Source organism: Xenopus laevis, chromosome 1L (assembly GCF_017654675.1).
Source record: "Xenopus laevis strain J_2021 chromosome 1L, Xenopus_laevis_v10.1, whole genome shotgun sequence".
NCBI lineage: Eukaryota > Metazoa > Chordata > Amphibia > Anura > Pipidae > Xenopus > Xenopus laevis.
The window spans coordinates 116,895,004-116,967,092 of record NC_054371.1 but is presented as its reverse complement, the minus strand read 5'-3'; the positions used below and the strand labels follow the sequence as shown (position 1 = coordinate 116,967,092).

Below are 72,089 nucleotides of genomic sequence, written 5' to 3'. Positions count from 1 at the left end.
AAAAAAGAAATAACTCAACAACCACAAATAATAAATAGTGATGTATAGTGAATTTGTCCCGTTTCGCTTTGGCGAAAAATTAGCGAAACGCAAATCGATGCCGGCAACAATTCCAAGGTTGGTGACAATTTGATGCTGGCGTCGGAATTGTTGCTGGCGTCCAAAAACTTTTCGGGGCAAATTCACGAGCAAAATGCGGAATTTCGCCACAATGTCACGACTGGCGAATAAATTAGCCCATCACTAATAATAAAACCCCAAAACCAGTTGCAAATTGTCTCACATTATCGCTCATTACATCATACTAAAAATTAATTTTAAGATGAACATGGGCAGGGCTCATTTGGTATAGAATTTTCCCAAACGTTTACTTGCCCAAACCGGCTACCTGACCTGCACATGGCTTACTTATAATTTGACCCACTACCTGATGCCCTCTCTGAAACATGAAAACTGTCATCATAAAATAAGGTCACATTTTCCAAGGCTTGGCATAAGGAATGGGAATGGTTACAAAAATTACTAAATTAATCATTTTCAGTAGACCAAAAAAACCCAAGATCTTACATACCAACCAGGGCCGGCCTTAGGCCAATTGGACCAATTGGGCCCAATTGGGCCCCGCACCTCTGGGGGGCCCCGCACCACAGGGCAGCACAGATAATATTTCCCTCAGCACATGATGCTGCCTGGCCTGCCCCCAACTTTGAGAGTCCAGCCCATCCCCAAATCCATAGGTCTAGCCTGCCCCCAACTCTCATAGGCCCAGCTTTCCTCCAACCTTGATAGGCCCTGCCTGCCCCCAATCCAACCAAGCCTGCTCCCAAGCTGAATCGGCCCAGCCCCAAACTAATTGGCCCAGTCCACTCTCCTATTTCCTCCCTCTCTCTCTTACCCTGTGTGCCCCTATTATGTTACCTTGTCTGCCCCTTTCCTTTCTATTTTGTGCCTGTATGCCCTTATTTTCCTAAATACTTGGTGTGTCAGTAGCCAGCAACACTTTGTCTAGGGGCCCCGCCAACATGGTCCCAATTGGGCCCCACATGTGATAGGACCAGCCCTGATACCAACCACCCTGCACCTGCATTTTTTTATTTTGAATTCTGAAGAACAACAAAGGCAATAATAAAGGAGAAAAGAAAAAAACTGTAAAGGTGAGAACAGATAGAATGAGGATGAAACAAAACAAGAAAAGCACAGGTGAGCCAGGCAACAAATGGAACTTGCACAGACAATAGCTAAGGGACAGTGCTGACATGGCTTTCCATGACACTAAAATAGCTTTTTTTACCATAGAACAGTAGCTGCAGATAACATAATTTTCCATAATAAGTTAGGCCAAGGTCACTTAATACGCCTAACAGGCATAAGTATAGGAAAACAAATATCGGGGAACAAGAGAACCTCATTAATGTCAGGACTATAACCCACTCCCAGAAAACATGAAAATACGAGCCATCTCTAAATTGCATTTAGGATATAAATTAGAGGTCTGTGGGAAAGCCTATAGGGTGTCCAGTAGGCATGGTTTAAAAACATAATCGAAATGAATCTGTCTCCAATTGACAGTTATTGTCGGGACTAAGACATTATTCCATAATTCATAGTCTAAATCTGGGATGTCCCTCTGCTACTTCTCCTGCACTTTACCAAGAGGTTTGGGTTAGTTTGCCTTGTGAGACATTTAGTTTGTAATGTGTGCCTAAGTCACAAGTGACAGAAAAGCAAAGCTGTACATTTTCTCCACTGACAACAATATACTGTAGCATTTTGATTCTCACAGGCCCACTAATTGATCTCAGGGATGGAGGAGAATTGAGGAAGGGACAGGTTTCCCCACAATGGTGTCCGACTGGGGTTGCTCCATGTGCAAGTTTAAGAGAATTTGAAAAGTTCTATTTACAGTAGGCGTAGTGATGACATAGTGAGGTGAGGGGTCTGTCTAAGGGAACCCACTGCTATGCCTTTAATCATGGTAGCTGGGTTGTCAGCAAAAGGGGTTAAGAACCAGTATACATAAATCAATTGGCTTTTCAAGAAATAAAGCTTAATATTTGGTAGAGAAAGGCTACCTTTAGTTGTAGTTGCCGGAAGTATTTTAAAGCCAACGTGGCGATGTGCACCCACCTATAGAAGTTTACAAATGACAGTTTACAAGTGAGAGAAGAATTATGAAAAGTATAAAGAAATTTTGGGAGAAATATACTTTTGAACAAATTGATCGTGTCTGGGAGGGAGACATGGTGGTCTTGCTTCACATTCACCTTAGAGGCCAGAGACTGAACAATTAGTGAGAGATTGAGAGTCTCAAGCATGTTTAAATCTTTATGAATTACAATTCCCAGATATTTATGAATTACAATTCCCAGATATTTAACTAAGAAAACCACTTGAAGTTCAATACATGCCAGATGGGCCCCAGGAAAATATCCATTTTAATACAGTTAATTTGAAGACCTGATTATGCTCTAAATTCTGCAACTAGCTGCAATAATAATGCTGCTAATGCAATGTTGTAGTTTGATAATGTAAGTATATACACATGTTATCAGTGTATAGGACAAACCCAGTATTAGCTTCCCCATCTAGTTATGTCATTCAAAGAACTGGGGACTTGTGTGGGTATTGTCGCCCAGATTAATATGACAGGCCACAATGACCCTGGCCTTAGGAGACCAGGTTTTATGGAACAAGATGAGCTTTGTAGATGAGCCTGAGGATCCAGGTTTTATGGAATATTGTGAGTTCTGTAGCTTGAAAAGGTGGGCACAATCAGCCTAGAGAAATAAAGCTATTTAACTCTGTATACAATCTCGAAATTCCCAAGGAACCAGCATACCAAGCCATATTTTTGCATTTTTACTGCCAGCAAAATATATACAGGTATGGGACCTTATCCAGAACATTTTGGACAGGTTATCCAGAATGCTCGGGACCTGAGGGTTTCCGAATAATGCATCTTTCTGTAATTTGGATCTTCATAACTTCAGTCTTCTATAAACTCATTTAAACATTAATTAAACCCAATAGGCTGGTTTTCTTCTAATAAGGATGAAAAATATCTTTTTTTGATCAAGTAAACGGTATTGTTTAATATTACAGAAAAAAGGGAAATCATTTTTAATAATTTGGATAAAATGTCATCTCTGAGAGCAAGCCATCCCATAATTCATAGCTTTCTGGATAATGGATCCCATACCTGTGTATATAATAATGTATATATATATAATATATATGTATACTTTGTTATTCTGGACCTATAAACCTCTCTTTACCGTCTCTCCATTTGCTCCATTGAAATATGGTAGGGATTTTTCACCATACGAGGTAAATTAGAGAGAACTTCTGGGGGGGGGGGGGGGGTGGAATCTTCATCTACTGGTTAATTTGGAATTAGGTTCAATTTGATTGGTAGATTTGTGTTCTCCTTCAGTTCTAATAATTATGTGACCTATCTGTCCCAAATCTGACAAAATGAGCACATGGTTGATGTTTGTTGTGCAAAGGCTGATATTACCTGTCCATTGCAAACATGTTATTTTGCAAACCATGTATTAGATATTTAGCATGCTTGCCAGCACATTGGAAAACTGTAATATTAATATCATATTTATACAAACTGGCACTCTAGATTGGCTGAATACATACAGTATATTCAGCCCTATATGCAAGCCAGCCTTGTTTAGTGTATAACTGGGTATTAAATAAACACTGGTACCATATAAGCTGCTGTGTCACATGCCCTGTCCAGCCTCATAAATAATAAATTAAAAGGTTAATTCCTGTATGACAGTAAAAAATCCATGTTGTCTGTAAATGGAGTTTAAATATTTGCAGCTGCTGAGCTATTTATATCTTATAGCAAATGTGTGGAGAGAATATGAAGTTATACCATTTACATAAGTCAGCTGTTCAAACAGCCAAGGAAGTTAGGACACTGCACAGTGGTATATAGGTTAAGTTTACTTTTCCAGACTTAACTAACTTAAAACCCTATATATGTAAATGGAGCTTATAAACATACCACACAGATATTGTACCACGTTCTACAAAATAAACAACCGAGGGCCATAAACATCTCCATTGAATGATAAAAATTAAGAAATAGGCACCTTTAATTATCTCAATATTATTATACGCAGAGAAGACTTGTGCCTCATGTGCCCAATCATAATGGGCAAATAATCAGAACCCTAAAACCTCACCAGCAGAAGCTGTGAAAGTATTGCTATAACAGACCTATGACCTACACAAAAGAGTGTATTAAACAATAGGCATAGGTTGTAACTCTTCTGTCTCAAGCTTTTAGATGTTTTTAGAACCATTAAACTCATCAGTACCACTCATGCCGCAATAATGGATCAGAGTCTAATGGCAGTTGTGAATGCCAACACATTCATTATTTCATTATTAAAGTTCATTCTCCTGGCACATTCCAAGAAGGGACTGAACATGGGTAGAACCCAGAGACGAGTGTTTACCAAGAATGAAGTGTTACATTCAGACACGCACATAAACATTGCTCCAATCAAAGCCTTTAATCACTTCGAACATCTTACTGTGCACTCAGGGAAATACACAGAGTAAGATGTAATAATATGTAATATTATAAATAGATGTAATAAATAAACAGATCCTCTGCAATAGAGTCCTTCATTTTTCATAATACAAAGCCATGATTCCAAGCAAGCTAAACATGCATGCACGCTCTATATTTAAAAGGATGTTCATATTAAAGATTACTTTTAGAATGAAGTAGAAAATTTTGTTATTGGTCTTAAATTTGTATTTTTTTTTAAACGATAGGCTGAATATTACCATGATCAACTGAAATATGAAAAAAGAGCTTTAGTAGAAAGTAAAAATAATCAATAAAATAAAAAAAATAAAAACAATCTGAGTGCAGGAGATTCAGTGTAAAAATAAAAACTGGGTAATTAGCAAAATAAAAAATGTTTTTATAAAGACTGAAGTGACAGGATGTGTAACATAATAGCCAGAACACTACTTCCTGCTTTTAAGCTCTCTAACTCTGAGTTAGTCAGCGACTTGAAGGGGGGCCACATGGGACATAACTGTTCAGTGAGTTTGCTATTGATCTTCAGCATGCAGCTCAGATTAAAAAGCAACAGTTATTACCCATGTGCCCCCCCAATTGCTTGTACTCCAACATACATGTATTTATAGATTCTGGTATGTCTCAGCACAGCAAACCCACCATGCATACCCCAACAAATTCTTGGTTGTCAGGGACTGCACTTTGTTTTAAAGTCACTCATGGGGGTTGTATTTTATAAAAAGGGATATGATAAAGGCCTGCTGCACAATGAGAAAAATTTTGTTAAAAATTACTACATGTATGTTATCTGTTATCCAGAATGCACGGATCCTGGGGTTTTATGGATAAGAGGTCTTTCTGTAATTTGGATCTCCATATCACAAGTCTACTAAAATATGATTTATTAAACCCAGCAGGATTGTTTTGCCTCCAATAAGGATTCATTACAATGAAGTTTGGATCAAGTACAAGATACCGTTTTATTATTAAAAATTTCAAGAATTATTTGATTAAAATGGAGACCTCCCTGTAATTCAGAGCTTTTTGAATAATGGGTTTCCAGATAACGGATCCCATACATGTAGAATATTTTTAGCACAGTGTAGCAGCTGAACTGTTTCCCTTATCTTTCAGTCTATGAAGGTGTTTGTCATCTAAGAAACGTGATTATCTTGCTGATTGCATGCACATGCTCTGGCCAGTGTCACAAACACAAAGATGCAATGGGAACCACTATCAGTGTGAAAACACTTCCTTACTACTTATTAATCGGAATACTTTTTTAAAAAAGATGAAAAAAAAAGCAAGGAGAAGGAAAACTGTAAACTGATTTGAGTTTTAAGGGATGGACTCATTACTCATGACAAAGTTGCTTATATAACAGCACACATGGTAATATTTACAGATACAGATATGTAAGCAGTGGCATACTTTCCTAGAGCTCTATATGGTGTTCTCCTTTATTCTAGGTGGGAAGGTGGGGGTGCGATCATTTCCATTTACTGGCTTTTTTATAGAAGGAATCGTTATTCATCAGAAAGCACAGAAGAAAATAATAAACACTACAATAGTGACTGCTTTTGTGTGAAAGTATTCCAAGACAAACTGTGATATGAGTCCCAAGTGGCACAAGTTAGCAACTAGGCTAAGCAATTTAATTTGGCCTTTTCACCTGTCCTGAATCTTGTCACTAGACATTAAAACCTTCTGAAAAGGAAGTGCAAGCCAACATTATTTCCTTAGCTTGCTGAAAAAACATATTCTGACTTTAATTTCTCATGTGACATAAAGCCGATATCAAAACAGAGACATATACAGTACAACCTGGTGTAAATGATGCCCCATTTTTTTTTTGTTTGTTTAGGAATACATATGTCTTTGCCAGTTTATAAAGAGAAAAACAGTGGCATAAATGTGCTAAATAGGCCCCCGATAGTGGCTGCAGAGGAAAGTCTAAGAACTCTAGTGACTGGTGTTGTGTGAGCAATAGTGCAGATTGCCAGTGACATTTTTTAGTCCCCCCTGTATATTACCAGTAGCAGCTGTTTTGCATCTCACAACCCACGAATGGGCCAAGGTCAAATCTACTTTGTCATTAAGAGATTTAAAACAGCTGAACAGCAGGAATAAAAAAAGCCCTTTATGCTTCTGTAAGTTTTACAATACAGACATTAAGAGTCGTAAAATGATGAGAGACTGATGGCAATAGGCTAAATGAAGACTTGAGGACACACACACACACACACATATATATATATATATATATATATATATATATCATCCAGTATCTGAATCCCTAAGCTTCATATTCAGTGAAATCCACAGAGATCCTGGTCCTCTCTGAATCTGTCTTATGCTATTTATAGAGGGGAAGCTGTGCTCAGTTCCCCTTGGTGACAACTGAATATTTTGACCAGATATGGTCCTGGCTCAGCAAGGATACACGGGCAGCAGATTAAGCAATGCAAGGTCTGTGGTATAAGAAGTAATAAAAGTTGTACTTACTGACTGAATGCAGTACAGCTCTGCAGAGTACACTATTGGCAGAGAGCTAGACAAGCTGTGGGGCCAGGGTGAACTTGCCTGTGCAGAAAGACTGTTCTCAGGCTGCTCCCTGTGCAGTTCAATGGAGAGCTCTCAGCAGTGGAACAATTGCCTGAATTTCTCGGCACACAACTGCTGCCACTCAGCTGACGTCACATTCTTGGCTCTTGCAATCACAATAGAGCAGCACTTTCCACATTGTTCCAGTTAAAGCTCTATATCTGTCTATATAGACTTGTGATCTTTTGTCTAAAGGTCCCCATAGACGCAGCGATTCTTCTTTGGTGAACGACCAATTTCAGTGCAGTCCGACCAATCCGTCTAATTATTGTGCGTTTAGTGGGATTCGAACGATCGTACATCTTACGATTTTTCGTCCGACATATGTCAGAAAACTGATCGGCCAGGTTTAAAAATCTTTATCAGTCCCAGTGCAATCTATCCATGTTTGCAGGGCCAAGCAGGCAGCTACTCTTCAGTTTTGCTGGCAATATAGCTAAAATGGTCTTTTTAGTTGATGGACACATCGTACATTTAAACGATCATTTAGAGATAATCGTAGTCTCACGATAACGATTGGATCTTTTAAAAATCTTTACATCTATGGCCAGCTTAAGGCTTCACCTGCTTATCAGAAAACACCCAGGCATCACTTAACTCACTGGTCACCAGAGGAATAACAGTAACAGGTTGTCTAAAAACAACCCTGTTATACTAATATTTAAATTGCCTCCACCAAATGAATCAGTGCTTAAGGTTTCAGTAAGTGGATATTGGAAGCAGCTGCTACTGTGTTTGTGAAGAGCACAAAGCAGTCTCATATCATTCCATATAGCATTACCAAAAAGACTGCTATCTTTAATATATCATCATTTGTAGAAAAGATTGGTTGTCAGTAGGGATGCACCGAATCCACTTTTTGGGATTCGGCTGAATCCCCGAAACTTTGGGGAAATATTCGGGCGAATACCGAACCAAATCCTTTTGCAAATTAGGGTCAGGAAAGGAAAAAGTGGAAAAAAATATTCTTTTGTGATGAAAAGTCACGTGATTTCCCTACCCGCCCCTAATTTACATATGCAAATTAGGATTCGGATTCAGTTTCAGCCAGGCACAAAGATTTGGCCGAATCCTGCTGAAAAAGGCCGAATCCTGAATTTGGTGCATCCCTAGTTGTCAGGCCATACATAAGATTTTCTGTTAGGAGGAAGATAGTGCTTCTGTTCAATAAATCACTGTTGCTAGTTACCTCAAACAAATGCAAGCAAAACTTCCGATCGAAACCTTGTGATGCACCTCCGCCGTGCGTGCGAACGTATCAATCCACAAAATAAAGTTTTCAAGGAACGATCCAGACTGCAGGATTAACTGCTCAATTATACAACTATACCAACGTATACAGCCGCGACCAGCAGCGAAGACTCGGCAACGTCAATGCAGGCGTCCTCAAGTTCCTTGGCGTCCTCGGTTTCTTTTTTGGATCCGCGCACTGCGACACAAGACAGCGACCGGAAACAGCACCACAACAAAGGATCGAGAGGTGGCAGAGGTCGCTATCCGAAACGGACCCGCAAGCAAACCAGGTAAATCTAGTTATAAATATCTCTTCGTATGAACTGACTGTGTCTGAGCTTAGCGTACTAAATAAAGGCCTAAACTTTATTCCATATTATGATGCTGACTTGACCGATTGGGAGATTGAATTCCAGAAATTCTTGCGTGACTTGAAGTTAAAAGCTTATTTTTCAGGCTTTACACCAAAAGACTGCCCTATAAAATCGGAACCTAAACTTAAGAAACGTAGTAACTTTATACCTGAATGTAACAACGAGTCTTTAATAGCCTTTGAAAATGTTGTAAATTATGAGGTCAAGAAATATTGGAAGACACAGGGAAACAAATGTAGTGGCCCTAACCTCACGTATAAGGAAAAGAGAGCTTTAGATTCATTAAAAAACAACAACACAATTATTGTACGTAAGGCAGACAAAGGGGGAGCAACTGTAGTCATGGATATGATGAAGTATAAAGCTGAAGCCCTTAATCAACTTAATGTACCAGGACATTATGAAAAAATAGACCATGACCCCACACTACAGATTAAAAAGGATATTGACCTCTTGGTGACACAAGCATGGGAGAATGGAGTGATCCAGACACAAGAGAAGGATTTCCTTATAACTGAGTTTCCACGCATTCCCGTGCTGTACTTACTTCCGAAAATCCACAAGAGTTTGACTAGTCCACCAGGGAGACCCATAGTCTCTGGCATTGGGTCAATCCTAGAACCTTTATCTAAATTTGTAGATACGTTTTTACAACCATTAACTTGCGATATATCAGAGTGTTTGAAAGACACCACAGATTTGTTGGTTAAAATGAATGCCTTGAACGCATTGGACCCTGATATTATACTTGTAAGCGTGGATATACAAAGTTTATATACCTCTATCCCACAGGATGAAGGCATAAGGGTTATAGAAGAGGCTTTCTTAGATACCAACTTACCACCTCAGTTAATGTATTTCTTAATTGATTGTTTATCGATTGTACTACAAAAAAATTATTTCAGGTTCACTGGCGAGTATTATTGGCAACGACAAGGCACGTCGATGGGTGCTGCAGTAGCACCAGCGTTTGCCAACCTCTTCGTGCATAATCTGGAGAAAAAAATATTCCTGGAAGGGGCATTTAAAGAACATATCATCCAGTATTTTCGATATGTGGATGATATCCTTATTTTTTGGAAGGGCCCTGTCCAAACCTTTGAGGAGATGATCGTAGAAGCCAATAAAGCCCATAAAACCATTAAATTTACATCAGAAGTTGGTGGACTCTCGTTGAACTTCCTGGATGTACACCTTACAATCGCTGAAGGTCGTGTGCATACTAGCCTGTACAGGAAGGATACCGATAGGAATAATGTCCTGCATGCCAAAAGTTTTCATGCCCCCAATGTGGTTAAAGCAATCCCAAAAGGGCAGTTCCTACGGGCCCGTAGGATTTCATCTGATATAGAGAAGTTTGAAAACGCTACCGCGAATTTGAAAAAAAGATTCCTGGATAGGGGTTACAACAAAAAGTCCATTAATAAATGTATCGAAGATACACATAAAATTGAGAGGAAAGAACTACTGACTTATAAACCTAAAAAAGAAAGTAAAAGGCTACCATTTGTATCTACGTTTAGCGCGAACAGTAAAGCTATTGAAAATACCATACGTAAATATTGGCCTATTGTCCAACAGGACAATATTTTGGGTAAATGTGTCCCTAATACCCCTCTATTCAGTTACAAAAGAGGATGCAACCTAAGAGACATCCTGTGTCCATCAGAGGTTAACCCCTTGGGCCCACGTACACAAAGGTTTATTGGAAGACCAAAGAAGGGTACATTTGCATGCTTAAATTGCGTATGCTGTACATCTATTATTAAAGGAGACAATATCAACCACCCATGTGATGGGACCCCCATACGTCTACGACACTATGCCACATGCGACACCTGTAATGTGGTGTACTTGCTTAAATGCCCATGTGGGATGGCATATGTAGGCCAGACAGGGAGACAAGTCAAATCAAGAATAAAAGAACATAGAGGCTATATTAGGAACTTTAAAAAGGATACTTATTCGGACACAGCAGTTTCTAGGCATTTTTCAGCCATGAGTCATAACGTAAACCAGTTAAAATGGTTAGTTTTGGAGGTCGTACATAACCCCCCAAGAGGTGGGGATTTGAAACTGCGATTGTCTCAAAGAGAGATGTATTGGATTAGAAAGCTAAACACCGTAAACCCTAAAGGGTTAAACGAATCGTGGAGTGTTAAAAGCTTCTTATGAAACGTTGCTGATACTAATCTCTATGTTTATCTCTCTTCCAGATTTTGACCCCATAGCTACACATTCAGAATGTTTCAGAATCCAGTTATGGTAACGTACAGTATTTATGGCTACTTTATCATGTAGAATATGTTTAAGTCCGAGAGGACTCTGAGTCAGTTTCAGCCAATTGAGAGACAGATTGGGCTAGTAGGCCGTATGTGGCAGTACTAACAAGTGTTCGCCCATTGGTCCCCCGTTTTTAACCCCTCTTTTACTCTCGTTTATATTGTATTGATATTTTCCTTTCTCTACAGCACTTGGTGACAGCTGAAGCGTATCACGAATAAAAATTGAATGAGAAGCACAAAGGCCCTCAGCCTGTTGAAATTGTACCCTATTACATAAGGACACGTTTTACATTGTTGCAAACTGAAGTCATCTTTATTCACTTTTGAAGCATTATCTATTTTTGAAACATTGTTCTTTTTTTCCCCCCACCTGTTTACCACTTGGAGGATGGGCTTAATGCTTTGATGTCATTTCCTGTTAAACACTATATTATACATTGTTTCACATCCGTTGTATACACTTGACAAAGAGTCCATTGAGACTCGAAACATATAGTGCTTCTGTTATCACTGTATTGGCCTGTACAGGTATTGTAATACAAATAAGTGGACACAACTGAAACACACATATACAAGTGGATTATAGTACAAAACCTCAAAGAGCCTTAGATAAGCATGACAAGCAACCCTGCTCTTACAGTTTGAGAAACCCTGATTTTGATTGCCTGTGACTTCTTTCCTCGCAAGCAAACCTATACATCTGAAGTAAAGTGTGATGCATGGGTGGAGCTGGTGAACTATGAAACATTCAGTATTATGCGGCAGCAATATAGCCCATGATTAGAAAGCCCTGCAGGTAACTCAGCAGCAGAAAACACATGCTAGCTGATATGCCAACCCAGATCCGGCTATACGTCTGCCCTGGCACTGTCCACTTGCCATGCTTCACTGCTTCAGAAAGATATCAGAGGACTTCAGATGACAATTCTACACATTTCAATGGAGCAGGTAAGAGGTTTTGTGTGTAAATGACTAACTGCGTGTAACCGGGTAATGGGGCTTAAATCAGGGTGACTGCCGAAAAATACAGGAGAGTTGACCTGACTGGCTTACATATGAAAAGATAGATGAAAAGGAAGCCACGCATGGGGATGTAGCTGTGTTTTGGACTAATAAAGTGGCATAAAGCAGGTTTATATCACTTTATATAGTTTTCTTCCCCCAAACTCTAGCCTAGAGTACCACGGGAACTTTTACACAAGCTTCAATGCTTAAAGGGATACTGTCATGAGAAAAAAAAAAATTTTCAAAATGAATCAGTTAATAGTGCTGCTCCAGCAGAATTCTGCACTGAAATCCATTTCTCAAAAGAGCAAACAGATTTTTTTATATTTAATTTTGAAATCTGACACGGGGCTAGACATATTGTCAAATTCCCAGCTGCCCCAAGTGATGTGACTTGTGCTCTGATAAACTTTAATCACTCTTTACTGCTGTACTGCAAGTTGGAGTGATATCACCCCCTCCCTTTCCCCCCCCAGCAGCCAAACAAAAGAACAATGGGAAGGTAACCAGATAGCAGCTCCCTAACACAAGATAACAGCTGCCTGGTAGATCTAAGAACAACACTCAATAGTAAAAACCCATGTCCCACTGAGACACATTCAGTTACATTGAGAAGGAAAAACAGCAGCCTGCCAGAAAGCATTTCTCTCCTAAAGTGCAGGCACAAGTCACATGGCCAGGGGCAGCTGGGAAATTGACAAAATGTCTAGCCCCATGTCAGATTTAAAAATTCAATATAAAAAAATCTGTTTGCTCTTTTGAGAAATGGATTTCAGTGCAAAATTCTGCTGGAGTAGCACTATTAACTGATGTGTTTTCAAAAAAACATGTTTTCCGATGACAGGATCCCTTTAAAGGCATTTATTTCAAGCAATCCATTTTACTATATAAAACAAAACTTTCTGCAATATATTACCTTATATCTTCTATTGGTTTAAACGTTTACTGCTGTTTCTCAGCATTTAGCACCCACCTCTGTCTTCGAATTGATGAAGGCCCCCCCCCGAGACGGCATAGACATGGCTACCGATTTCTTCTTGCAATACTGGCTCATCTTAATCCCTAGCATCCTTTTAGGCACTCGTACAGTCACGTTACCAACAGATTAGTAGTCTCCTGATAAAACTGAATACAGTAAATGTGATAGTTATCTTAGTTTAAGTTTGAAAGCATCATGTACAATCTTTATAAAACACTGTGGAATATGTTATTGATATAAATAATGGGTGAAGATACTGATATAAATTAATAGTAATCTAAAGTAAAGACAGTACTACCTTTAAAAAATACGATTCAAATTGCATAAAATCTAATTAGCAGGGCCATCTAGTGGACAATATTTTTATTGCTTGATCAAAAGTTTGTTATGCTTATATATTTTTTTGCTTTATAGAAAAGTGAAGTAGGTTTAAAATATACCTTAAGGGTCAAATAAATATCCTAAATTTTCAGTGGCCTACTTACGTGCAAATAAGCAAATACAGGCTAACAAAAGGCTATGAATGCTACATTATGTCCATTCCAATTGGATAGTCCAGGTTAAAAATATAACTAAAATATCTAAAAATGACACCATATATTGCACACATAGAGAGTGCCATCACATTTAATACAAAATGTATCATATTTAATATGAGGTTATCTATGGAAACTAAATCATACGTATACCACAGTTAGAGTAAGTTAAAAGCAAAAACTCACCATGTGCACCAACCACATACCTTCAATAACGGGAGTGGAAATCCATATAAAATTTACAGGCACTCAGTCACCAAAAACTTGTATTAATACTTAATCTTAAAGGGGATGTAAAGGCAACAAATAAAATCCAATTTTTACTTTCTTTAATGAAAAAGAAATCTATCTCCAATATACTTTATTTAAATGTGGCTGTATGCAGTGAAATTCCCCCTTTGTTTTACTTTCTCTGACTGCTGTGGATAGGAAACTTCAGACAGCCCCTAACTGTTCTGCAGGGAAATAGTTATACTTTCAAATGACAGGGGAACCCCCCCCACACACACCTTACGTCCCTGACCTTGAGCATCTTTGTTTGTTTCCCTATAAAGCAGCTGGCGAACATGTGGAGATTTGTATCTGCAGACCCAGTGCAGTCTGTATATTCTGATTATTAATAGTCTTGTTGTATCAGTTTCTATGGCAGACATTATTTGACTTGTGCTGTTGGGAATTTGGCCAGATCTGGCAAGTATGATTCAGACGAATCCCAAAACAGGGTTTGGTGCATCCCTAACCTAAAGCATAAAAGGCTAGGTGTACATTTTAGCAGGTTCATGCACTCTGTGTAATAGTTTAATTAAGGCTTCAATCTCTGAACAGATTAAGGCCTACCAAAAAGTTCTTTCACATTCCTGTATTTATGCAAACTTTGTACAGTTATGAATGACTATAACGTGCCACATTGGGAATATACTATATCTCTACAGGCTCTCGACTTTTAAAAATAAAGCTAAATCGGAAATAGCCACTACAGGTAGGGGATCCGTTATCCGGAAACCCATTATCCAGAAAGCTCCAAATTACGGAAAGGCCGTCTCCCATAGAATCTATTTTATCCAAATATTCCAAATGTTTTAAAAATAATTTTCCTTTTCTCTGTAATAATAAAACATTACCTTGTACTTGCTCCAAACTAAGATTCAATGTTTACATGACTTTCTAATATACTTAAGATGGCCATGGATGCAAAGATTCTATCGTACGAAACAAAGATTTGTACGAGTTTCGGACCGTGTGAGGAGTGTCCTGACATTATTCATGCCATGGCGATCAGTCGTTCAGTTGATCGGACAGGTTAGAAATTTTCTGTCTTATGATAAAATGTCTGCACGTATTGCCTGACGATATCCATTATCCATTGTTACTACTATTTGTCGGACATTAATTTTTGTATGATTGCTGTCTGACCAGAGAATCGTGTGATTTCTTCTCTTTACTACTTTATATTATCCGAATGGTTAGTTGCAGGCTGGAAGATTGGCACAAGCGATTGTTTGTCCGACTTTATGCTATAATCTGCAGGTATGTGGCCAGTTTTGAGGTATGAAGATCCAAATTACGGAAAGATCTGTTGTTGTCCGAGCATTGTGGTCCCATACCTGTATTTGCATGATCATAGCCAAGTAATAATAACAACATACAGAAATTAGCAGAACCTTGTAATAAAACTCTGTGCTTTATTCTTCTTCTTGCAGGCGGGTGTATCTCTTGTAGAAAGAAGAAATCATACCACCACAGTATCTCTTCCTTGTCACAGTTGAGCTCAAAGACAGCACAAAGCTTTGGCACTCAGAGGTTGGGAAAAAAAGTCTGCTCTGTAAACTAAAATAAAATTCACCAAACAAATTGCAACCTTCAGACTAACTGTATGGCAGAATCAAAATAAGTTCACCTTTAAGTTAGTTTTTATGGCCATATGTAGTAAACGGCTTTAGTGGAAAAATGTCTGCAATGCAAAAATTTTTGCCTCTGCATTAGTGATGAGTGAATTTATTTGGCAGCCATGGATTTGTGTTGTAATTCCGAATTTCGGAAAACTGTGGGAAAAATTTGCAGCTGAAAAATTTGCCAAGAAATAACACCCATTGACTTTAATGCATTTGGACAAAAAAAGTTACCATAAGAAAATTATTGCTTGCGTAAAAAAATTGTTGAATGTAAAAATGACCATTGACTTTTTCGCTTTTTTTCCCTGCTGTTTAGCGAATTATTCAGAAGCTAAATAGGACAGATTAGCTAGTCACTACTCTGCATGAAAATTTTTTACAATATACATTGTGACTACCTTGTATCTCAATCGACAACGGTATGTGCGCAACACAGGAATAATGTTTGCAGTGTAATAAACTGCACAATAAACAATATTGCATTGCGGAATGCAAATTGGTATTATTTTGCGATCTTTTATTCAATTTTGTCTTTTTAGAAAATAGAGCCTTTAGTCTATTATTGACAGCCTATTAAACTTTTCGATTGTGTTTTTATTTTTTTAACTGCCCAGTTTTCTTCTGTGCTTCTTCTCCAACCCCTAGGCCCACTGCCTTTCGTCACCCCCCCCCCCCCTTATTCGTGCAAATTTTGGCCATTGGGACCAGAGCAATGGGTCTTGGCGCACAGGAAATTTAAAAAAACTATCATATCTCCTGTGCATCTCCAGTGTTTCTGAAAAAATGTGGGTGTGGTTGAGCAGCATGCCGCCCCCCCCCCCTAAAATCCTGCCGCCCTAGGCCTCCGCCTTGGTGGCCTTTCCAAAAATCCAGGCCTGGCAACGACACTCGACTGAAACTGCCCGACTGCTGTACATGTTCCCTTGCCAGCAGGAACAAAGCTCATCCTCAGATCTATCTCTTCTCTCCTGATCTCAACCCAGAGCTCTTAACTTGGGTCTCTTCCTGCCTGTCTGCTATCTATACTTGGATGTCACAACGCTACCTTAAATTAAACCTCTCTAAAACAAAAATGGTTCGCTTTCCCCCAAATAACACCCATAACATCCCAGGAGTACCTATCATATTTATCAATTCCACTATCAAAGGACCCATACAATGCAATTTTTGCATAGAATAGCAATACCCTGAACATGATTCTGGCATACTTAGCAGTCACAAGTTCATCAAGTATACACAGGAGGTAGGTGGTAGGGGAAGCTACTAGAGGGAGTTCTAGCATTGAGGTCAAGGAGCCCATGATTGGGACCCATATCATATGATAAAAGTTGGCAGATGGTGACCCACATCTAGGACAATCGTCAATTGTCAGTTCTCTATTGCCTTTTGTTTCTGGGGAGTTACCAACCTATCTCAAACTGCAACAAGGCAGGTGTACATATTACTTTGAGTTCATCCCAGTCATTGTGGGTTAGAGAAGGAATAGCCATGTGCCAGTGGTCTTGTGCTAGGTTAAAGGGGGCAGGAATCACCCCAGCAGGTTCTGATAAAGTCTGAAAACCAATTTGGTGGGGACTTTCTGCAGTATGGGTATCTTTTATGTTTAGGGTAGTCAGTATGGGTGACCTTATACCAAATTGTGCCTTAAAGACGTGATGGATTTGTAAATGTCTAAACAAGGGAAATTGTTGGTATGTATACCAACAGCCAATCAGCAATATTTCAACAGTTAGAAACCAAAAGCAAAGATCTGATTGGCTGCTATGAAAAATATCAGTAATGTGTCACACCACTTTTTACACAGCATGATAAATAGACCCCTAAGCAATGTTCCCTCTAATTCCTTCTCACCTATGTGCTCAAAAAAAACCAAAAAAACTTTTGTCTGCACATTTTAAACTTGTGTGCCCAGGTCAGAAATAATGCAAAATGTGTTTTCACACAAAATTGTTTGTGCGCACCATTATTTGTTGTGCGTGCTGGCCTCAAAATTTGCGTGTGCATCCATGAGCGCACACATACAAGGAACATTGCACTCAAGTCTGTAACTCCATATAGGAGGTGAAAGGAAAGTTTTGCATAAGGTCTTCCAGGTATCTGATCCCTCATCTTATCCCTTGTAGGAGTTAATATGTAGAGTCTTCTAGAGTAGGGAGTAACATCAATTGAAGTTAACCCACAATGACAGCCTCTGGTTGAAAACAGTGTTTTTTTCTTTAGTGTTTGGGTCCAGGCCTTGTGAGTGTTAAATAATGTGGGTGGCAGGTCACCAATAACTGGTACCACCAGTAGAGGTAGACCCTTTGCTATTTACCTTCAAGCATATCATTGAACAAGCTGTCTGGTTAGTAGGGTAATTGGGAAGCCCAGCAAATAGATAACCCCAAAAATTCTCTGGCGCTGTAGAACAAAAAAGTTAAACTATTAAGAAACAAAGGCTAAGAATTTTCTAAAAATGCACATTGTCTTAGTATATCAGTCTATATCATTTTAAAGCTAATTTACAGCAAGGTACCCAATTAGTTGAATGATTTCCCACTTAAACATTATTACAGAAAACAAGCATGGTATTTCAACAGGCAGAAACCATTTTTATTGTTAAATAAAGGTTTTTCTGACTATATTTTAACAATATACAGCTACATTAAAGAAGAATGTGCAAATTTTTAAGAAAAATCAACGGCTTTTAACAATGTAAACAAGTGTCTTCTGTTATTTCTTTCACAGAAAAACACGTTTCAGAGTCTCAAACTTCATGTTCATTAGTTTTCAAACGCCAAATATCAAGTTAACTAAAGTAAATCTTCCTATTTTTGTTATTGCTTCAGTCCGCAGTCATTTGGTAATGCAGCTTTACTCTGGCTTGGAAAACTGGGCAAGATATTCTGTCATGAGTTCATGAATCCAAATGTCAGTGTCTGGCAAAGTTGTGTCCACAATGTAAGCCACCACCCTTCGCTCCCATGGGTGAGTGCTCTCATGAATTGTTTGCACCAGTGCCACAAGTGGTTTTTTCTCCACATGGTTTCTGAAAACTATTGACGTTTCCTCGGACCACTGTTCACAGTTGATCCCTGCATAAAAGATTGTGAATGTTAAAAACATGCAACATACTTTCAAGGGTCATTAAATGTTAAAGGAATTGTTCAGTATAAAAATAAATACTAGGTGCAAAATCAAAAATGTTCCTAATATAGTTAGTTGGCCAAAAATGTAATGTATAAAGGCTGGAGTGACTGGATGTGTAACATTATAGCCAGAACATTACTTCCTGCTTTGCAGCTGTCTTGGTTTCCACTGATTGGTTACCAGGCAGTAACCAATCAGTGACATGAGGGGGGATCATAACTGTTGCTTTTGAATCTGAGCTGCATACTAAGGATCAATTGCAAACTCACTGAACAGTTATGTCCCATGTGGCCCTTAAAGTTGCTGACTAACTAAGTTGAAAAGCAGGAAGTAGTGTCCTGGCAATTATGTTACACATCCAGTCACTCCAGCCTTTATACATTACATTTTTACCCAACTAACTATGTTAAAAACATTTTTTTATTTTGCACATCTTTTCTATTTACCCTGTTTTTATTTTTACATTGCTCTGTTCGTTTAAGGCGTTATGTGCAAGTGCTTTGTTTTGCACAACCCAAAGCAATAAGCATTGCAGAGGTATAGGCATACCAGAGAAATTTGTCATTTTGAAATACATTTTGAAGGATGAATACATAAACACATAGGGGCAGATTTACTAAGGGTCGAATATCGAGGGTTAATTAACCCTCGATATTCGACTAGGAACTAAAATCGTTCGACTTCGAATATCGAAGTCGAACGATTTAGCGCTAATACTAAAGGTATTGCCTATGTTTTTTTGATCGAAGGATTATTCGTTCGATCGAACGATTAAATCCTTCGAATCGAACGATTCGAAGGATTTTAATACAACGATCGAACGAATATCCTTCGATCAAAAAAACATAGGCAAGCCTATGGGGACCTTCCCCATAGGCTAACATTGAGTTCGGTAGCTTTTAGCTGCCGAACTAGGGGGTCGAAGTTTTTCTTAAAGAGACAGTACTTCGATTATCGAACGATTTTTCGTTCGAATCGTTCGATTCGTAGTCGAAGTCGTAGTCGAAGGTCGAACTAGCCCATTCGATGGTCGAAGTAGCCAAAAAACACTTCGAAATTCGAAGTTTTTTTTATTCGAATCCTTCACTCGAGCTTTGTAAATGTGCCCCATAGAGTACATAATACTATGTACATAGTACATAATACATAAACTACATAGAGTAAAAAAACAAAACTGATCAGTAACTTTAATAGTAATATTTACATTCTGAAATGAATTTCTCTAATTTTCATTAAAAAAAACAAACATGTTTTTGGAGCACTAAAGCAGAAGTGGTAACAAGAGGTCCTGTTACTGCCATATCCAAGGCTGATCTGAAGCACAGCATTATGGCCACTAAATTATGTGTCCACTAATTTGTATCATCAACTTTACAGTATCTTGTAAGAAAACACACACACAGAGCTAAGTTTCATTATGGAAAACCTAGTTGTGTGCCTAGTGATGGTATCTATACAGTAAGGGACAGATACTGTAATTCAAACTGGAGAATCCTGAAGGATACCTAGCAGTTACAATTTTTAAACCTGTAATATGTATTAATTCTCTTCCAAGCGGTAAATTGTGTTTACCTCGCATGTGATAATCCTGCCACTATACAGTGGTGCTGGAAAGTTAGTGAACAAAAATAAATATGATGCCATTGGTTTAAAACTACATAATGAGAACCCATTAAACAAAGCCAAAAACATAATGCGTGTTCATTTATTTACTGAGGACAATGATCCCCAGTTAGACACTCGTGTGTGGCAAAAGTAAATGAGTAACTGGTGTGCTCCCCTTGGACAGCACGGAGCTTTATGGCGCCATCTTCTGTATCTTCGGTTACTCTTCTTTTCCTTCTGCAATCTTTGGAGCTTTCCGCGCATGTGCAGTAGGTCACGAATACCAGAATGGTCCCAACTGCACATGAGCGAAAAAGCTCTGTGCCGGCGCTCACTTCCGCCAGGAACTAGAAGATACAGAAGATGGCGCGGGAGAGCTCCGCTGCGCTACTCTTCATGCCAAGGTACATGACAGGGACAGTTTTTCCACTGAGTTACTAAGGAGGGAGAAAGCATTGAGGTGTGGGGGGCAATGGACGGAAGGGGATTTTTGATTAACAGGGGGTTTAGTTCTCCTTTAACCATCCTTTGGTAGATCAACTCGATTGTTAGGGTGGTTGTCTTGCTGCACAATCCACGTTCTTTTAAGCTTCAGTTCACAGACAGATACCCTGACATTTACCTACAGAATTTGTTGGCACAATTCAGAATTGACCACCATGTTTCAAAGATGTGATGAAGGTCTTATGCTGAAATGCAGCATTTGCCTTTTGCAAAACATAATGCTTTTCCTTCAAGCCAGAAATTTCTATTTTGGTCTCATGCATTTTTTTAATAAAGCACACTTGCACCTGATTATCATTCCATTTATTGAAGCACCTGACTAATTACACTTTCAAATGCACTGAGAATCCAAGAAGTTCAGATTAGTGATGCGCTGATCCTAACCCACCTTAACCCGACCCATGGCTGACTTGCCGGACAGTTTATATACACTTATATCCGACCTGGCCATGCCAGACCTGTTCATCATAATTCACATATTTTGCCACACACAAATGTCACTTTGGATAAGTTTCCCCAAAAAATGAATGTAGTATAATGTTGACTCATTGTTTAATTTGTTCTTTATCTACTTACAAAAATTCTTTACATTTTAGGTCATGTTTATGCAGAAATAAGTTTATATTTTGTAACTTATCTGGTTTTGAAGGGGTGGTTCACCTTTAAGTTAATTTTTAGTATATTATAGAATGGCCAATTCTAAGCCTTCTTCTTATGACACTTTCCAGCTTTCAAATGGGAGTCACTGACCCCATGTAGGAAACAAATGCTCTGAAAAGCTACAAATCTATTGTTACTGCTACTTTTTACTACTCATCTTTCTTTTCAGGCCCTCTCCTATTTATATTCCAGTCGCTTATTCAAATCAATTCATTTAGGGTCCAAATTATCCTAGCGGCCAAATTGCTGAAATTGCAAACTGGAGAGCTGCCGAATTAAAAGCTAAATAATGGAAAAAACCACAAATGATAAAAAATGAAAACCAATTGCAAATTGTTTCAGAATATCACTCTCTACATCATACCAAAAGTTAAGTCAAAAGTGAACAACCCATTTAATACAAGATATATATATCTATATATCTATATATCAATAAATAATTTAAATTAAGCAATTCATAATGCTACAAAATCAACACAAATGTAAGAGGCACACATAGTTAAATATGTTCAAATTACATCCGTTCCATTTTCCCCATATTTAAATTACACCTATTGCATATCAAATATACCAAGTTTATCCACACAAAATTGTTGTAACAATCTAGGAAATGTATTTTTAGGTTTATCTTATCAATATGGGATAGCAAGCCTAAACTTTGATGGGCACAAACATACAATGCCAATGCTTACTCAAATTACTTACTTACTCAAATTATTTTCTTCAAATGTGCTTAATGAATTATGAGTGATAAATACCTGCAAGCTGGCTTGTAATGGCCTGAAACGGCAAATGCATGAATTTCTCAATCAAAGGCTGAACCTTCCGACAACTGACAAGTTCATGTCTGCCATGATCAAGCTCATACACAGACACTAGACCATTTGTTAATATTCCTTTCACCAGAACTCGATACCAGCTAAAAAGAAACATGGAAAAATTTATTATTTCCCTGAAAACAAATCCCAAACACAAAGTCACATATGTTCTTATAGATCAGGCAGTTACCTCCCCACACATTTGGACACCTCCCAACCTCTGCGCCCTTTGTAAGGGCCCACAGTTCAGCAATCATGACCTTAAAGAATCAGTAAGTTTATGCCACCTTTATTTTTCTTGATATTGTGATATTAACTATGTAAACGTGACACTCTGCATCTAAGGAATAGAAGTATTAAAGCTTGTAAGCTCTAAAAATTCAACCACACAGCAGACATAATGCAACAACAAAAACATACAACTTACTTATTCTCTATTTTTGCTGCATACAGCTTGTTTTTTTCCAGAGCTATTGGCTTCTCTTCTGTAGTACTGTAGTGGAGACGCATTTCATCCATCACTAATTCCAGCTTGTGCAACTCCTGCCAAGGCTGACAAACAAAATGGCCAGGATGGCAAGCAACGGACACAAAGACATCCATGTGTTCACCAGGCCTGGGAAGAGGAAGGGCTGGTGGCATATTAAAGGAGGGAACAGGACTGCTTTGTTGCATATCAGGCTTCTTTGCAACACTTGTAGGAGATATACAGGGTCCTGATGGAAACAGTTGTGATGCCGGTGCACCTCCTCCTCGACCTTTTTCCAAACTGGACACACTCATGTTGAGAAACACATCTTTCTGTTTTTGTTTTAACAACTCTTCATTTGTTATCCGACGGTTAATACTCCTTTCAAGATCCGGAAAGTTATTTGATGTAAAAAGGTAAATGTGCACCATATTCATTGCTTCATCAATTTTTACCACCTGTGCAGAGAAGAAATATACGTATTCAGTTTTCTTATTACCAAAACATGGAAGATTGGAATATACGTTATCTGTAATTACCATTCATTTTACCATTAACTGGGTTCCTGCATCTAACAAGTTAAAATGAAATGTTGATACAAAAGGGCCTTTATCCCACAGGGCAACATAAACATGCATAACCCCTGGTCATATTTATTTGATTGTTTCTGCTCTTTATATAAGTGCCAAAAAAGTTGGCAGATCATCAACAAATATGAATACAAACTACTCATATCTGGATTAATTTCTTAAAAAAAAAAAAAAAAAATCTTAAAATGCCTTTAAAAGTTATGTGCATGTAACATCATTCAGTATTATGCAATTCCAACTATTGACCCAGAGAAAACAGCATATAGCTTAACCTTTTAAATGCCACAGATCGTAGAATCTACGTTCTGTGGCAAAGGTACTTGAAATGCCACAGAACGTAGATTCTACGTTCTGCAGCATTTCCTGGTTCAGGAGCGGAGGAGCGGCTGTTAGAGCCGTTCGCTCCGTTCCTGCTCGATCCCCTGCCCCTAGGCAACGAGCAGAGCAGGGGATCGAGTGGCCCCTGGGGCGCGATCGCCCAGGGGCCCAAAAACAGCAGCAGGCACGGGTTACTTACGTGTCCTGCTGCTGCAGCTTGCACCGGATCGACGATCTCCGCCCCCACAGCACACAGACAGGAACCACGAGGCAGATGTCTTCCAGAGGCTCTTCCTGATCGCCTGCAACAGTCTCCAGCGACTTTTTCAGGTTAGTGCAACAATTACACACACAAACACACCAACACACACTTATTACAGTAATACACACTTAGATTCACACTTACACATACATTTTTGGGGATTGGGGGGTCACTTACACTCACTGCACTTACACACATGTGCACACGCACACACGCGCACATAACATGTAATTTACCATTTGTACACACGCACACGCACATACATGGCATTGTGGCTTTTTTTTTTTTTTTTCTTATCGCATTGTTTCTTTTTTTGGCTGAAAAAAATGTTTTATTGCCATTACGCATAGCGTATTCGCTAACCGTACTGTGCAATACCTTTTGTATGTTATTTCGGTGATTATATTGCAATTTTGGGTATTTTGGTGCATTTTTAGCCATTTTATTGAATTTTTAGCCATTTTATTGCATTTTCAGCTCTGCATATGTTGTGTTCACTTGTTTCTAGCCGTATAACCTGTTTGGCCCATCTAAAATATTCAAACTGTGATTCTGACGGCCGATAACACTAGTCTGGAAAAAAAACATTGATTTTTGTGGTTTTATTGGATTTTTTTGCATTTCACCCTTTACTGCCTTATTTTGTTTTGCCTTGTAAATTTTATCTACTATATATCCATTTGGGGGTCTCTGTGCGCCACATAGTTTGGTATATCTATGCATATTGGGCATCAAAGTGTTCAGTAGACCTCTGGCGTTCATATTTAGGATGTTTTATGCTGATAAGTTACGAAATGTGGGGCATATAATGGGGTAAAATTCAAGCTTTGTGACGATTTTCAGAAATTTGATAAAAACCGTTATGTTCAGCATTGCTTTGCAGTTTGGCAGTTTGCAGTAGAAACACTTATTTACCCATATTGGATTCGTCAGAATGTGTACTTTCTGAAAATATATGGTTTTCTGGGGTCTCTGTACTGTTAGGGGGGTCTAATGTCGCATAATACACACACCAGGTGCTCATATTGCAGCGGCCAGCGCGTCAGCTGTGAAAATGTATATACACTATTGTCATTTGGGGGTCTCTGTGCGCCACATAGTTTGGTATATCTATGCATATTGGGCATCAAAGTGTTCAGTAGACCTCTGGCGTTCATATTTAGGATGTTTTATGCTGATACGTTACGAAATGTGGGGCATATAATGGGGTAAAATTCAATCTTTCTGACAATTTTCAGAAATTTGATAAAAACCGTTATGTTCAGCATTGCTTTGCAGTTTGGCAGTTTGCAGTAGAAACACATATTTACCCATATTGGATTCGTCAGAATGTGTTCTTTCTGAAAATATATGGCTTTCTGGGGTCTCTGTACTGTTAGGTGGTCTAATGTCGCATATTACACACACCAGGTGCTTATATTGCAGCAGCCAGCGCGTCAGCCGTGAAAATGTATATACACTATTGTCATTTGGTGGTCTCTGTGCGCCGCATAGTTTGGTATATCTATGCATATTGGGCATCAAAGTGTTCAGTAGACCCCTGGCGTTCATATTTAGGATGTTTTATGCTGAAACGTTACGAAATGTGGGGCATATAATGGGGTAAAATTCAATCTTTCTGACGATTTTCAAAAATTTGATAAAAACCGTTATGTTCAGCATTGCTTTGCAGTTTGGCAGTTTGCAGTAGAAACACTTATTTAACCATATTGGATTCGTCAGAATGTGTACTTTCTGAAAATATATGGTTTTCTGGGGTCTCTGTACTTTTAGGGGGGTCTAATGTCGCATAATACACACACCAGGTGCTCATATTGCAGCAGCCAGCGCGTCAGCCGTGAAAATGTATATACACTATTGTCATTTGGGGGTCTCTGTGCGCCACATAGTTTAGTATATCTATGCATATTGGGCATCAAAGTGTTCAGTAGACCCCTGGCGTTCATATTTAGGATGTTTTATGCTGATACGTTACGAAATGTGTGGCATATAATGGAGTAAAATTCAAGCTTTCTGACAATTTTCAGAAATTTGATAAAAACCGTTACGTTCAGCATTGCTTTGCAGTTTGGCAGTTTGCAGTAGGAACACATATTTACCCATATTGGATTCGTCAGAATGTGTACTTTCTGAAAATATATGGTTTTCTGGGGTCTCTGTACTGTTAGGGGGGTCTAATGTCGCATACTACACACACCAGGTGCTCATATTGCAGCAGCCAGCGCGCGTCAGCCGTGAAAATGTATATACACTATTGTCATTTGGGGGTCTCTGTGCGCCACATAGTTTCGTTTATCTATGCATATTGGGCATCAAAGTGTTTAGTAGACCCCTGGCGTTCATATTTAGGATGTTTTATGATGATAAGTTACGAAATGTGGGGCATATAATGGGGTAAAATTCAAGCTTTGTGACAATTTTCAGAAATTTGATAAAAACCGTTATGTTCAGCATTGCTTTGCAGTTTGGCAGTTTGCAGTAGAAACACTTATTTACCCATATTGGATTCGTCAGAATGTGTACTTTCTGAAAATATATGGTTTTCTGGGGTCTCTGTACTGTTAGGTGGTCTAATGTCGCATAATACACACACCGAGTGGTTATATTGCAGCAGCCAGCGCGTCAGCCGTGAAAATGTCTATACATATTGTCATTTGGGGGTCTCTGTGCGCCACATAGTTTGGTATATCTATGCATATTGGGCATCAAACTGTTTAGTAGACCCCTATGTTTATATTTAGGATGCTTTATGCTGGTAATGATACATGGACAATACGATGCTGGAAAGTTGAAGCTTTGAGGCAATTTCCAGATATTTCACCAAAACCGCCAAATTTGGCAAAGCCTTGCGACTCAGTAGTTTGGAGCAGAAAGGCATGGGTACCCATTTTAGATTCCGTAGAATGTGTACTTTCCAAAAATATATGGGTTTGGGGGGTAAACATATATTTCTGTGTTTTTACCCCGCAAAAATGCAGTCAATGTGTTGATTTTTCATTAGCTGAAGTTACCCACGGGACTGTTTGTATGCGCTAACTTCATTTTGGGGCCTCTAAATGCCAGATACTTTGGTAAACTTATGAACAATGGTCACCAAAATGTTCAGAGGAACCCTGGCAATCATATTTAGGGTGCTTTTTCTTAGTACGTAATGACACATGGGTGATATGGTGCTGGGAAGTTGAAGCTTTGAGGCAATTTTCAGATATTTCACCAAAACCGGCAACTTTGGGAAAGCCTTGCGACTCGGTAGTTTGGAGCAATAAGGCATGGGTACCCATTTTAGATTCTGTAGAATGTGTACTTTCCAAAAATGTATGGGTTTGGGGGGTAAACATATATTTCTGTGTTTTTACCCCACAAAAATGCAGTCAATGTGTTGATCTTTCATTAGCTGAAGTTACCCACAGGACTATTTGTATGCGCTAACTTCATTTTGGGGCCTCTAAATGCCAGATACTTTGGTAAACCTATGAACAATGGCCACCAAACTGTTCGGAGGAACCCTGGCAATCATATTTAGGGTGCTTTTTCTTGGTGCATAACGATACATGGGTGATATGGTGCTGAGAAGTTGAAGCTTTGAGGCAATTTTCAGATATTTCACCAAAACCGACAATTGTGGGAAAGCCTTGCGACTCAGTAGTTTGGAGCAGAAAGGCATGGGTACCCATTTTAGATTCGGTAGAATGTGTACTTTCCAAAAATATATGGGTTTTGGGGGTAAACATATATTTCTGTGTTTTTACCCCACAAAAATGCAGTCAATGTGTTGATCTTTCATTAGCTGAAGTTACCCACGGGACTGTTTGTATGCGCTAACTTCATTTTGGGGCCTCTAAATGCCAGATACTTTGGTAAACTTATGAACAATGACCACCAAAATGTTCAGAGGAACCCTGGCAATCATATTTAGGGTGCTTTTTCTTAGTACGTAATGATACATGGGCGATATGGTGCTGGGAAGTTGAAGGTTTGAGGCAATTTTCAGATATTTCACCAAAACCGACAATTTTGGGAAAGCCTTGCGACTCAGTAGTTTGGAGCAGAAAGGCATGGGTACCCATTTTAGATTCAGTAGAATGTGTACTTTCCAAAAATATATGGGTTTGGGGGTAAACATATATTTCTGTGTTTTTACCCCACAAAAAATGCAGTCAATGTGTTGATTTCTCAGTAGCTGAAGTAAAGTCCTGATCAATTTGGATGTGCTAACTTCATATTGGTGTCTCTAAATGCCAGATACTTTGGTAAACCTATGCATAATGGGTATCAAACTGTTCAGTGGACCCCTGGCAATCATATTTCAGGTGCTTTTTCTTGGTACCTAATATAGTTTGGGATATGCGGAGCAGCAAAATAAAACCTTTGAAATGATTTTTCAGAATTTTGAATTTTTTTTTGAAAAACCGCTATTTTCAGACAAGCTTTTATGTTTGGTAGTTGGGAGTAGAGAGACATAGTTACCCATTTTGTAATCGGCAGAATGTGTACTTTTCAAAAATGTATGGTTTTCTGGGGTAAACCTACGGTTTCAGGATTTTTTGCCTTGGAATCTAAAGCATGCCGTTTTCTGCCTTAGTGCTTTCAAAATTCGGTAATATACTGCCGGGAGTTTTTGCTGTACAGAAATCCTAAATCTCCCTAAAACTATACATATCTGGTATTGGCACGTTCGAGAGACATAAGGCTTTCCAAATCAGTTGGATTTTCATCCCTAAAATGAAATATTTTTCTGGTATAAATTGATATACGATGAAAAATGGTAATTTTTCATTTTTTTTTGGTATTTAGCACTATAAATTTTTTTGCACAGGTGGAAATACATGAAAACTCAGGCAGATTTAGAAAGCTCAGTTTCTACCGAAAAAAACAATGTATAGTTTTCCTAGGTAAACTATAGGTTTCCCCTCAGAAAATGCCCCTAAAGTGAGAGAGCACAAAATGTTTCAAAAACGGCTGGCATTTCGCGTAACCAAAATGTGAAATTCTGCTGGCACTTAAAGGGTTAATAAAGAAAATTCCTACATTGCAAAACAAAAGCTATGACCCACCACATCCCCCTAATTGTGCACACTTCACCTGGCCGTACAAAGTATGTTACTTCCACTTGTTTGTCCAGGTTTCCAAAGAAAGGGACGTTTAAAGGAAAGGGATGTCGGAGCCCTTTATTTTTTTTATTTTCACATTTAGCGCTATGTTACTAAATAATTCACATAAAAATCTGTATGTTGGGGGGGGGGGCGTGGCATGATGAGCAGACCTGCTTTTTGTTGGATCTGGACCGGCTAGATATCTTACATCAAGGCGTCATTCACCACCATCGCCTATATGGCAGAAGACTTCTAAACAAGCATCACCTAGAATCCGTTGAATGCTGCATGAGGCAACATTGCTACTCATGGCCCAGCCGGTGGAAGTTCCCGCCCACAAGGTTTTCATTTTATGATCATTCTGGTACATCGTCCTACAACCACTCGACTATTTCCCTAGTTTGGTTTTGTTTATACTTCTATTTTTGATTACAGTTTATTTTAAGGTCTATCCTTATTTTTATTGTTTTAACCAGTTACACAATTGTATGCATTGTTACCCCCAAGGCTCTCTATATACGGTCACAGCTAATTTTGTAGATTAAACTAGGACTTTGACACTCCTTACTCATAATGCTTGAAATCTTTCCAGTGGTGGATAGAAAGGGGATTAACGACCATCTCCAAACTCATTTATGAAGGGAAAATTATACCAGTAGCTACGCTACGAGAGAAACATGAATTTCCACAAACAGAATACTACCACTACCGTCACATCTTGAAATGTGACAATTGTACTGAAAAACTGTTATTTAAAAAAAAAAATCTATGTTTATAGAGAGCTTTATAGAAAGACATGGTGCTGGTATTTTTGCAAATAAGGCACATTTTCATTTGAATACACAAAGGAAGAGTGAATAGATAGCTCCTTTTTTCATGGTATCTTTTAACAAAGCAAATCAATGTCTAAAAAGGTTTGACTTTTACCTTAATACTGCATTCTGGGCAATTTAAAACTGTATTTCTTAGCCAAAGAACTGCATCAGGTGTCCACATGCCAATGTTGAGTGGAAGATCAGCTAAACAGCATTTAAGAGCCTAGATTAAAATAAGAAATGCCAATAAATGATTGCATACTAACATTAAAATGCCATTCAAAAAATAACTGTTTGGTATTGTACCATTGGGTTGAAGGAAAGCTAAATTTCAATTATCGAAAAACAATTGACAATCTCAATCTGGCAATAACAGCCCATTGAGTCTGTAGTGAGGAATAAGTGTTTTGTGAAGGGCTCATTTTTAAGATTAGTACCATGGCAGATGACTGGCACAAGCCCTTTGTCTATTATGAGTATTATAATTAACAAGTATACTGTATTGTAAAAGAATTCCTAATCCTGTTTTATTTATTTATTTTTAATTAATACTGGACTTGAGTTAGTTGAATTAAGCAACATACATATGGCTAATCCTGTACTCCATACATTTTTGGAGATTAAAAGGTCTACCTGTAGCCTAAAACTTAATAAGGCAAAAAAACAAAATAGAGTTGTGCACCTGAGGTGGAATTGAGATTAAATCGCGAAGAAGAGGAGGAGGAATTTCTTTCAGTTCAGACACTTTCACAGAAGCTATTGTTCCAGAATCTAGGAAATGAACATCTAATGCCCGACTGCTGTGAACATTTGTTATCTGCATAAAGAAAAAACTGTATTAGTCAGTATGAATTTTTTTTTTTTTTTTCAAAATCTGGCTCTAGATGAAATTTGGTCAGGCAGTTTGGCTGATTTTGACCATACTGCCCCTGTCCCATCAGGGAAAGTATGTCTAGTAGGAAGCTGTATCCTAGTACATTGAGAATTATCAGTCCTGACAAAAATATCTATTTGTTGGCTGGCCACAAAGTGTAGTAAACTCTGCTGCTCCTTTTCACTTCCTGCTGTTCCAATCAGCAGTCAGCCAACATTAACGGAACACATACTGAGCCTGGATGGCCCATCTATGTTCTCATTTTAAGCTGCCAGTGTCTCAAACGAGCTGGACCTAACCTTGCTCTCACATTCCCGCAAGGTCTTGCACTTGCCAGGAAGTGGTGTTTGACTCTTTTATGATTTTGATCAATCTCATTTCACACAACTGTTCACATGGTGATTTTTCTTACCTCCACACGAGCCCATTTTCCTTTGTAGTGATACAAGCAGATTTTTCCACAGAAAGGGAGGGACACATATAAATGTGATGTAACTTGCTAAGAAGGAGAAAAAGTAGTCACAATTGACATAAATCTACTTACTTACAAGAAACAAATTAATTGCAAACAATTACTTATTTACAAGAAAAATTAATTGCTTAGTGATTCCCATTAACACAGATAATGTTAAGGATTCAAAATGTGCCCATATAAAAGCATTACTTTAAATGTAAAGCAATGCTCACTTATTTAGCAAATTGTTAGTGTATTAGACTTCAGTGCTTAATGCTGTACTTTAACACCAATAAGAAGAACTGAATTCAGCTGCTCAGTGTAGTTGGCTCAATTAGAATGAATTAATATATATTAAGCTGCTTTAATAAATGTGTCAACTCGTTACAATATGTGTCACATCGTTAAAAAGATTTTTTAAATTGTAAAAAATGTTTCCAACATCAAAGTGTTGGAAAATTTAAATTGAAATTCAAGCTTCTCGGAATTCTACAAGAGAGGTGCACATGCACAATGTAAGAGATTTGTCCCAGTTAATAGCCAAAATGCCCTTGGATGGATTGAATTTGTGTTTAATTGTTAAATTAATACCAGTACAAACCTGAAATTGAAATTCACCGTCTACTTTCTGTAAAGTCTCATACAGTTTAGCCAAACCCTTTGAGGGAACCTGGCAAAAGAGGGTTCCATCGGAACAAACATTGGTCACAGTCACATTTGAAAATGACAAATTTGCCTAAAGAAAAAAGAAGAAATATCAGGCGTAAAATATTGTGTGAATACGAACATGCTAATCATTGGGGCAGAAGTTAACAGGTTAATAAAGGAAAAAATATCACAAAATAATCTTTTTTATATATAAAACCAGTTTGTAATTAGAAATAATGAATATATTATCTGTGAAGGAGCCTACACACAGTAATGACCACAAGCATGTTTTCAAGTGTAAACATACAAACTCACATGTATTCTAAATTATGTTTAGCCTGCTTAAAGTTTTAATCTCTCATATTATGTCTGGTGGCAGACATAATATGCCTCTCTGGCAGCATCAGATATGTGTTACACCAGGGAGGCAAACATTTAGAAAAACGACTACATAATCAAAGGCCAATAAGACAAAATATGGGTGTAACGCTGCAAGATTTTACAGGGCAATGACTTAACACTGGGCATGCAGTTTAGAGATAGGGAGGGGATTTTTATATCACAATTGTCATTTCAGGAGTCAAAAAAATCCCAAGGGACCATCTCTTTATGTTCTAAAAAATAAAATCATATCTAGTAAGCACACTTGTGGTGAATATCACCCTTACTGGTTGAATAAAGGTACCATAGGACAATTATAGGACAATTATGTAACAGAAAAAAACAAAATTTATAAACTAAAAGGTTAATCTGAAAATTGGTAGAAAGCACAAAGGGCAAATATTGCAGATCATCCATCAAAATGGAAAGTAATGGTTGTATGGGGGCAAAAGTTGTACATTTCATCAAAGCCAGACAGATAACTAGAAAATATTCAAATAAATATACAAATACTCAAATGGAAAGTACTTTGTACACTTACACGTGATCTGTGGACAAAACCAGTTTTTGATATTATTGTGTTCTGAATTTCTAAGCAAATAATACAAAACATGAAAATAGTAAAATATATATTAGCATAGTTACCTTCAACTGTAAACTTAATGAACGGTCATAAAGTTCTTTAAGACAAGCTGCATTAATGTTAATGTCATCATCCCCTGAGGTATCATAAAGAACAACCAGAGGCTTTTCACTCTTGTGCAGTATTTCGACTGCCAGTATCTTTCCACAAGCTTTCGCCTCCAAAGCCTTTATGATAACACTATCATCACAGAAAGCTTCCAAACCTGTGGAAGATAGGCATGCATTAATTTTTAAATGACAAAATATTCTAAGGCCTGTGCAACAAAGGCAACTAATAGTGATCAAGATGGCCTTAACTGATGTAGCCCGCTCTAAGGAGTCAAGTACGTTGAAAAAGTGTACCACTTTTTTTCAAAATTAATGAGATCAAAATTAAATTAAATGCTGATGTATACTCATGTTTTTTACAATAACACATTTGCTGTGTAGTATGATTAGTAGCCACAGTTTTGGTATGGAGTGAAAAGGTTCTATAGATACTGATAGCACTTGCATAACAACATCAATGTATGGTCATTAGGGTGCAGTAATTGTTTCTAGTTGTCACCAAGGGTGTAAGAGATATTTTCACACTGCTATGTATAGTTGGCACTATAAAAGCATACCGTAATATTATTACAGATTTGCACTTTGTTGTAAATGATCACTACACACAAACCAGCAATAAGGACAAGGTAGAAGTGAGCTAAACGTCTGCTGGATAATATTTGGGTTTAATGATAAGGATTAGTGATGTTCGGGTTGAGAAAAGCTCAACCTGCACCCAGCCGACCTACCACACCGATGTCACAAAAGGGGCAGGGCAGGTGTGTGCCTATAAAACCAGAAGTCTAATGTCACAGGTGGGGAGAGCAGGCAAAGGAGCTCAACCCAAACCCCCCCGTGACCCTCAAATGGTGCAGCAAGGTCGGCCCAAACCTGCCTGACCCGTGGGTTTGGGGCAGGCCCGCACATCACTACGAAGGATGGAAAGCCACAATCAGCATAGTTAAAATCCTTTTATCTGTTCTTGTAATCTGGGAATAAATTACCAAACCGATCTTTTGGTAATCTACCATATGTGGAAATGTAGCCATAAACGGGATTTGTACTCTGCACCTCCAAATGTGCATGAGCACAATGTTATAATGACTCCTTTTGAGCTTTGCAATAACAAGGAAAACATTATTTTGAAAAAATATGATTAAACTTTACCTGCAAGTCTGCATTTTGTTGCTTGAAACGGAAGTGTGTAGAATGGTTTTCCTAATTTACACACTTTGGTGATGTCAACTGTCTCACTAAACCCATAATCCACATAGCAGACCTGGAGTTAAATAACAAATTATATATTACGCCATCTTGTTTTAAACTATGCACTTAGATATGTTTATAACATTTATTTGCACTATTTGATTTACTTTGGTAGATATATCCTGGAAAAAAAAGTCACTTGTACTTTAGATTCAGAAAGAAGCTGTAAGCTCAACTCAAACCACAGCTTTCAGTTTCAGTGTAAATGCATGTTTCCCTTTACAGGTCAATGAAATGTATGTGTTGAGTTTGACTTGGCAATTGCAAAGCAATGCTGTTCTTTTGCACTCATTTTCATGAAGGCTTGCAAGGACCATGTATATTTTGGGAAATCAAGGTGTTATACACAATCATGCGTGTGTTACATTTTTTTTGTCATTACTATTCCCCAAGGAAATATACTTTTATACAGTTTTGTAATGAAGTCATGAATACTGACTATACCCCAAATATGTTAAGTCAACTGGCCTGTGAATATTAGGGATACACCCAATACACTATTTAGAATTCAGCAGAATCCCTGAATCCTTCATTAAAGCTTCGGCCGAATACAGACGCTAATTTGCATATGCAAATTAGAGATGGGCAGGGGAAAAGTGAGAAAAAACATTTTTTACTTCCTTGTTTTGTAACAAAAAGTTACCTGATTTTGTTTACCCGCCCATAATTTAAATATATGCAAATTAGGAGACTCCTGAAAATAATAAATTGATTTTTTAAAAAACATTTTATACAGTTGTTATGAAAATGGAGCATATCTTGCAAAGAGTGATATTAGAGCTTGCCACTTTCATAATTATGTCCCATTGTGAGATATGATTAAAAATACATTGTCTAATTTGCTTTCATTATGTGAAATGTTTAGACCATGCTAACTTCTGTGCTCGAATGCCAACAGAACAGCACTAGTGTCTGGCAAGTGAATGGGATATGGCTGCTGTGAAGTCTATGGAGATCATAATTGCAAGTGTGAAATTAATCATTTACATTACTGGTTTAACTATATAGTTATACACTGGCACTCAGTCTGCATTACACACACAAAAAACAGAAGAACATAGCTTTCATGATGTTTACTCAACTTCTTTTTAATGAACCATTAAGATACTCTAAGATGGGGAAACGGATTTGCAATTACAATTTTGATGCATTTTGATTGGTTGCTATGGGTTACTGCCCAGATGCATATTTGTCCAGTGTTTATAAATGAGGTCCAGTGTGAATAAAAGTGACAGGCCCAGAAATGTGATTAAAATGTCCTGGCTTTAATGTGAACTCCACAGAAATGTCATTCTACACAATTTCCAAAAAGAAATTTGAAGTGATTTTAAAGTCATTTGTAAGTGTACATGGAAAGCATTCTAAAACCAATTAAACTTTTTATTAATGTATATTGGAAGGTTGCTTACAATTACAGTATATCTTAAAATGGGATCAACTTTCCCTTAAACTCGAAAATAAAATAGAAAGATGAAGCAGGCATTACAGATTTATAAAAGAAGACAGTAAAGTAATGTAGTAAAACAGCAATCAAGTTGGGAAATATAGAAACTAAGAAAATAATAGGCATAATTTTTTTTTTTTCACTTTCAAAGTTTATCACTAGTAAGATACAGTAATAAGGTCTAAGGGTATTGGCCACATAAAACAAAAATAATGAAAAGAAAAACTACAAACCTTGATTTTTTTGTCTTCTATTGCAGATATCTGTGCCCGCAGCCAAGCATCTTCCTCTGCTTTTGCAGCCACCAACTGACCAACTCTTAAAGGGCGAACCTGTGCAGTAGAACTTTTGCTGCAGAAGTCTTTAAGTTCATCTTCCATACGTTCCTGAGCAGCAGAATAGTCACGGCCAATATACCTAAGAAATAAATATTTTATACAAAGCTTGAGAAGAATATGGAAGGTTCAAATTCTTACAATCTTTTTATCTTTAAGCTTAAAAAAAGGAATAACTATATCACATGCCTTAAAATAAATAACTAAAGAAATCATTTCTAAGCATCAACCAAATAAACAATAACTTCACGTTTTAAACTCCCTTTTGTATGGAAATTAAAAATGAAAGCTTTAAATAGAATCATTATGAAGCATGTGTATAATGATTTGTTTGTATGTTTATGTGTAACTTTATTATAGTATACTATATTAGTATACACAGCTCTGTAAACACAGCAAGGACAAAATATGTATAAATTTACAGAGATTAAGTAACATGTAGTAAAGACAGTATGAAGAAGGTCCCTGCTGAATCATTATGAAGCATGTGTATAATGATTTGTTTGTATGTTTATGTGTAACTTTATTATAGTATACTATATTAGTATACACAGCTCTGTAAACACAGCAAGGACAAAATATGTATAAATTTACAGAGATTAAGTAACATGTAGTAAAGACAGTATGAAGAAGGTCCCTGCTGTTCGAATCATTATGAAGCATGTGTATAATGATTTGTTTGTATGTTTATGTGTAACTTTATTATAGTATACTATATTAGTATACACAGCTCTGTAAACACAGCAAGGACAAAATATGTATAAATTTACAGAGATTAAGTAACATGTAGTAAAGACAGTATGAAGAAGGTCCCTGCTGTTCGAGCTCACAATCTAAGCAGGTGGATAACCAACAGGCACAAATAGGAGGGCAAAGTTCAACAAAAATTTGGGCATTGGCCCTTGAGTGTCAAGAATGGACAGAAAATGTTGTAGCACTACAAGTGGATGGATCTGAGTTTTTTTTTTTTTTTAAATTAGAGTGTGTGTTTTCTACAGAAGAATTCAGGACTGGAATTCCAGATGTAGAGTGCAGCAAGATAGAAAGGTTTCAGATGGGAGATAACTGAAAGAAGGGGAGGTGATGGCCAGTATATCTTGGTTTGATAACCCCTGCTTCAATCAAGGTATTACAGACCCAACTTATGGTTTCAGTTTTGCCTTAAATTCCATTATTAACTAGCTATAACCATTGTTATCAATTTGTATTGCCTTCTGTATCATTATAATCCCTAAAAGATGTCAGTGGGAGGTGTGCACTGAGATCCAGACAGAAAGGTGTGACATCAAGTCATAATGGAAGGGTAAAAACACTTGAATACGTACTTATTACTTATATAGAAAAATACCATAAACATTTGACTTTATTCTCTTGTATGTAGCACAATTTTACTGTTTAGTGCTAGAAATAACAAAAAATATATGTATCTCTATTAAAACAAGCAAAAAGTGTGTTCAGCGCAAGCCCTATTTATTGAACGAATGTTGATAATTTTGCCCCTTTAAGGTGGGAAGGAGTATAAGGAGAAAACTTTTGGTTATCAGAGATGGAAGAAACACAACTTCAGAAACAGGATCTGTAAAGCAGCTTGCCAGGATAAATGGAACAAAGACAAAAATAACTGCAAAATGCTATAAAAAACAATCAAAAGCTGGGGATTTTTTTTTGGTGAAAGGAGTGAAATGTTGAAAACACTTTTCGCGATTTCTTAACTAAAATTCAAAGACTGAAATTAAAACTTCTAACACTGTGGTTTAAAAATGACCAGTCCACCGAGAAGCAGCCTGCACTGTTTTCCTTCTAACAACCTCCTATGAACAAGGACAGAGATCACCAACCCCTTGAATGTTGCTCCCAGTGGCCCTTAAAGCAGGCTCGCTTGTTTGAATTCTGTTTTTAATTCCTGAGGTGGAAGCAAGTTTTGGTTGCATAATACCAGATGCACTGCCAAACAGTGACAAATATATATATTATTTTAATAAGTGAGGAAATAAACACAATTTATGGTGGAGGACTCGGATGTCTTGACCCTACTGTCAAGAACAAAGAAAAAAAAAACATTTCTGCTTAATATTAGTGATATACACTTAAAAACACAAAGACATATGGCCTTCACTCACCTTATAACCACATCATTAGTACTGTTTAACTCCACAACAAGCACAGAGGGAGAAGCCTCAGAAGGTATGACCAAAGGGGGTGGAGCCATAGTCATATCAGGTTCTTCTGAGCACAAGGGTGGCTCTCGATCGTGGAGTTTTTGTGGTATATTATTGTTGACTGAGGGATTACTATTTTGGACTGCCCTTTCAGCTGATTTACCATAAAGGATAGCTTTAAAGGGCTCTTCAGAAATAAGGTCAACCGTGCAAATGTCAGTAAGGGAATCTAAATTAAAAGCTTCAATGGGCAATTTCTGCTTGAACATGTCCTCAAAGACTTTGGGTAAAGCATGATACCAAAGACCATTGCTATACTTAGTCAATATGGTTGAAATTTTTTCTTTAAGTTCATCTTTGGGGATACTGCCTGAAATCTGCAGAGGTGGCGGTGATGATGGGGTTGAAAGAACAACAGGCACATTTGGTTTTGCTTGGTCATTACTGCGATTTTGAATATTCTTTGTAGAGGGCTGTTGTTTTCTTGTAGTTGCATAAATAACTATTTCTGTATGGCCACTGCTTACAAGTTTCTGAACCTGAAATAATAAAAAAATCAATTGTTTTTGTTCATTAAAGTTATTTTTAAAAAGAGAAAATCATGTGTGTAAACTATAAAGACACAGGGCAATTTGTGTCACAGAAAATAACCTTTCATGTAAGCTGCAAAGTGCCCTGCAATACCTGGACATTCCTTCGGTATTGGCATTGACGCATGCGAAACACTCTAGACTTGCTTCTGCAGTTTTGCAATTTCTCCTGTACGACAAAGTGCCCTTGTGTCATTGCCCCAACAGTGTCCCATTGTGAAACCAAAATTCTACTGAATACATGACTTGAAAGTTTAATAACATACACCACATTTAAATATATTATGAATAAATATATGAAACAGAATAAAAAAAATGAAAGTTACCGTGCATATGTGTGTCCAACTTGGAACCTGTTTTAACACTTCTCCACCCAAATCCTGCTTGTAGGTCTCCTTGTATAACTGAGGCAACTTCGATAGCCATAAACCATTACTGTGCTTGTTCAGAAGCTCTTTCAGGTTATTTTGAATCACAGGGAGGTCAGACTGACCACTGCCAATTACAACTCTTTTGTAACTCTGTGTATGATTGGCTAAAACAAAAGGAATAACATTAAAAGAAGAACCAAAACAAGCCAGCATCTAATACTTCAGTTATGAGATCTATTATAGCAAAGGCCTGTGAATTCTTGCTTAAAGGGCACCTTTAAGCAAGGTGAGGGCTAATAGAGTAGTTTGTTTTTTAAAAAATTGCCTCCACCAGCACTAGGACAACTGCACCAGGAGGGAGATCCTGGCTTGAGCAGCCATGTTGGGGAACATGTATGCGCATAATGACTGAATGCCACAACTTTCTCATTATGCGAATGCGGTCAGAAGCTCATTATGTGCATGCGCTCTACACAACATGGCGCTCAAACCGGGAACCCCTTCCTGATGAGAGTGTCCCAGCACTGGCCACTACTGTTATCCCAACCAGAGTGCGTGCTCTATTAGCCCCCAACTTTGGTTTCGGAAAATATTTTCGTCCAACAGGTGCCTTTAAAGGTATTGCATAAAATAGCCCATATGTAAAACACTGCTTCATTAAAAAACATTTTAATTAATATATGCTTTTCGAGTACTATGTGCATTTGCATAATCCTAAATAGAAATTGCTATTTTAACTACTAAGGGCCACCCCCTGGTTCATACGATTCAGTGTGCTCACACATAAACCTAAGAGAGCGCTGCCTTTTATCTCCAATCTTCCTCCTGTAACAATTAGGGCTGCGATTTTGTCGGGAGATCTCGGCAGGAGTACACAGACCATCACAAAATGTTGGCTTAAGGAAAAAAGATGTAAAAGAGCAAGCTTTACGAATGTATTTCCGCACCAAACCGGTTAAATTATTTAATAGATAATTTTAAATGATCTGTTCTTTATTCTGAAGGTATAATTTTCCGTTATGGGACCTTTTTGTAACGTGCAGCATAATGCTTTAAAGCTAGTAAAGCATTTAAACATTCAAAAGTGTTTTTTTTTTAAACCATGAAAATGTATGTATGCTAGCTTAGTTATCATTAAGTACTTGTTTATTACTGAGAAAAGGCAAATCAGTCAACAATAATAAAAATTATTTAAACAGAGCATTGTCCATATTTAAGATGTTTCTGCATAATATATCCATATCTGTAGTATACTCTGGTATCTGTGGGCTGATACTTGCAAAATCCATGTGGAATGTATTTGAAATTTTCAATATGCAGCTAATTCTCTTCTAAAACAATGTTTCAATATATATTATGTTTACTGTCATTATGGGTTTTTTGAGTTATTTAGCTTTTAATTGAACAGCTCTCCCATTTGCAATTTGTAGCTATCTGGTTGCTTGGGTCCTAGCAACCATGCAATGATTTAAATAAGCAACTGGAACATGAACAGAATAGGGCCTGAATAAATTATGTAAATGTGAACCACCCATTTAAAGGATATGTAAAAACAAATTAATGTAATTATTCCTCTGAAATTCATAGAAATACGTAAAAAGGGGGTCTGTTCACCATTTAAGATCAGAACAAAAATCCTTTTGTATTTACCTTTAGATTATACATACCATTTGAATCGGTAATAGGAGTGGGCAATAGGGGTGACTTAACCTCCCTCTGAAATCGGGGTGGTAGTGTTACTTTCCTCTCAGGCCTAGTAAAGACAAAAGATGCAGAAACCCATCCATCAGCACAGTTAGTACAGTTTCAGTAAATCAAAACCACTGGAAGGGATGCAAAATCTGAAACTCAACCAAATAATTAAAATGTATTTTTGTCACCTTTCTTAAATAGATAGAGCAGTTTTCCTTTATATCCTTGTTGGAAAACTTAGATCAGATAAGGTGGCCATACACAGGCACCCCCGACGGCTTCCCCGATCGAGATCTGTCCGAAAGTTGGCCAGATCTCGATCGGATGGGACAAAAAATCCCGTCGGATCGCGACCGCAGTCCCGCGATCCAACCACCCATTCGTTAGGATCCGATCATTGGGCCCTAGGGCCCACGATCAGATCAGCCCGATATTGCCCACCTCAAGGTGGGCATATCGGAGACAGATCCGCTCGTTTGGCGACAACGCCAAACGAGCGGATCTCTCCGTGTATAGCCACCTTTACTCTTGGAAAGCTGTGAGCCATTTTCTCTTACTTGATACATCAATACAGTGTGCCCTTTGCAGACCAACACACTAAGCAAACAAAATGTCTGTTTACAAGCATTTGGGTTAGGCAAATAATCAGAGGTCATTTCCACTAATATTGACAAGATGATAAAACAGCCTTCTGCTCTTGATGCCATAACATTACGTCATGTGTATTTTTATCAATTTTTATCAAGCTTGATAAAAGGCCATTTGAGGCCTGAAACGTCACTGTGATGCCCAGAAGGCTGCAATAAAGGCATTTTTATTAATTTTTAAGATTGAGTGGTGCTGTTCAATTACAATTTCTTCAATATTGACCAGTGATAAGTGGCCACTGGGGAACCTGCACTACAACTTAAAAAGAAAAAGGTGTAAGAAGTCGTGCTGACTGCTCCTTTTACATGAGCAGGGTTATAGGGACAAAGGAGCTGGTCCAGAGCTAGCTATAAACTATAGCCTAAAATATTTTTTTTTAATTTATTTATTTATTTATTTTACACAATCCTCTTGGTTTCAATGAACTTCCGTGTTTCATCTGGCAATATGATCTTTTTAGAACAACACATTTGTATACAAATCTGAAATATGATTGATAAGTATACAAAGATACCACTTTCCCTGAGATTTGAATATACACCAACTACTGTTTATGCTAGCAAGTCCAGCACAGCCACTGTTACTGGGAAGAGAAGTTTACTGTGGTTACCAGCTCAAGTTTCAATACATACCATGCATATCTGTGGGTATACATGGTTTGGTTTTATATGAACAATGTTCTTCTCTGTAATATCTCATAACTGTATATAAAAGTTTTATTAACTACACATGAAAAAACACATTCCATAGCTATTGTGTTTTTTCATGCTAAAATTTTGATAGAGTACAGTTTGATATGCCCATGAATAAAAATAATAGAAAACTATTTTTAGTAGGGATGCACCGAATCCAGGATTTGGTTCGGGATTCGGCCTTTTTCAGCAGGATTCAGATTCAGCCGAATCCTTCTGCCTGGCTGAACCGAATTCTAATTTGCATATGCAAATTAGGGTCGGGAGGGAAATCTCATTGTCACAAAACAAGGAAGTAAAAAAAGTTGCCCCGTCCCACCCTTAATTTACATATGCAAATTAGGGTTCGGATTCGGTATTCGGCCGAATCTTTAGTGAAGGATTCGGGGGTTCGGCCGAATCCAAACTAGTGGATTCGTTGCATCCCTAATTTTTAGATGTCATACAATGGCAGCCAGAATCTTTAGGTGCTCTCTAAGCTGCAGGAGTATTCAAATAAAAATTAATTGTGCAGTGCTAAAGCTTTCTTTACTTGTATTTCTTCTACACTGTAGCAACAAATACCATTCTGAAGCAGTTATCTGGCATGATGTTAGTGTCTGTTTTGTTTACTGAAAATGTAGTATAGTACATGGAACAAACAAGAATTTCATTATGAATTCAGTATACTTGCCATTCCATTTGAGATAGTGAAGCCATATATTAAATTTCAAATACTGTTTTATATTAATAATTGAAGAATTGTAGAATAAGCCCTTCTGTGCCTTAAAATATCTTTTAATCTAATTCATCCTAAATCACTTTCCTGGGATTAACACTGCTTATAAATTTCACTTTTGATTTACAGCAGAGTGCATAGAACTATACATACACCATAATAAATATACATATGTTAAAGAGCATAGAGGGTTTTGGCAGCAGCCACTGTATTCGTAGCGGGTTGCTGCTGAACATATTGTGAAGGTGTATTTTCCGATCTTGTCAAGACTGTACACATCCCTGCTCCTATATATTTAAGTTATAAGCTATAATGCAAAAAATACTCTTAGGGGCAGATTTATCAAGGGTCGAAGTGAATTCGAGGGAATGTTCGAAGTAAAAAAATTCGAAAGTCAAAGTAATTTTTTAGATACTTCGACCATCAAATAGGATACTATGACTACGAATTCGATTTCGAAGTAAAAATATTTTGAATATTCGACCGTTCGATAATCGAAGTACTGTCTCTTTAAAAAAAAATTAGACTTCAATACTTCGCCAAATTAAACCTGCCTAAGTGCTTTGTTAGCCTATGGGGACCTTCTACAACCATTTTCTAAGTCTTTACACACCGAAGTAAAATTGTTTGATCGTACGCTAAAATCGTTCGAAACGATCACACGATTTTACTTCGATCGTTCGAAGGCCAAATTCTGTGAAAAATTCTCCGACTTCTATGTTCAAAGTATTTTAATTCGATAGTCGAATTTCGAAGTATTTTTAACATCGAATTTCGACCCTTGATAAATCTGCCTTGACATTTAAATTAAAGCAATTTAAACCACAGACTGATGTCCTGATCCAAAGGCCATCAGATCCACACTAACTAGCACATTGAGTGGTCCACTATACACAGTATTACCTGTTCATATTTGGTAGGTGCCTTTGCATTGGTGCAACACCAAACAACTGAGGAATAGGCTGTGGTGAATATTCAAATGTCCGGGGACCAAAATAATTCCCTTTACCCCATGGGGGTGTAGGTACGGGTTTTCTTATCATCATCTCTTGTGGAGGAGTGAAACCAGGTTGCCTTAATGTTATTTTAGGCTTTCCTGTAAATTAATGGAAAATTATGTCATGCTTAACTACAAACATACTATACGAACTAGAAGATTATCATTAAGGGACTGATTTATTAAAACTCAAATTAATCTCAAGTTTTTTTATGTACGACTGACGCTCCGAATACTCAATGTTGAATTTTCTCTGCAAAAACAACTTTTTCGGACTAGCTGGAGAAAACCGCAACTTTTTTGGAATATCCAGTGCAGATCACAAAGTCAAGAAACGACTTCAGGTACATCTGTCATTGACTTCTACATGACCTCAACAGGTTTGAGATGGCGTTATTTCAGATTTGGATTTTTAGCAGTCTGTAAAAATGTTCCTATGAAAAAAATGTTTTCCCCCTAAAAACCTCGACCAGAAAAAATTGAGGTTTAATAAATGGGCCCCTAAATGTTACATTTCAAAAACATGTTTTAGACCCAAATCAAAAACCATCTTAAAGTTTAACAATGTTAAAAGGAGAACTCCACAAAAACATAAGTTATGCTTTTTGAAAAGTAAACATAATTTGCAATATACATCAATAAAAAAATATGCAGGCTTTTCATGGTTTTTAATGGTTTCTGACAGTTCCCTAAGCCTAGCCCCCTGCTGATCTGTCTGACTACTTTGCCGAGCTGGCTGACTACTGTTACTTTGTATCAACAGCCAGCTGTCTTCAGCCTGCATCCTCCAAACCCCACAATTCCCTGCACACATGATTTCAATAAGAAAAGGAACATCACAGTGCAATGCATTGGGGGTTATGTAGTTCCTGCATGCTGCCTGTAAGCTCTGGAGAAGTTGTTACAATTTGTAACATCAGTGTTTAGTCCCTCCGTCCCTGCCAGGATTTCAAATGATGCAGCTGGATTTCAGCATAGAAAATGGCATTTATTCATACTTTTTGAAGAAACGGGTAACTGTGATGGGTATATTAGGGGTTTCTGTGTTATGTGGGCCTCTTTATCAAATTTCGGAGTTCCCCTTTAATAAAGTCAAACCATTTTCATTTGAAAACATTGAAATCAGCTGTTAGACATACAACAAATGAAAATGGCTTAAATGCTGGTAAAAGCCGTGTGTTTGCTTCAGAAAGACTATAGTATAAATAAATAAGCTGCTGTATAGCCATGGGGGCAGCTATTCAAGTTGCTGGAAAAAGGAGAAAAGGCAAAGGTTATATAGCAGATAAAACCATTGTATTGGACACAGCTTATCTGTTATGTGCTATGTAACTTGTGCCTTTTTTTCCATCTTAAATGGCTGCCCCCATGGCTACACAGCAGCTTGTTTATATAAACTATAGTAGAGTTTCTGAAGCACAGCTTTTACCAGTGCATGCTAACAGTATATCATGTTACTTTAAAAAACTTTAATTCTTGGTGTTATGGTTTCTAATGCATCTTCCATGTTGACTAAAAAGTTACGTACACAACATAAGGCATTTTATCACTGCCAAAGCTCAAAAATATGGTAGTTCTTAACCAAAATCAAAGATAAACGACATAAACAATTGGAAAACTTAAAATAAGTTATATATTAATTGAAACTGGCATATTGCTGTAGAATAGCTGCTAAATACAATCCAAAATTAAAGGGATTCTGTCATGATTTTTAAGATGTATTTTTTATTTCTAAATTACACTGTTTACACTGCAAATAATTCACTCTAAGATATAAAATTTCATTCCTGAACCAGCAAGTGTATTTTTTTAGTTGTAATATTGGTGTGTAGGCAGCCATCTCAGGTCATTTTGCCTGGTCATTTGCTTTCAGAAAGATCCAGCACTTTATGATGGAACTGCTTTCTGTCAGGCTGTTGTTTCTCCTACTCAATGTAACTGAATGTGATGCAGTGGGAACCTGGATTATTACTATTGAGTGCTGTTCTTATATCTACCAGGCAGCTGTTATCTTGTGTTAGGAAGCTGCTCTCTGGTTACCTTCCCATTGTTCTATTAGGCTGCTGGTGGTGGAAAGGGATGGGGTGATTTCACTCTAACTTGCAGTACAGCAGTAAAGAGTGATGGAAGTTTATCAGAGCACAAGTCACATGACTTGGGCAGCTGGGAAACGGTGGTTAATAAAGCTCTCTCCTTGATTAAGATAATTAATCCCACAGCTACCTGGGGAAATTATATAAATTCTGGGACCCCCTGGTAAAATACAATCCCAAAAGCTCGTCTAGACTAATTCATATGTATAGAAGGCATACAAGCTGTTCTAACGTACATCTGGTTGATGAGAACTATGCAATTCCATATGCCTGCTTAAGGGCTAGTCCACACAAGGAGATTCGGGAAGATTGTCGCCTGGCGACTAATCGCCTCGTCTTTTGAGCGACTATCTCCCCGAACTGCCTCAGCATTTTTTCCTATAGGCTACAATGAAAAGTCGCCTGCGCTAGTATACACGCGGTGATGCGTTTTCAATAGTCGCCAAAGTTGCCTCAGTGAGGCAATTCGGGCGACTATAGAAAACGCATCACCGCGTGACACTGCTAATCTATCACATTTGCAGAATATTTGCATTGTGCAGGTATGCAGTGGCCTATGGGGGAATTCACAAAAGTGTAATACAGTTCTTAAAGTGTTTGTCGCCTAATTGTAATGCTGCCAAATTTTAAAAATTTTGTATACATAATAATAAAAAAAAAAACAAGAAAGGTTTACTATAAGAGTTTCTTACCAAAATGAGAGACGGGAGCAGTAGATTTAAGTCTCATTTGACAGTTCACTTGATGTCCACCTTTCTTTTTTGAGCTTCTCTGGTGGGCAACAAGCTCTGCAATTCGGGCAGTTTCTTTGCAGGCTACAGCATAGCAAGTAACCTGAATTGGAAAACAGAAATATTCAAGTGATGTGTTTCGATAATCAGCCCAGTTATCGCTTATAGTCATGTGCAGTCCTAAAGCTGGGGCTGCTCCATGTGCACTTAGTCAAAGAATTGCAAAGGCTTGAAGAAAAGAGTATGTAGAAGGGAAGGAAAGGCTTATGATCTGAAGCCATACCTGTGAAACATTGTGAAGGCTGTGATATAACATATGTATGCAAGGCTGCCCATGGAACTAGGTCACTAGTGTCTAGTATATATCTGCTGCCAGAAGCAGCAGGAATAATTATGGCTGCGGCAAGACGAAGTATAAGAATGCGGATTCTTCGCAGGTGGAGAATCTGTTGCCCTGCTGCTCCCCCTGCCTTTTGAATTGCGGTTAGAGTTGGGTGCAAAATGTCATGTTTCTGTGCTAAAATCTTCTGCATCTGCCTACACCTGAGTGAAATGGAGCGGGGCAGCAGATTCTCAGCCTGTGTCAAAGCGCAGGCAGAGATCCCCATAATTTGGTTCTAGCCTGTGTATAAGTCTATTCCATCTGATCAGATTCACGCAAATGTTTTAAAATGGATAAAATCAGTACAGACAGACAAAACATACTGAAGGCAAATTTTAATGGTTGAGTCATTTGCCCTAAACCTAAAGGGAACATGCATTTCACTTGTGCCTGCTGAAGACAGCTGCACAGAAGGCCTGGCAAAGCATCACTCAACATTTGGTGATGTCCATGGATTCCAGATATCAGGGAGTCATTGAATGCAAAGGATTTTCAGCAAAAGTTTTACAAAAGATCATTATATTTATAATAATGTTAGTCCACCATTTTCAGGGGCTCAAAAGCTATTCGACAATCTATGTAGAAAAAGACCTGTAACTGCTAAATGGCTCATTGTACCTGTAGTTGCATACAGAGGAAAAAATATTAGCGTTGAAAGAAAGAGAATAATAAGAGTACCCAATAGTGAGAAATATATCACTAGCTAGATCTTATAAGAGAACAGACTATGCAGGGAACATAGTAAACATTAACCCTGCTTCCTAATTGCAAAGCCTTAGACTTTTTTTTTATTATCATAAATTGTATACAAAATGCTGAATAATCTGGCACCTTGGTACAAATCCAAACTCAAGACTAACAGTTCTGCAGAATTTGTTTTTGATAGAAAAGCAGAGCAGCTCTAATTCCTCTTTCAATAAATACTTCTGGAAATTACACAAACCGGGTCAACTGGCTTTAGTAGGATTAATGGCACTTTGTTTTCAACTCCAGCTGACATACAGCAATGGCTATTGTTCAACCACAGGCGAAATACTGGCTGCTAATAGAGATTCAGCCCTCTGAACAAAGTTAATGTGCTTAGATTGCTTTTTCAGCTCTAGCAAAAAATAAACCTAACCCATAACAATAAAAAAAAAGATAATACTGAAACAATAATGTTCTGGCACAGACAAGTTTTTATTACTCATCATACATCCATGCTGACCAAGATGACAGTGGTAATTAGAGACAATTTATAAAACTATTTGTAAATCACTGATATAGTTTGCATTGAAATAATATTTTATCCACATATATCTGAAATTCTGGCTAGAATAGTTTAATATGTTATCTATGAAGGATATAGAATTCCTTTACATTTAACCTTTTTGTCATTACCTCACCAACACGGCTGACTTCAATTCGCACCACTGATGGAATGCTTTTCAAGTATGCATCCAGTGCAGGAAATCCCATATCCTTGAAGGGAATTGGTTCTCCAGTGAATGATTTGTACTCTGCCTGTAATTTGTGTAGAGGTACCCCATTTTTGTTGGCCTGCAATACTGCCCGCAACATTTTGGCCACAAGTTCCTTCTCTGATTCCATCATCTTTGATTCTGTGAAATACAATAAAAAGTGTATAATTGTATAAAAAAAATAATCTTAAAGGACTAATCCTAAAGACAGAAAATTAATTTTTCCATAGGTTGCACAAATGTGGGGACATCTATGGTGATGCAAGGCAATGGAGGGCCACTTACAGTATATTACTTATATATGTGGCTAAATTCTTTGCCCAGACCCTCTTTTATGGTCCCCTTAGATCGTAGGAAATATTGCTGTAAATTTCACTGTTATAGTAGGGTCTCCTTACAGTACAAAATGAGAAAAGCAGCTTTAACAAGCCTCATTGCAAAAACATACAGAAATGTGTGATATCTGTATCTTAAGGATGTAGAAAACGAAATATATACAAAAAAAAATGTTTGTTTATTTTTTGCAAAATCATTAAAAACTACCTATTTCACTTGATTAGCACTCCATAAAAACTACACATATCCATGTGGCAAGTAATTTGACAATAAAAGTTTCAGATAATCCTTCTGGCCCATAACCCATGTGCGGGCATGTGTTGTGGACCACGACATGCCTACAGAGATCAATGCAGAGCAGGTAGTGGATAATATAATATGCCATTTTTAGACTGATGACACATTCGGCATTATCCATTAGAGAATTTCTTTCAGCAGAGAAGCACCAGAAACAACTGTTGCCCCATCCCATTCACTCTAATGGGAAATGCATTACAGAACAGGTATTGGTGCTTTTTAGTCAGAAAATGCTATAGTGGTGGTGTCATGTGTTTCACATTCAAGCAAGTGACACAATATTGACAGTGTATCTTTCCCCCCAGCAGTAATATAAAGAATATAAAAAAAATTAAAAAAACTTTCATAGTTTCATAGTCTTTACCATGGAAAAATGTGCTGGTCAAAAACACTACTTTTGCTAGAGTCCTGAGCGGGTCCAATTTTTCAAACTCAGACCTGAACCCAAAATTTTACCCACTTGGACCTGCTACATGACCCACAACTGCCTTATCTGCAACCCACTAACCACCATTATAAAGGAAGTGCAGTTACTGCAAGTTGGACGTGACACCATTAAAGTGGGCGTGGCAGAGAATATGTTTAAAACAATTTTAAAGGAGTAAAATATAGATAATATTTTTATTTATTTTCTTATATAATATCTATAAGACCCGCAACCTGACCAGCAATCCGCTAATCTCCATCTATACCTGCATCCAAAATGCTATTTGCAACTCACAGGTTACAGGTATCAGACCGGTTATCCAGAATGCTTGGGACCTGGGGTTTCCGGATAACAGATGTTTTCATAATTGGATCTTCATACCTTAAGTCTACTAGAAAAACATGTAAACTTTAAATAAACCCAACAGGCTGGTTTGGCCTCCAGTAAGGATTAATTATATCTTAGTTTGGATCAAGTACAAGGTACTGTTTTCTTATTACAAAGAAACAAGAAATAATTTTTAAAAAATCATGACATTATAATGGAGTCTATGGGAACCAGCATTCAAAGCTTTGTGGATAATGAGTTTCTGGATAACAGATCCTATACCTGTACCTACTTTTTGTTGCAGGTAACCAATGCACTGCATGACTCCTGCCATAGGCCTCACAATTTTAGCCAGGTTTTCTAAAGTACTACAAACAAAAAATAGGAATGTACATTATATTTAATTATGATAATACCAAACACCTTTGTAACTGCTAACAAGTTGCTATAAAAAAAAATGTCATTTTTTTATTGCACCAGTTTACCCACTGGGAAAGGGACTTATATGCATTATGTAAACTCCCTGTAAAGAATGGAGAAATGTGTAGTTGCCATATGAAATGTCTAGTTGCCATATGAATAAAAAGCTCAATAGTTAAAATAAAAAGCTAATATAATTTCTCACAATAGCGCTTAGTGGTATGCACCGTTCTGCTGCTAGCATATAAATGGAATATCAGATGTTACATATTAAGCAAGAGTATGCAATTGGTAGAAAGAGAAGATGACGTAGTATAGGGACTGCATTGGTTATGCAGAACATGGAGCCCTGAGAACAGAACTTAACAGATATCATAAAATATGGTATTACGTAAAGATATGTATAGACACATTTGCAATTATATTGTTTTGATCTTTTTAAATACAACTGTAGCTTTTTATTTCTTATATAGTCATTAGTGTGTATACTTCAAAGGATAAGGGTTTGTATCAGCTTCAGGCATTATTCAGACACACATATAGACCTGCAGTTAAACCAATTATCTCATGGGAAATCTAACTTCACAATCAGATCTGTACGTTGGAACTTCAATTAATTGACTTCATTTGATTTCAGTAGTTTCTGGTCGGTATGGGCAAAGCTGCAGCATGCCATACAGGTGCAAATGAATACTCAGGACCTTCATCTGTCGCCTACTGTAAAGATACATGAAGTGGAATGCAAATGTGACAAATGGCCAAAGTCAACAAGAGCACAGGGATGAAAACCAGGGTTTAGTGCATTCCTAAATCAGGGTAACGGACAACTTGCCTTTTGACACTGAAAAGAGCAGAAGACATAATACCAGATAATTGAGAAGAGTGGTCCTTCTGCCATCAAATTTGGATATATTGACCTGCATTTGTACCACTAAACGGATCACACACAACCTGTACCCTCAATCTGCACGTTAAACCAGAAGTTAAACCCGAAGTTAAACAGTATGCCCATTACATTTTACTAACTACCTGCTGAAAATCTATAAGTGAAGCTAGGGAGAAAACAAAAAGGAGCAACTTGACAAAGGATTGGTAGACAATATGTAGATAATAAATTAAAGCAAACAAGGAACCACAGCACTGTCTGCAATAAACTTATATTAGACACTGTTTTGAACAGAGTTAAGGTGGCCATAGACGCAAAGATCCTCTCGTTTGGCGACATTAAAGGACCAGTAACATCAAAAAAATTTTTTTAAAAATTCGTTAGTATACAACGAAAAAAACACACCAAGACGAATTAAACTTTAAATAGCAAAGCCTTTATTAAGAAATAACTCACTGAAACTCCACTTCCGCTCCTCTTCAGAAACGGCGACCATCCATTCTACATCGCTTGATTTCTCCTCCCTTGCTGTTTCTCCTCCATGACAGCTGTTCTCTGACCCGATCTCCTTCTCTTCTTCATCCTCCGTCCTCCCAGGTGTCCAACAGCAGCAGTAGGAAGGCGATGTGGGTAGCCTCCCCAATGTCTCTACAAAAGGTGCAGTAAGGTAGAGGAGTGCAGACACGAGTGTGCAGCCTGCGGGGGAGCCGAGCTGAACCGGTACTTATACATCCGCTGAGTCCTGCACCATGGAATCGCCGTGTATCTAGAGACCAGCAGCAGCGGTATGGGGGTCGCCTTCCTAGGATCTCCATGGACGTGCAGCTTGTGGGGAAGCCGAGGCAGAACCCCTGCCTATACTTCCTGCGCTGCCAACTCCGGCCGGGCAAAAGGGCCAATGCAACTTTAGGAGTCCGACCACAGCTCCTATCTCCGCTTACCGACACCTCCGTTCACGCCCACGGCCGCTTTGAAATTAAATAAGCGACGGCTTCATTATTTGTGACCTCTACCCCTGATCCCGTGTTTGTGCATTTGTGTGTCACGACCCCGTTTTGTTTCACTGATCGCTCTGCCATTCATCTCGCCCATCGGATCCCATTCATGGACAGCTGCTGCCCGTTTAACAATCGTGCGAATTGTTTATTGATCATTAGAAAAAGGTTATTGTAAGCGGGGACTGTTTAACCCGACCCCCTGCACATAAACCACTCGCTGGGGTCGGCTGGGCTCATTTATTCCTTCCAGATCCACAACCCGAAATAATGACCAGTAGCGCTGGCAGCGCAGGAAGTATAGGCAGGGGTTCTGCCTCGGCTTCCCCACAAGCTGCACGTCCATGGAGATCCTAGGAAGGCGACCCCCATACCGCTGCTGCTGGGCTCTAGATACACGGCGATTCCATGGCGCAGGACTCAGCGGATGTATAAGTACCGGTTCAGCTCGGCTCCCCCGCAGGCTGCACACTCGTGTCTGCACTCCTCTACCTTACTGCACCTTTTGTAGAGACATTGGGGAGGCTACCCACATCGCCTTCCTACTGCTGCTGTTGGACACCTGGGAGGATGGAGGATGAAGAAGAGAAGGAGATCGGGTCAGAGAACAGCTGTCATGGAGGAGAAACAGCAAGGGAGGAGAAATCAAGCGCCGTAGAATGGATGGTCGCCGTGTCGCCGTTTCTGAAGAGGAGCGGAAGTGGAGTTTCAGTGAGTTATTTCTTAATAAAGGCTTTGCTATTTAAAGTTTAATTCGTCTTGGTGTGTTTTTTTTCGTTGTATACTAACGAATTTTTTAAAAAAAAATTTTGATGTTACTGGTCCTTTAACGAGCATGGCTATATCGGGGGTAATCTGATTGTTCGGCCGTATGGCCGGGTCAAAATCAAACCTGACCAATCGACCGATCTCTGCCAGACGAAAGCGGTCGGCACTCCCTACACACGATCCGAAAATCAATAGGATCTTTGTGTTTATGGCCACCTTTACCCTTTATCACAGGGAACCCCACCTTTAGAACCCGTGAGCAACATTGAGAAGTAAAAGGAGTTGGGGAGCAGCACAAGCATGAAAAATCTTCTTGGGGTGTCAAATAAGGGCTGTGATTGGGTATTTGGTAGCCCCTTTGTGGATTGTCAACCTACATTGAGACTCTGTTTGACAGTACACCTGTTTTTTATACAACCAAAACTTGCCTCCAAGCCTGGAATTCAAAAATAAGCTCCTGCTTTGAGGCCACTGGGAGCAACATCCAAGAGGCTGGAGAGCAACATGTTGCTCACGAGCTACTGGTTGGGGATCACTGCTTTATCAAGATACTAGATACTTGATAAAGGGCAACTTTGCTTGGAAAATGTAGCGTGTAATAAGAGGTCATTGCAGCATCGCACTGCTGTTTCTAGTCTACTTCCATCCATGATCTACCTATATACTACATTATAGAACCTAGGACAACCAGGATTAAAGTATACTTTGAGTCTTACACTCCAAAAATAAGCACCGCCTTTGAGGCCACTGGGAGCAACATCAAAGGGGTTGGTGAGCAACAGGTTGCTCACAAGCCACTGCTTGGGGGCTTAGGACATTAGTGCAGAATACTCTGCAGCCTCTACACAGGATGCAGATAAATTATACTACCAGATTTTACTTAAATTACCCATGAAAAAACTCAAATGTTTCAGGAAAAACACTCGACCCTTTAAAAAATAACCCCTTGAATGTCAAATAGCACTGCTCTGCCCATATTGGTCTTGCTGGAAAGTTGGCTCTATCCCTTTAGGTGGCACTGGCATACTGGGTTTAGTGTGTACTGGTAAGAGCACATGGCTGTTTTTCAAAACTGCCCTGCAACGGACCCAAATTCATAAAAATGGCTGGATTGTAAAACAAAAATTTGTTTGACAAATGGCCTGAAACATTGCTGTTTCTGGTGACGTATTGCTCACTGTGTAACCACCTTACAGTCCATAACCCTTCAGTGGGTGCTAAAATTGTAATTAAATGTTCAGGAAACTTCACTAAACTACTTTGGAGTCACTAGATTAGCTAGACAGGTATCAATTAGACTTAAACTGACCCGCCAGTGGCCTAGCAGCATGCTCCAATTTTGGTTCAATTAAAGCAGTCGAGGGCCATATTTACATTCATGCCATCGGAGTGCCATAGAAATACAAATAACATCTGTTTTCCCATCTGACCCAACATTACCCATGGATAATGCAAATCACCACAAACTTTTTTTAAATGAATTATGTTTGTCAATATGCTAGTTATGAGAATGGGACACAGACAAATGCATCAGTGTATATGGGGCCTTATATACAGTATCAACATGACTGGAGTTGAATATTATAGGCAAGTGTTCCTTTAAGACAGGCAGCAAGATGTGGAACAGAGATCAACAAGTAGAGCAGTATATTCATAAATACATAGCGAATAAAGTACCCGTAAAATATAAGGATATTAGGTCAATGACTGGCTGAGTGTTTTAATACAGGGCATGGAACTCCTAGGTGACATCAAATATCCTCATATTTTGCAATAGGGGGTACTTTATTTATTAGAATACACAAGTTTCAGTGAGTCATGTGACAAAAAATGACATCACTAAACTCAGATTATAATGACATCACTAAGCACCTTTTATATAGTGAATAAAATTCAATATATAATAATAATAATATTATATAACAATAATATTGTAAAATATAAGGATATTATTAGTCACAGAGGCATTCCATGACCATATAAAAGCACAAGGCCTAAAGGGTACTTTATTTGTTATAATACACAAGATTTAGTGAGTCGTGTGACAAAAAATGACATCACTACTCACCGTTTATAACTGATGACATCACTAGTCACCATTTATAAGGATATAATTGACAAGATATTCATGGTTCTTGTTTATAAAATATATATATATATATATATATATATATATATATATATATATATATATATATATATATAAATTCGCAAAGCTGGAGCACTCATATGAAACAAAACAGCTGCCTGGGTGCGGTGTTCAAAAAATTATGTAAACCGCATATTGTACAAAAAACCGCACACACAGGTCTTCTCAAAGATTGTAATAAAGTTGTTTTTTTCACCTTTGAGAAGACCTGTGTGTGCGGTTTTTTGTACAATATGCGGTTTATATATATATATATATATATATATATATATCTATATATATATATATATATATATATCTATATATATATATATATATATATATATATCTGTATCTATCGAGAGATATATATATATATATATATATATATATATATATATATATATATATATGCCAAACTGTGATCCAAGAGTTTATGAATCCCTTCACCAACGTTAAAATATGCATTGCTTACAGCACAGTCTGTAAGGATCATATCAGAGTAGATACATACATATCTAGTCACCCATTTATTATATAACAGAAAAATGGCACACACATGCACGGTGCTATGGGTATACATGCATACGACTGCGAGGTTAACTAGTACAGAGATGGCACACTCACCTTGGTGTTTTTAGAGAGCGCTGAGATGCAAATGTGCCCCAATATTAAAGTATCTCAAGCCTAAATGGTGGTAAGCAGGCGCAGCTACTGCAGGCAGGCAGGAAGCTAAGAGCGCGGTAGCACAGCAGAGCACAGCACCATAACGGGCCGCACAGCCCGGCTACGATGTGAGAGTACACTTGCGCCCAATTCGTTTCCACCCACCTTTCTGACAGGAATCTGACTGGTTTTATCTGTCAGTTTCGTTTCTTCAAATGCCCTGCCACCGCCGAGTCACTTTCTTCTTCCTGGTGCCGATCCCAATCCTCCTCCTTCGGATCACGCTCCCCGCACACTCCCCTCCTCTAACTGCGCTATCTGTCTGTGGCTGCAGCCGCTCTAGTCCCCGCCCCCAAAAACAAATACACATGTGTGAGAAGTCGGTCATCCTGTGGAGAGACTGTACCTGTATCCATTGACTGGGCTGTGGCGCCTACATGCTGGGCCACTATCAGTATGTTAACTTGAGACCCACATATGTCATAAAATAAATAACTCACGGTACACTCCTGTTGTTATCTACAACACCATTATGCCCTTGAATTTCCTTTTCAACTATGATAACTCCCAGCAGCCACAGCGCAACGCTTACGTTCGGGACGCCACAGGGTTTGGGTTAACTCTGTGAGGTAAAATGAAAATAAAAACCCGTTAATTATATAGGGACAGTTGACCCCATAACTAGTAACACTTTGGCAAAACATGAAATCAATTACAAACAAAATAAAAAGTCTATTGTCCAGAGTTACCATACTGCTAGTGCTGTGCAAAATATATTATATGTCACTTATTGCATGGACATCACATGCTGTGCCAGACAGAGCCTTTGTTTATGTTTATGGTCAGGGGCGTGAACAGGCCCAGATTTGTGAAAAGGCCACCTAGGCCCGGGCCTAGGGCAGCAGGATTTTAGGGGGGCGGCATGCTGCCCAACCACACCCACATTGGTTCAAAAACACTGGGGATGTGCTGGAGATACAATAATTTTTTAAATTTCCCATGCGCCAATCCCAATTGCTCCAGTCCAGATGGTGAAAATTTGCACAAATAAATGGGACGGGACAAGGGTAACCAATGAACGACAGTGGGCCTAGGGGCACCCACTATGTAAATCCAGCCCTGGGCAGTACTGGACTGAGATTTAAAATAGGCCCTGGCATTCCTAGTACACAGAGACCCAAACAGCCCCCACCAGCCCACTTAATAGTCACTTTTTATGGCATCTTACAGCAGCCCCTCTGGCACTGCCAGAACCCATAGATTGCCAGTCCGGGCCTGGGCTTAAATTCAGAGGAAGTGGACCCTGCGTCCGCAGGGGGCCCCAGAAGGTACAGGAGCCCCAACCCATGAGACCCTAATGCATATGAAATTTCAATAAATATTAGTAAAACAAGTCAACCCTTTAGAAATTTTGGGGGCCTGAAAAATAAAATTGCTGTGGGGCCCAGTGATATCTAGTTACACCACTGTTTATGGTGGGCAATGTAATGAAAATCGTAAATGGAAAACTTCACATTTTGCAGTGTAATATTGTAAATTAGATCACACTACACTGGGAATTTGTATTACGCATAGCACACTTTGAAGGCTGGATTAAAGGCGTTGTATATTATTTTAAACAAAAAAAACAATTTCATTAAAAAGTTTTATCACACTGCACAGGTGCAAGCTATAATATTAACAGTCTTCTCACACTGGAGGATAAGGTTGCTAAATGCCTAAATATATAGTGAATAAACTACTCCCTAAAATTTAAGGATATTATAAGTTACAGAGGGGTTCCATGATCATATAAAAGCTTGATTATAACCATAGACATCACTAAGCACCGTTTATAAGGATATAATACACAAAAGCCATGAATATCTTGTAAATTATATCCTTATAAATGGTGAGATCTGATGTCATCAGTTATAAACGGTGAGTTCTGATGTCATTTCTGTCACATGACTCACTGAAACTTGTGTATTATAATAAATAAAGTACCCCCTGTTGCAAAATATGAGGGTATTAAAAGTTACCTCGGCCTCGTGTTTTTATGTGGTCATGAAACTCCTTGGTAACTTATAATATCCTTATAATTTACAAGAGGGGGTACTTTATTCCCTATCTATTTTACAGTATAGTCATGGCTCTTGTGTATTATAAAGCTATACAGGTATTTATCCAGAATGCTTGGGACTTGGGGTCTTCCAGATAACATATCTTTCCGAATTCAGGGTGGATCTTTGTACTTAAGTATACTAGAGTATCATGTAAACATTAAATAAACCCAATAGGCTGGCTTTGCTTCCAATAAGGATTCAAATCATTATATCTTAGTTTGGATCAAGTACAAAGTACTATTTTATTATTACAGAGAAAAAGGAAATCATTTTTAAAAATTTGGATTAATTGGATTAATTGGATAAAATGGAGCCTATGGGAGACCGCCATTCAGTAATTCAGAGCTTTCTGGATAACGGGATTCTGGATAATGGGTCCCACCTCCGTATTAAATTTGCACAAAGGAAAAATAGTTTAAAATACATTTTCATATTGTGAGTACTTTTTTTATTAACTTATATTACAATCCCTCATTGCATTTTTACCACTGTGGTATAGTTATACTATGATTAGTTTGCCTGTCTCAATAGAAAAACAGGAGGCACTGCTTAGTTCAGGAGACAACAGTGTACTCTCCAGGAATGAAGAAATGAGCTTTCCCAGTCATGTCAACTCACAAGAATTATTCAGGCATCACTCTTCATTCTTTACCAAGTTCACCCACTTTGTCAGCCCAGTCTCTTGCTCTCAATAGTTCACACTCTCAATAGTTAACCCTCTCCACTTAATAGGCCTAAACACATTCTAATATACCTCAGATGCAATCAGGATTGGGAAGAACTGTGAGTATAATGGAGCCCAACTAGCGGCATAATGGTGCATTAATTAACATTACTATAATTGAGCTCCTGCGGAACTCAAACTTTTCTCAACGCCATGTGACATGTGTCAGTTTGAGTTCCAAAGTCGAAATATTCAGCTGAGAAGAGTTCGGGCAGGACCTCAATTATAGTAATTCTGATGTTAATTAATGCAGCGTGTAACTTAGGGCTCTTACTCATTATTGTTTTTACCTGCGCTCCCCTGCGTTCCGTTTTTCGGCGTTCAGCCGCAGGGGAGCGCAGGTATAGACGCATTTCATTATTTCAAATGGGGCTGTACTCACACAGGCGCGTGTAGGCGCCGAACACAGGAAAAATGCAGCATGTTGCGTCTCAACCTGCGTTCGGCGCCTACACGCGCCTATGTGAGTACAGCCCCATTTGAAATAATGAAATGCATCTATTCCTGCGCTCCCCTGTGGCTGAACGCCGAAAAACGGAACGCAGGGGAGCGCAGGTAAAAACGCTCATGAGTAAGAGCCCTAAACTTGTCAGAAATGTTCTAATGGACAAGACCTGTGGCACACCAAGTAAGGCCACATCATCCCTTACACTTTGGCACCTTTTGTCTTTTAAATAACAAGGTGTTGTGTACAGTCTTTTACTTCCTGAAGACGGCTTGATTTTAGGGGCCAAAATCCAATTTTGTATTTTGGAGAAAGACCTGTGAGTGAGGTCACTTTTTTTGAACCATTAGTATTGTGTTGTTGAACCAGCACCCAGGCAGTATCTTTATAGTTCTTCTGAGTGCACCAGACTGGACTTTACTTAAAGGAACAGTAACACCAAAAAATGTAATTGTTTTAAAGTAATGAAAATATCATGTAGGGGCCGATTCACTAAGGGTCGAATATCGAGGGTTAATTAACCCTCGATATTCGACTAGGAATTAAAATCCTTCGACTTCGAATATCGAAGTCGAAGGATTTAGCGCAGATAGTTCGATCGAACAATCGAAGGATTATTCCTTCGATCGAACGAAAAAATCCTTTGAATCGAACGATTCGAAGGATTTTAATCCAACGATCGAAGGAATATCCTTCGATCAAAAAAAGTTAGCCAAGCCTATGGGGACCTTCCCCATAGGCTAACATTGACTTTGGTAGCTTTTACATGGCGAACTAGGGGGTCAAAGTTTTTTTTAAAGAGACAGTACTTCGACTATCAAATGGTCGAATAGTCGAACGATTTTTACTTCGAATCCTTCGATTCAAAGTCGTCGTCGTAGTCGAAGGTCGAAGTAGCCCATTCGATGGTCGAAGTAGCCAAAAAAAAACTTCGAAATTCAAAGTTTTTTACCTTCGAATCCTTCACTCGAAGTTAGTGAATCGGCCCCGTAGTGTTGCCCTGCACTGGTAGAACTGATGTGTTTGCTTCAGAAACACTACTATAGTTCATATAAACAAGCTGCTGGGGAGCAATGAATGGCTGCCCCCATGGCTACACAGCAGCTTATTTATATAAACAATAGTAGTGTTTCTTAAGCAAACACAGCAATTTTACCAGTGCAGGGCAACAGTGAATTATATTTTCATTACATTAAAACACTTTTATTTTTTGACGTTACTGTTCCTTTAAAGGTGGCCATAGACGCACAGATAATATCGTGCAAAATAAATTTTCTTACAATATTCGGTGCGTGTATAGTTGGAAAAGAGCCAACTAATATCGGCAGAAAATTTTGATCGGGTGCCTTTGAAGGCACCAGTGCATCGGTCGTTGTTAGTGCTGAATCTATTGTTTCTACCTGTATATCTGACGATTCAGCTTCACACGTGTGTATTGAAATGAACGATCTTTCTTGGAAAGATTTATTACCATATTGGCATCTTATAGTCAGGCCCAAATTTCTGTCTAACCCTATAAGCGTAAAAGCCTCATAAGTAAAACACTGATTAAACAAAAAAGTGTATTTTATATAATTTTAACTCATAATTGCGTTATTTTACTAGTTTTAGCTTAACGAATGAGGCAATGTTAGCAACTTGAGCTAATATATTATGTAAATCTAAAGGAAAAGTAAAGCCTCCCAGACAATTTTTTAGTTTTGGCAGCACTGAGACACTTGACCTAAGATAAAGCATATTTCTGATACAAATCCCTATATTCTGCAAAATAGCATTTTTTTGTATTTAAGCCCTTGTATATTGTTATACAAACATGTAGGCAGATTTAGAAAGCCCAGGTTGTCCCGAAAAAAATGATGTATGATTTTCCTAGGTAAAATAAATCCCCTCATCCGGAAATTCCAATTTTATGTCTGACTGACTTTAGTAACAACTAAAGACAAATTCAGAAAAAATGCTGTTAAAATGTTGTGTGAATGACAAAATCTGAAAACTGTATGTTTAAAAGACAAATTCACAAGAGTGGAGATAGAGGTTTGTGAATCTGGTAGGAAATCCAACATTTTTATCCCCACTTTTATTTTGTCTCAATATCACCACTTTTGTGAATTCCGTTCTATTTGTTTGTAAAATACTTTGACAGATATAAAAAGGACTGCTCATGAGCATACATGCCATATCAGGTCACCTGTAAGCCCAGGTCTAGCTTTTGGAAGGATGCATCACATTGCATTTTCCAGTCTGCTCAGTGGATGGGGGTCAGGTTAGAAAGTTGGTTGCTGGCAATAAAAGGGCTTTTAAATCTTCAGTCTGGTCAGAAAATGGCCAAGTGTTGTGAAAACCCAACCTTTATTTCATAATTCAGCTTTTTATGAATATTTCTAATTGCTATAGTAATACACTTCTAGTGATGGTGAAATTTATGCTAACAATATTTTATTTAATTATATTAAATATTTAAATCTGCATTGGAGTTGATTCCTTTGCCGTTCTAATCTTTATTTAATGTATTAATTTCAAACACTAAATTTCCAACTCAGTTCTGTTGTGATTATTCTTCCACGTATGTTTCTCATGATTAAAGGAAAACTATACCCTCAAAATGAATACTTAGCCAACAGATTTTATTATATTAAGTAGCCTATTAAAGAATCTTCTGAATCAAACAGAAATATAGATATCAGTAAATATTGCTTTTTACATTGTTTACATTTTATGATATTCTCTATTCTGCCTCAAACATTACCTGGCCAGAAATACTACATCGCTGGCTGGAACAGGAAGAATTATGGGAGTAAAAGATAGAACTTTCACCATTAATTGGCCGATGTGACCTAACATATATGTGTGTCCTTGGTTTGTTTGTGTGCACCATGAATTGTATGGTCCCAGGGGGCAGATCATAGTTACATAAGTATATTTTTCTGAAAATGATTTATTTAGATGTTGCAAGTTTTTTGAGCATATGAGCAGTTTTATGCAATATATTTTTATAGAGACCTACATTGATCGGGGGTATATTTTTCATTTAAGTTTCAAAGGATATACAGTGGATAAGTTCAAAAAGTAATATCACTATTGACTGATTCCAGATTTTGAATGTTCCTATTTAACAGTAAAACCAAGAGCATCTGTCAATCTGGTAATAGATAGGTCACATTTCCCATCATATCTTCTGCATGATCCAATTGATTGTCTTTTAGGATAAACACTGAACTAAACAATGTGGCCATGAATGTATGTATGTATTTTATGTGTGCCAAGCTTTTTGTCCAACTTAAGGTGGCCATACACGGGCAGATAAAGCTGCCGATATCGGTCGTTTGGACCGATTTGACAGCTTATCTGCCCGTGTATGGGGGCTTCCGACAGGTCTTCCCGATCGATATCTGGCCACGATATCGATCGGGAAGGTTGGATTTTTAACCGACCGACCCGTCGGAGCCCCTTGGCGCATCGTAATTCGATCGTTCGGCCATACGGCCGAACGTTCGAATTACCCCCGATATAGCCATGCTGTTTAGTGGCATATCGGGGACAGATCTTTGAGTCTATGGCCACCATTATTCTACTTTACTGAACATTACACATTGTCTAGTCTGTCACATGATAAAAAAATAACATAAATGTGGTATAAAGGTGATACCTTTATTGGAAAACTAAGATAATAATAGCAAGCTTTCAAAACATTTTAGTTCTTTTTTCAAGCTGAATATAATGAAGCTGTGGTGTTCTCTGTTCTCTGATATATATACAACATTCACCTCATAGATCAAATGACCAACAAAAAGGTCCATATCTGTTGACTTTCATCCAACTATCAATTTGAAACTAAAACTTCCCCTCTCATGTTCACTTTCTGGACACAATCATTCATATCAGGGAAAATACTATACAAAATACCATATATCAAAAGACAACAAGCAAATCATCATATCTAATGTATGACAGCTTTCACCTCGACCATACAAAACGTTTCGTCATCTACAGCCATGCTTTATGATATAATCGTATATGCTCTGACACAGCTGAAAGTAATCACCACCTCAAAACACTCAAAACAGACTTCATTAACAAGGGCTACAACCCAAGGATTGTGGATCAATGCATTCATAGAGCAACCAGGATTCCCAGGAATCAACTTCTACAGTATAAAGAAAAACCTGTGTGGTGTTCCCCTTTTAACTTTTAAGCAGAAAACGAAAGGAAAGTATGGGAATACAAATGAATGAAAACTTTCAACTCTCTGGAGAAAGGACTGAACCTGGGCCTTGGATTTATGGCTAATTATGTGGATTAACTGCTTGCACCAAGTCAGAAAAACAAACAGTTGTTGAGACACTAGACTAAAGCTGGCCATAGACACAAAGATCTCATCGCACAAATCTCCGTTTTGTATGATTTTGGGGCAGTGTGTGGAGTGTCCGTAATTTTTCGTGAGATAGTGATCGGTTGTTCAGACGATCGGACAGGTTAGAGAATTTCTGTCGGCTACCGGCTACCGATAATATCTCTGCATGTATTGCAGATCTGCCGATATCAGTGGGAGACTGTCACCAGCTTTTGTCGGACATAACTTTTGTACGAATGCTGTCAGGGGCAGAACATCGTCTGATCTGTTCTTTTACTACTTTATTTGATCGGAATGGTTAGTAGCAAGTCGGGAGATGGCACCGAACAATCGTTTGTCTGATGTGAGTAGTAGGAAAGCTTTTCGAAGGGTTAATAAAGGATAAGATACTGGAATTCATAGCAAATCACAATACTATGAGTGTGTGCCAGCATGGTTTTATGCATAATAGATCTTGCCAGACTAACTTAATTTTTTTTTTATGAGAAGGTAAGTAGGTACCTCGATTCTGGGATGGCAGTGGATGTGATTTACTTAGACTTTGCTAAAGCATTTGATACAGTGCCACACAAAAGGTTACTGGTTAAATTAAGGAATGTTGGCCTGGAACATAGTATTTGTACCTGGATAGAGAACTGGCTAAAAGATAGACTACAAAGAGTGGTGGTAAATGGAACATTTTCTAATTGGACCAGTGTTGTTAGTGGAGTACCGCAGGGCTCTGTACTAGGTCCCTTGCTTTTCAACTTGTTAATTAATGACCTGGAGGTGGGCATTGAAAGTACTGTTTCTATTTTTGCAGATGATACTAAATTGTGCAGAACTATAGGTTCCATGCAGGATGCTGCCACTTTGCAGAGTGATCTGTCTAAGTTGGAAAACTGGGCAGCAAACTGGAAAATGAGGTTCAATGTTGATAAATGCAAGGTTATGCACTTTGGCAAAAATAATATAAATGCAAGTGTATAAACTCCCAAGTGTGTTGGGAGTTTCCTTAAATGAGAAGGATCTGTAGATAACAAGTTGTCTAATTCTGGGCAGTGTCATTCTGTGGCTACTAAAGCAAATAAAGTTCTGTCTTGCATAATAAAGGGCATTAACTCAAGGGATGAAAACATAATTATGCCTCTTTGGTCCCTTGACCCTGATGAGGCCTCATCTGGAGTATGCAGTGCAGTTTTGGCCTCCAGTCCTTAAGATGGATATAAATGAGCTGGAGAGAGTGCAGAGACGTGCAACTAAATTGGTTAAAGGGATGGAAGACTTAAATTATGAGGGTAGACTGTCAAGGTTGGGGTTGTTTTCTCTGGAAAAAAGGCGCCTGCAAGGGGACATGATTACACTTTACAAGTACATTAGAGGACATTATAGACAAATAGCAGGGGACCTTTTTACTGGGGATGCACCGAATCCACTATTTTGGATTCGGCCGAACCCCCGAATCCTTTGCGAAAGATTCGGCCGAATACCGAACCGAATCCGGGGTAGGAAGGGGAAAACATTTTTTACTTCCTTGTTTTGTAACAAAAAGTCACGCGATTTCCCTCTCTGTCCCTAATTTGCATATGCAAATTATTACTCAGATTCGGTTTGGCCAGCTAGAAGGATTTGGCTGAATCAGAATCCTGCTGAAAAAGGCCGAATCCTGGCCGAATCCCAAACCGAATCCTGGATTCGGTGCATCCCTACTTTTTGCCCATAAAGTGGATCACCGTACTAGAGGCCACCCCTTTAGACTAGAAGAAAGGAACTTTCATTTGAAGCGTAGGGGGTTCTTCACAGTCAGGACAGTGAGGTTGTGGAATGCACTGCCGGGTGATGTTGTGATGGCTGATTCAGTTAATGCCTTTAAGAATGGCTTGGATGATTTTTTGGAGAGACAGAATATCAAAGGCTATTGTGATACTAAACTCTATAGTTAGTATAGGTATGGGTATATATAACTTATGTGAAAGGAGGGAGGGGTGTGTGCATGGATGCTGGGTTTTCAATTGGAGGGGTTGAACTTGATGGACTTTGTCTTTTTTTAACCCAAATTAACTATGTAACTATAACTATGTGAAGTAAATCTGCACCTCTATGGCAAACTTAACTGCTCATATGGAATTCCTTTTATTTCACACTCCATTCATTTAGCCCTAATTTATGTTCAGCCACTTTGATCCACATTATCTCGTACCTTATCTCCCTTGCATGTCCCTGTGTATATGACTTTGTTAACACCTCACACAGAGATGGGCATTCCTTTTTGTTGGTCATTTGATCTATGAGCTGAATGTTGTATATACATCCGAGAACACCACAGCTTGAAAAAGGAATTAAAATGTTCTGAAAGCTTGCTATGATTATCTTCGTTAGCCAATAAAGTTATCACCTTATACCACCTTTTTGTTATTTCTTTTGCCCTATGACTGGCTAATACGGTACAACAACTTTACCTAGTCACATGATACTAACTTTATTTCTAACAGTCTAATTTCTATTAAATTTTGTGATAAAAGCAAAAGACAAATTGTATTTTCTATTTTCTAAATTGCTCAACCCCTTCCCAGTGAAATATCTTGACTTTTACACTTCTTGAAATTTTACACCACCATGTGAAAAGTTCACACCTAATTCAAGTCTGACTGACCACAACAACAACCCTTTGTGCACAAAACTTTGTTACTCTCAAATCTGTTTGGGTGAACAAAATAAAATGCTTGAAATTATCATAATCCAATTAATATGTCTGGGTCTTCTGTCTAACACAGCTGTCTGACACATGGATCTATTTTAGGCCACTTGTCAAGCAACTACAGTGCATCTGGGAAAAAACATGTTTCGCAAGGTTGCCAAATGAGCAGAGCTTTACATGATTTAGCTACCAACAGGTTGGATCAAAGTAAGATGCACCTACTGACGCTGCTGTCTGCACTGAGATTTTTGATCTGTAAGTGAACACGAAGGCAACTTCATATATATATATATGTACAATGATGATTAGAATTTATTTGCACATACTTTTCTATAATGTACAGTTATACAGCACTGCATGTCCTAGTATAGCTATGTGAAATTGTACATACATACATAAAGATCTAAAAGATCATAAGGTTACTCAAGGGCTCATTTGAGAACTCAAATGCAGTGTGCAAAGTGCTAAAAAGGCCTTTTTTTTACAGTTTGCATGCTGCATGGGAGGTGGGGTGCAAATAACTGCAGTCCTCTTTGTTCTGTTTCACAAAGATCTGCAGCTCCCTTCACTAATAAGGAGCTGACCAGGGTCGGACTGGGCCGGCGGGACTCCAGGAAAAAACCCCGGTGGGCCCCCGTCTCTTGCCCGCCAAGATCTGCTCCCTGTGCCTCTTCTTCTCTTCCTGCTGTAACCAGCTGTTTGAGGTAAGAACACAGCCCCAGTGGGAAGCAGCCTGGGGCACCTCAGTCCGACCCTGGAGCTGACCGTGTTAGTTGGTACTGTATTAATGAAGGGTGGGCTGGGGGAGGCACGTAGGCATTCTCCCCTCCTTTGCACGTTATTGAGACATGCAAGATACAGAGCAGCAGGAGGTGCAGCCAGCATCAGGGCCCTCTCCTCACTACCTGCCCCAAGGGTGGCTGTGTTTTCTGGTGCTGCTCTCCTAATCAAGCATTGGATTTTTCATTTGGCATTCTGTGCAGAGTGCAGTGTGAAGGAAGTGCAAGTGTTCCTAGATTGAGCACCAGGGAGAGTGCGCTCACACCCTCCAAGGTCAAGAATGACCCTATGGTCTTTTAATGCCTTCATATAATTGATAAATAAATGGAAAATGAAAGCAGGAAAAGGGAAGCCCTGAGGATAACAGGAAGAGGAAGTAGCAGCTGCAGCATGGAGAAGCATGTGGAAGTTTTCAGACAGATGTAATGTAACTTTGAGGGAAAGGGAGTGGGAAGTAAAGCCTTTTAGGCGTGTGAGAGACCTGGTGGTAAGCAAAAATAAATTCAAAGTAAAAATTTAATCATTTGTTAGGACGTAAAAGCCTGAGCTGGACATTGCAATAATGTTGGGCCATTTTTGTGGTCCTATGAGTTTACACTCATTTGAACTCCTGAAGGCTTAAAACCAGGTGTTTTCATTGGCTGGTGCATGTATTATACTCTAAACAGTATCTAATTGATGTTAATATCTTATTGGATGTCATGAAACTGATGAGACTTAAAGGTAACTTTTAGTATGTTATAGAATGGCCAATTCTAAACAACTTTTCAATTGGTCTTCATTATTTCATTATTCATTATTATACTCCATTATTCATTATTTTTTATAATTTTATAATCATTTGCCTATTTCTTTCCAGCTTTCAAATGGGCATCGCTGACCCCTTCTAAAAAACAAATGCTCTGTAAGACTACAAATGTAATTGTACTTTTTATTACTCCTCTTTCTAGTCAGGCCTCTCCTATTCATATTCCAGTCTCTTATTCAAATCAATGCATGGTTGCTATGGGAATTTGGACCCTAGCAACCAGATTGATTAAAATGCAAATTGAAGAGCTGCTGAATAAAAAGCTAATATGCACTGAAAATATCAGCACAATTGCTACGTGATTTTTCCATAATTCCTACTGTTGAATGAAGCTGTCATATGCAACTTCCAGAGCTTCCAGATAGAGCACCACATCATTTACCACACGGAAATTGGGACTATATTATAGTGTGAATAAAAAGCTAAATAACAAAAACCTTAAATAATAAAAAATGAAAACCAATTGCAAATTGTCTCAAATTATCACTAACTACATCATACTAAAAGTTATCGTAAAAGTGAAACACCCCTTTAATGATGCCCTCTATATAGTCTAATTTTCTCACACTGCTGGTAATGTTGCGAATATGTTAAATCAATACAGCGTTGGCAATCAACTATGATTGGTCTATCATTTCACATAGACCGGACACAATTTTCCAAGCATGTGATGCTAATACATGCTACAATACAACCACTGGTACAAAATGTATAAAAAGAGGGAGAATTGAACATTATTATAACGTTCTTTTGTAATATTGTAATTAAGATATCTAACCTTATTTAAACATTAATAATTAAAGGCCTCCACAAATATTGTAATTGATGTATGCATGTTTGTGGTTTAATTATGTAAGCGAAACAAAAGCCAAGAGCACTTAATGACTAAATATTTTTTGTGGGTAAAAATTGGTGAGTGCCACATTTTTGGATACTTTCCTTTTTGTTTCTCCACAATATTGTCCTTGATCTTCCACAGTGTTAAATGTGCTCTGTATTATCCCTAAGTGATTCACATGAATATTTGAAATTGCTAATCAGTAATTTTCTGTGTGGTTGTGTATCAAATGCTTTAGCAAAATCTTAGTAGTCCACATTCAGGTTTCTGCTAATAGAAGACAATTTAATTACATAGATCTATTATGCATAAAACCATGCTTGCACAAACTGATAATATACTGTCAGCAGTTAATGGTGCAAACTAAACATATATGCACTATATAGGATTAAGTAAAATGTACATTTCCCCTTTTTTAATGGCATCTTTAAAATCCGCTTACTTATGAACTCTAAAGCACTCCTGAATTCTATACACATACAGCTCAAGGATTGGACCTGTTTGAGCAAAATAGTAGACACTGGATTGTGTGAGCATATTATAATATAATAGGGTGCAACCTAATGAAAATTCTGTAATAGAGTACTTAGGTCCAATTCTTCAGATATGAAATTTGATATGTTATTTTAATGCTGATTTTTAATGTAACATGCTTTAACTTCAACCCACATGGGTGATATGCATTGTACATGCTCATATCACTTTGTATAGTGTGACAGAGAGTTTTGAATCCACACTTAATAAATGACACATCATTATAAATCTACTCCATATCATGTCATAGCTGTTAGAAGCAATGAATATACTGTATTAACAATAAAAGTAAAAGTATTCATTTATACAGTAGTTTTTATTTGCATTGATCAGTTTTAAAGGTAAGATAAATAAAGTGATACAGGGTACTTCCCTCTGTCACACCATGCAAAATAGTCTCCTGGTTATCTGCGTGTACACATTGCTATTCGTGATAGTAAAATACATAACTATAACAAATGGATACAGGTATTTGTTACATAATCATATTTGTAAGAGCAATGTATAATTGCTAAAAGCTCTTAGTCTAAAAAAAGAAAATACATATAGAAGAGCAACGAGAGATGCCTGCAATTCCAGATTTCCCTTAGTGGGTTGTCCAAACACATTCAACAGACTTCAAGCCTATGGATGAGGCACTAATGCTTTTATTGACATCGGACGGGCCCACTGGGATACCAGGAAAACTCCCAGTGGGCCAAGGTGTCAGTGGGCCTCTTGCTTCTAACCATTTGGCCTATTTCATGGTCATTCCCTATTTCTTTATGGGAACAAAGAGGCTTAATAACGGAAGAAGAGATTATATCTTGTAAAGAAAAGAGACTAAGGCGATAAGTAGGTTGAGGAGGAATAATAATTTGGAAAGTGGCCTTCAGCCTAATATTTTGTGGTGGGCTCATAGCATCCCAGTCCAATGCTGGACATTGCTCATTGGAAGTGACAGCATTCACACACAAATACAGTTAGAAAATTGTTTGTCACTACTTGTTAGTGATTTACCAAAGTAGGAATTAATTTGTGTCCACTTTGGTGTGTCATTCACAAGTTGTGACACACACTACTAAGCAGTGATCTGCAATGTCACCTAGAGGTCCGTTTATCAAAGGTCGAGTTTCAAATTCATGTGAATTTATTTTTACTCTAATAAATTTAAATATACTCGAAATTTCATTGGGAGGTTAGGTAAGGAAAAATTAGAATGTCTAGGGGACAAATTCACTAAGATTCGTAGTTGCGCCAGGCGCAACTTTGCCGCGATTCGCCGCACTTCGCCAGGCGTAGTTTCGCCAGCGTTCCGCAAATTCACTAAAATCCGAAGTTGCCCACAGGGTTAGCGTAAAGTTACGAAGTTGGGCTAGCGTTGATTCGGTAAGCACAGCGAAGTTACGCTAGCGATGGTTAATTTGCATATGGCGCCAAATTAAAATTTCAATGGAGGAATACGTAGAATCACTACAAATGCCTGGGAAACCTTCAAAACATCAAATAATTTTTTTTTTTTTTGCCCTACACATGTGCCCACTGTATAGTTAAGTTGCCATGAGTTAGGAAATGTAGGGGGGAAGGAGGGGAGCCCCAAAAATTTTTTCGATCTTTTTCAGCCTATCACCCATAATATAGAAAAAACGCCAGCGTTTTTTGGGACTTAGAAAAAATTTGAACTTTTTTTGAAGCAATCCCTATCTACTCTATTGCGCTTCGCCTGGTCTGAGGTGGCGAAGGAAGTCTAGCATAAAAGGTAGCGTTCAGTACACTGCGGAAGTCTGAGGTGGCGAAGGAAGTCTAGCATAAAAGGTAGCGTTCAGTACACTGCGCGCATTAGTGAATTTGCGAAAATTTTTAGCGAATTTACACCAATGTTCGTTAGTGAGTTTGCAAAGTAACGAAAATGCCCAACGCTAGCGAATTGACGCTAGCGTTAGGTGCTTTGGCGCTTAGTGAATTTGCCCCTAAGACTGGAATGAATATTACCGACTTGTAAACTCGAATCGAATTTGAATCAAATCAACTAAACTCGAGTCGAGTTTTTTCTCTGAAAAATCCCGAATGTCAGGAAGGCTATTAACATCTTCAAATGGGTCACTGTACTGAAATTATTCCAAGGGTCAAGGTTTGATAAATCTTGATTTTCGACTTCAAATTATAATTTGAATCGAGTATGGATTATTCCGAATTCGAATTTGACAGTTTTGACAAAAAAATTCAACATTTTTAATTCAAATTAAAATTTGCTATTTGACCCTTAATAAAGCTGCCCCCTAGCTCCTGCATGCAGCTTTCAAGCACTGTATGTTCTCTCGTGCATGGGACAAAGCTCCTGCGCAGCTCAACACACTGGAGTGCAGGTCCCTGGTGAACAAGTGCCTAATTGTTTATGCGTGTGATATTGTCAAGAGGGAAGGGACCAAGGCCCGGAGGCCAGCTTCTTCCGTCGCCCCCTCCTCTCGTATCGCACGCATGTTCATCCATTTCACCTACAGCCAGAGCACTGGGACAGGGCACATATTGAAGTGCGGCTGGGCGGCATGCCACACTTGAGCTTGTGCCGCCTAGGGTTGCCATCTTTTCAGGAAAAAAATACCGGCCTTCCTATATTCTTGTAGTTTTTTTCTATTAATAACATTGGCATCAAGCATCATTTTTACCGGCCAGGCCAGTAAAATACCAGCAGGGTGGCGACCCTAGTGCCACCCTAGGCCCGGGCCTTTGCAGCCTCGCCGCAAATCCTGGCCTGGAAGGGACACTGCTAAAATGTGTAGGACAATTAGAAGCATAAATCTCAGGAAAACTTTAGAGGGAGTATTAATAAAAAAAACCTTAATTACTGTATTTGTTTTACAGCATTGAGTCACTTTGTGCTTCCCATAACTTGATGGGATACGCAACAGGAGCAACTGTTCCATGTCTACATTCTCTCCTTTTTGTTTCAGTGTAGGGTAAATAAAAAAAATATATGCTTTGACCTTTAAAAAATGTAGTTCCTTAAAGATTCTGAATAGTTTTCTATAACTAATTAGTATTCAAATGATCGCCGTTCCCTTAATTCCACACAGTTTGCATTAACAGGCAATTCCAAGTTATTTTTTACTCCAGCCTCCATAAGAGTAGCCTGAACAGTTCTAGTGTGAATTATAGCATTTGTCATTTCTCCATCACCAGGTCCTTTCATTTTCCTGTGCAATATAAGCCTTGGATTTTTCAAGAGAGTGTAATACAGAAGCCATCGTGTCCGGGCTTTACT

General features: G+C 38.2%; 3 protein-coding genes across 10 annotated transcripts in view; all 3 read right to left on the bottom strand.

The window, feature by feature from the left end:
* Window positions 1–7,219, bottom strand: part of tmod1.L (tropomodulin 1 L homeolog) — a 25,866-nt gene extending 18,647 nt beyond the window's left edge. For 4 of the 5 annotated variants that reach the window (XM_041562520.1, XM_018256332.2, XM_041562528.1 and 1 more), the window contains exon 1: window positions 7,064–7,219. The gene's annotated coding sequence lies outside the window, so the exon portion shown is untranslated. Of the gene's footprint in view, window positions 1–2,072; window positions 2,128–7,063 lie in introns of all 5 variants that reach the window. The other variant, XM_041562533.1, reaches the window with a different exon arrangement.
* Window positions 7,220–18,033: 10,814 nt separating this feature from the next.
* Window positions 18,034–56,114, bottom strand: tdrd7.L (tudor domain containing 7 L homeolog). 3 transcript variants are annotated; one of them, XM_018243642.2, is made up of 18 exons: window positions 55,752–56,114; window positions 48,257–48,477; window positions 46,456–46,597; window positions 43,577–43,769; window positions 40,591–40,676; window positions 38,879–39,087; window positions 38,647–38,721; window positions 37,924–38,501; window positions 35,702–35,885; window positions 33,926–34,037; window positions 32,732–32,934; window positions 31,659–31,793; window positions 31,016–31,102; window positions 30,412–30,546; window positions 29,842–29,952; window positions 22,610–23,109; window positions 22,123–22,283; window positions 18,034–18,540 (listed from the first exon to the last, which is right to left on the bottom strand). In XM_018243642.2, the coding sequence occupies exons 2-18, from the start codon at window positions 48,467–48,469 to the stop codon at window positions 18,320–18,322; spliced, it is 3,345 nt and encodes a 1,114-aa protein (XP_018099131.1). In that variant the 5' UTR covers window positions 48,470–48,477; window positions 55,752–56,114; the 3' UTR covers window positions 18,034–18,319.
* A 15,369-nt stretch (window positions 56,115–71,483) lies between these two features.
* Window positions 71,484–72,089, bottom strand: part of stra6l.2.L (stra6-like, gene 2 L homeolog) — a 42,695-nt gene continuing 42,089 nt past the window's right edge. For both annotated transcript variants that reach the window (XM_041562506.1, XM_041562509.1), the window contains one exon: window positions 71,484–72,089. This exon is cut by the window's right edge and continues 14 nt beyond it. In XM_041562506.1, the coding sequence (XP_041418440.1) occupies window positions 71,862–72,089 (228 nt within the window). In that variant the 3' untranslated portion in view covers window positions 71,484–71,861.

Coding starts and splice junctions, on each gene's coding strand:
- tdrd7.L (XM_018243642.2), bottom strand. CDS start 48,469: ATGATGGAATCAGAGAAGGAACTTGTGGCCAAAATGTTGCGGGCAGTA. Junction 23,110..29,841: donor GCCCAGAATGCAGTATTAAG/GTAAAAGTCAAA, acceptor TTCTCTGCACAG/GTGGTAAAAATTGATGAAGC. Junction 22,284..22,609: donor GCAGCAAAAATAGAGAATAA/GTAAGTTGTATG, acceptor GTTTCTTTTTAG/CTGGTATCGAGTTCTGGTGA.